The 72,089-nt window shown below is 39.6% G+C and overlaps 1 protein-coding gene and 1 long non-coding RNA gene across 10 annotated transcripts; one reads left to right on the top strand and one right to left on the bottom strand.

Annotated features, from left to right (window-relative positions):
- The first annotated feature begins 15,731 nt into the window (after window positions 1-15,731).
- On the top strand, window positions 15,732-69,276 carry TLR3 (toll like receptor 3). Of its 9 annotated transcripts, none has more exons than XM_074866349.1 (14): window positions 29,420-29,709; window positions 47,829-47,939; window positions 49,201-49,333; window positions 50,829-50,971; window positions 53,207-53,332; window positions 53,488-53,664; window positions 55,477-55,667; window positions 57,050-57,204; window positions 64,498-64,601; window positions 64,819-65,043; window positions 65,360-65,480; window positions 66,531-66,659; window positions 67,060-67,138; window positions 67,974-69,276. In XM_074866349.1, the coding sequence occupies exons 1-14, from the start codon at window positions 29,420-29,422 to the stop codon at window positions 68,045-68,047; spliced, it is 2,058 nt and encodes a 685-aa protein (XP_074722450.1). In that variant the 3' UTR covers window positions 68,048-69,276. The 9 variants fall into 9 exon arrangements, 5 of the variants coding, with proteins under 5 accessions (XP_074722449.1, XP_074722450.1, XP_074722453.1 ...); XM_074866352.1 differs by lacking the exon at window positions 29,420-29,709 and adding an exon at window positions 45,407-45,514 and having other exon boundaries at window positions 49,228-49,333; XM_074866350.1 differs by lacking the exon at window positions 29,420-29,709 and adding an exon at window positions 45,407-45,514.
- Window positions 57,568-64,019, bottom strand: LOC141942637 (uncharacterized). The gene is made up of 2 exons (XR_012628690.1): window positions 63,248-64,019; window positions 57,568-62,734 (listed from the first exon to the last, which is right to left on the bottom strand). It is a non-coding gene; the product is annotated as an uncharacterized LOC141942637 (long non-coding RNA).
- Window positions 69,277-72,089: the final 2,813 nt, after the last annotated feature.

Raw genomic sequence — 72,089 nt, 5'->3', positions numbered from 1 at the left:
ATATAATGTGAATACCGAAGTGTCACAGTCAAATTCTGTTCCTGCTCGGTTCCAGCAACAAGAGCAGGCTTTGTAATAGAGTACTGAATAACAAGTGTGCGCAGGAGAATGCCCAGGGCTGCCTTGCATTCTCTGCAGTGTCATCACTATTTCCCATTTCACAGCTATAAAGTCTGCTTTTTATCTTAGCAAATAAACATTTGGCTGGCTTTTATTACTTATGTGTATCACAGCCCTTATGCTTTTGCATAAATCATTAGGATTAATTTTTAATGTAACCTAGATAAAAAGAATCTCATTGTACATTGTAAGAAATTTCAGTTTAACTTCCTATTTCATAAATACTTGTATTCATAAGGTACATGAATACAAGACTGATGCTTGTCACACTCATTGCTTTCATGTTTTCAAAGACAAGTTTGGGAAGGTATGCATGAGAAACCTACTGCTGGGATCTGGGGTAGCAAGTTTCCCATAGCATTCCTAGAATAACAGAGGAAGAAATATGCAAATCACTTCAAACCCAGACACTTTGGGCACAGCTTACAAATTAGTCTTTTCGGCATAAATCCTAGTTCAATAGCTTAATTATTCAACTGTAGTTTTGCACTCCTGCTACAAAAGGAAGGAATTTCAAGCACATTGTTTGTGAGCTGCTTACAAGCCCTCCCCTATGAACCTTGGACCTTTTCCTTAACTGCAGCAAAGCAGGCTGAGAACATACCACAGAGCAGTATGCTGGAATAGTTTTTAAATGTTAATGAATAATATGATCACTTTATTAGAGAACTCTTCTGTGATGTGTTTCCAGGCACTGTACAGGAATGTATTTGTGCACACAATGTTTTATTTGCTTAAGAGAACAAATCACTTTTTTGATATCCTTTGACTTTCTTTTTTCCCCTTTTCAACTTTTAAAGTTGTTGATGTAAAACTTCTGTGAAACGGGGCAGGGTAACTGGCAGAGAACAGTGTTCTAGCATCTAATATAAGGATTTTTAAATATCCACGATCTAATCTGTATCCAAATGATTAAGGAGATCCTTTCTGTGCAGCAGCATTAATCATTCCTTCAATGATGTTCCTGAACTGCTTTCAGAGCTCTGATATCTTATTTCTTTATCTCATATTACATGTGACAGGAATGAAAAGTGGCTGTAATTATATAAAGTGGGCACTACTTCCCATTTTAGTTATAAAATAACTAAATATAGGGATATATCCCTATTTATATAGGGATATATAAAAACACAATCCCATTTGTGGGTAACAATCTGAGTAACATTCTCACTTATGGAGAGGATACAACAAAATTGATGGAAATAATTCAGGTGTTTTTCCTTAAAACAGGTTGGCAACTTGAAAAAATGTGCTGTAAATTAAAACCGCTCATCCAAGCAGCTGTATATTGCATGACTAGCACTTACTCAGCAAATGACTTCCTGTGGACCTCGCTGACCTTGTCAATATTGTGAAGAGCATGGCTTCAGATGGCAAGAAATTGCTTCTGAATAGTTGCTCTGAGAATGCATGAACAGGCATCTCTGTAACAGGAGGCATGAGAATTTGAAAACATACAAGATGCTTTAAAACATACGAAAACAAAAAAAAATTCTGTATATTTGGTGTTCCTGATCCACAGCCGACTTGTTTGCCTCACTGTTTTGTGTTTAAGGCTATAGCTTCAAGAATCATTCTTTTTTAAAAACGATCTCAACTTGTTTGGAGGGAAGATCATTAGATGTCGTACTTATGTAAGAGCTTCCAGTTGTCAGTTTAATTGGCCTAACACGCAAAAGTAATAAGTCTTTCTTACTCCAAAGTTTTACTCTTGATGTAAGGTCATCTTAAAGCCAAGTTCAGGTTTTCTGCGAATCCAAATCATGTGTGTGTAATGGTTGCAATTGGCAATACTGGTGAAATGTACTACTCTGCAGCAGCTTTTTTGTACTTATTTAACTTATAGTAGAAATTGCCTATTTCAAAGACACTATTTCAAGGCATAATACTCAGTTTTAAACCCCTAGATTATGTAAAATGTATCCTTTTTTTTTTTTCTCCTGATAACTATTTGTAGCAAAAATCATTCAGGTGACTTAATAGACAATTAAAAGATTTGTACCCCTTTAAGTTTGTAAATAGTTTTTATGCCTCCTTCATTTTTTATTTTTTGCAATTCAACTCTGACTTATCTACAAGGTAGACAGGTTACAGAACTGTACTGTGAATTGTCTTGCTTCTTAATAGGAAGTAATTTTAGTTGCAATTTGAAGAATTTGTTGTCTCTTCCTTACTGTTTCCTGAGTATCTACAGTAACGGCCTTGGTAGCAGAAATGATTTGGAGGTTGAACAGTGTAGCTCAGAGCACCATTTGCTTCAGACAGTTTTGCTATGTGCTTAAGTATATCCAACTATTCTAACTTAGGTAAACCAACGCACCTTGAAGTGTTCTTGGACTCAAGATTATAGAACTTGCTCTCTGGATCTTTTGCAGTTTTTTTGAAATCTCACATTTGAATCTTTCAACCAGCACTAACACTATGGTAATTCCCAGAGTTTAAGGTTGTCAGGTGCTATATACATTCAGATACTGTCTGTGCTAAAGGACTTAAAAGTTGTTTTGCACAATACCCAACTGCCTGTAACAGCCATTTCAATGGAACAAGAGAGAATGGAGAAAATAGCAATACAATAATCTGCTTAGGGAAGCTGTTAAGGCCACAGATTTCATGGTCAGTTCATTTTCAATACAGGAGGCAAAAATCTCATAGGAAGAACTGATCTGAAAAACTAGGGAGAGTCTAGGCTGTTGATTCTTGATTGCAGGCAAAAACACAGCTGATAATATGCAGTGTATTTTATCTGCAGATGCCCAAGTTTTCTCTAAAAACGAAAAGCAAGTTTCATCTCCACTATAGGATGGGGAAAATGATAAAAGGGTAGTAAAATAGCCTGCCTAGGCTTACACTGTAGGGGAACATCAAAGGATAGAATTTCTTCTGATTTGCATACTGACTATTTGCAACACACTTTGCTCTTACCCTCAGTTGAAATCAAACTAGTAACACGAAATCTCCTACTGATGTTGTTTGGGACAAAAGTATTAAACCAAAATTATTCACCACCACTCCCTTCAATCCATGTCGCCTTAAATACAGAAATCTGTCTTGAAATCTAAGTCCCAAGACGTTCTACTACATGTACTACAAATTGAAAATGACTTATTACCATCTATGAATCAATTGCATAACTTGCTTTGAAGAGCAGTGCAAAAGTCTAGATTCCAATACTTGTGTTCCTGCGTTGGGGATTTTTGTATTTGGTGTTCAGATCTGCCTGCTTCTACAAATAAGCACAAGAATTCAGAAAGGTAAAACAGGTCAAAGGCATTTTAGTAAGGCATATATCCTCATGGCAGTAAGCAAAGTAAGTAGATAGAAGAGACACTTGACTAAATCAGGAGAGAAGTTCTCAGATACTTTGTCAGTTGCCAAAAAAGTCTCCAGTGCTTGCAGCTTTCTGGTTTTTACATAATTTTAATGAATCAGCCAACAGGAAACCGTATTATAAATAGTTTGTGGGCAGTCTTGGGGAAGGTTAAGGCTTGTATCTTAGGAGTAATAAGCCAGGTATCTCACCACTGTCATAATGCTGCGACTCTGAAATTACTCTGTTATAAAGCTGTTAAAATGCAGTTAGGTCCATATGTTACTCCTTATGTTATTTAGATAAAATTCTGGTAAATTCAGTAGCAGCAGCAGCAGGCTTATGAGTAGTGATCACAGTACATGTAAGAGACTCTATAAGGCTGTGGGCTTGGCTTTTTCTTAGTTGCAGCTGAAAAAAATGATTCATTTTATGTATATTAAATGTTCAGTTATTAAGGATATGAATGTGGAATTTCTTTGTAATTCTAAATTTAGTTCAACAAATTGGGTTGTGCCAGCCATGTAGCCCTGATCCTGAACGAGTTGCAGGATCAGTCTTTAGGTTAAATGTTTCCCTTAAGGAACTTTGGACTTCATAAGCTACTTCATAGGTTTTTAGCTATCCCTAAATAGAAACTAAGTGGTTCGTTTGTATTTTGGAGAAAGTTAATGCTGACATCTAGTGGTGGCTTTTTGCATGTACAAAAAACTGACAAATTTGACGGCTTGCTGAGTGAATGCGACTGCTAACCTTATACTTCGATGCCGCCTTTTCAAAATCTAATAACGTGACGTTTCCTGTTATAAACAGCTTTATTGAGTGTGTGTGTGGGAAATAGTACCAATAACAATTCTATGCTTCTCAAATTATTTTACTGTCTTATGTAGAAAAGATAAAGTGGTTCCCCTAGCTTTCTTATAACTAAAGTACCTAAAATATAATACATCTCATATCTGTTATTAGATCAATTGCTAAATAATGCAGTGTACAAACATTTAAAAAATATTCTGGATGCATTATTTTTGTATCAATCTATTTTTATTTCAACTATTAGACATAATAAAGCAGTGAGTAATAGTCACAGGTCTCAAAATCTAAAGGAATTTCAATGAATCTATTCAGTACTTATGTATTTGGCCATGTAATACTATATATGATCACATCTGCTGTCTTTGCTGTCTCCTATGGTTTCTCCAAATGAAAACTTCTTTTTTTGTTTCAGTGACTTAAATTGAAGGCTTTTTCCCAATACTGTTAACACAAGGAATTCATCAGAAGAGATGCATAGTATCTACTGTCTGCTTACAAAGTACAGTAAAGGAGATCACTTTCAAAGTAGATACTTCAGTTGCATAATTCGGGGGATACAGATAAGTGTTTTGAGACACTTTGATTCTGTATACACATGCATGTTTTCATTATAGGTGCAGATATTACACAGATAGATTGAAGGTGCTGAACTTCACTTGAAGAGAAATTAATTTGATTTATGGTCATGTTTATGTAAGTAGATGATCTTCATTTTACAGAGGGCTTCCCAGTGTGGTCAGGAGCAGCCTGGCACAAGGAACATCTTACAACACCTAACTCATGTGGTATAATTAAAAGGGAAAGTCAATGAGAGGTCACTTTTAGGCAATCCAGCATATGTGCTTTACTTCCCCTATATGCATTATACCTTATGCTTGACAGAAGCCATTCATGCTGAACTGAAGTAGGTTACTTAGACATACTGAAGCTTCATTTCTCACCTGAATTCCTGGATGTCCAAATAGTTGAAGCTATTACCTAGACAGATGCATACAATGGCAGAACTATAACTAGGGACTCAATCTTTGGACAATTAAGAAGAAATTCTTGACTGGTTTTAGAGCAAAGATGTAAAATGCTCCTACTGCCGAATATAAAACCTTTACAAGCTCAGCATATGTTGTCAGTTTAAACTGCTGATAATCTTGCATGCAACTACTGCCTCAGAATTTTCACATATGCACATGATCAGAACCAGTATAAACATGGGAGCCCAGCATTGCCAAGAAATTGTACAAAGGTGAAGGTACAGAAAAAGGCAATATTCCAAAGGGAGGGGGCCCAAGGAAGCTAGAACACAGGTCTGGTGTTTTGGCTAAGTACCTGTTCTGGGGTTACTTTCCTTATGTTCAGTACTTCCATTGCCTTATGTAAGAGCAATGAGCTGCAGGCTGGTGAAACCCACCATGTTCTCAAATACTTCAGAGGCTTCTAGACAGTTCAGGAAGCATTGCTTGTGAACGTCCACTTTTTTCCACTGTGATATTGCTTCTACAGATTGCAATGCTATAACACGAATATGACCATTTTTCCCAGAACTTTTGAATGGTCTTCTTATAATTTCCTATTGCTGTCTGTCTCCTTATCTTTGCTTTCTCCTTAAGCAAATTCCAAATGAGTGGCCCTGCTTTCATCATCAAATAACCAGAAGACAGAATTGAAACTTTAATGAAAAATTAATAAACTAAATCTGTGGATTGAGAACTTTTTTTCAGCCTATATTAACATCCAGGAAAATATCAGAGTGCTAGTTTTTACTTGTTTTATATTGATCCAATGATAAGAAGTCCACAAGCTTGTCTTTAAAACACAAGTTTAGGCTGAGCATAACATAAATAACATGAATACAACCAATAAGCTAACATGTTTACATTTTCCTTTCTGGAGAAATAGCAGTACAGGGATGGTCATGCAAATGTCAAAAATATTAACATTTCCGTTCTTACACATGTTAAAACATGTTGAGATGGAAATGAGAACCCACAGAATGATTTCTGCATCTGAAGAGAATGGAAAACTAGTTAAGGCTACTGGTAAAGATTTGATACAGAAATGGTTACTTTGTCTTGCAGTATGCAGCTTGACCTTTTAGTCCTAAACTTTTTTTGGAGAGGTTTCTGGTGTAGACCTAAAATTATGTGATTGTATATATGGGATTTTTTTCACGTGAACTTGGAGAGATATTGATGTGTTTTTTTTTAAAATCCAACTCTAAAATGGGTTATCCCTGTTCCAGACTACATTTAGATTTTGGCTCTGCCTGAGGTCTGTGATATCAAGAAGAAACAGTAATACAAATATCAACTTGTAATAAAATGAAATTCCTAATGAGTTGATGGAAATTATGTCCTTTGAAGCCAAATTTTTACCCACTGAATTTTTATTCAAACTCAGAACTCTTTCTGGGTTTATCTTTTATGTATCATAGTGGTAGTACTTCGCATCTGGCTGATGTGAAGAGAACAGTTTTCAAATTGGATTGTCCCCTTGCTATATACAGACACCATCAGTATAAAGTTAGTAACTATGAATACATGCACAGGTATATATTTACATATATTTCTAAAATCTGATATTCTGAAAAAAATAGCTTTAGATTTAGCTCAGAATTTATATATTTTACAAAAGCAATACCTTAATCTTTGTTCTGTTGAGCAACCCAGCAATTCAGATTTCATCCAGTTTTGACATCCGATGTGTGAAAGGAGGTTGCAGAGAGCTGGGGATGAGTCTCTTTAACCAAGTAATGAGTGATAAGACAAGAGGTAATGGCCTCAAGTTGCACCAGGGAAGGTTTAGACTGGATATTAGGAAGTGTTTCTTTACAGAACGGGTTGTTAGGCGTTGGAATGGGCTGCCCAGGGAGGTGGTGGAGTCCCCATTCCTGGAGGTGTTTAAGAGTCGGGTCGACTTAGCGCTGAGGGACATGGTGTAGTTGGGAAGTGTCAGTGCTAGGTTAATGGTTGGACTGGATGATCTTCAAGGTCCTTTCCAACCTAGATGATTCTGTGATTCTGTGTGTAAGCATGTGGTGTAGTATCTGTAAACTGTAAGAAGACTATCCTACACAGGAGTCTTGTTCCATGTGACATCTTTCTAATATATTTTCATGTAGTTCAACATAAGATATACCTGTGCAATCAGTACTACAGCTGAGTGAAACTTTTTACAAATTGAATGATTTTCCAACATATCTTTAAATACTTGCAAACAGACTGGTTTTGTAGTAAATCAGGGATTGATTTAATGATTCTTACTGTATCACGCATTTGTGAACAGTTGAAAATATTTTATTATGCCAGACTTTAGCTGATCAAACATTTGAGCAACACAATGCCACACAGACTAGTTTCCAGCATAGGTATTAAGTGACTTAAAGCTCAATTTTTAAACAAAAACTCCAAACTTAATTCTCTGCTCACAAATGTTTCTACAAGTGAGATTTAATATTCACTGGAAGGCATTTAAGGCAATCACTGAGAGCTAAGGAATCTAAGGCCTCCTTTCTTCATTTTCTGGGTCTTAACATCTGTATACTGAATTGATTTCAGGCTATATGGGACCTTCTCATTTCATTTTGGAGAGGAGTGTTTTAGTTTTAACTGAACATTAGGGCTTTTTCCTTTGTCTTGAAGCACTGTAGATTTGTTACTCCTGGTTTTCAGACAGGATGCACTGCTTTCACTATGTTAAGTGTGCTCTGGTATCAGGCTGGGGTATACCATTCCCGTGCTCCGAGCTAAGCCATGTGGTAAGATGATTGGCTTTTTTGCCCTTCTTTGCCCTGTACACGTTATAGACAGTCATATAACAAATTTTCTTACTGCAGGAAGCTACCGCTGTCAGTGTTCTCATTTCTGTACTTTTCCTGTGTAATATTCTGTTTTTCAATTTGTACTACTGGTTTTAAGTTCATTACACTGTGGATAGTCTTTTGTGGTCTGTGACAGTGGCCTGTGCAGATGTTCTGCAGATCGTCCTGACCTAGACTGTTTCTGAACAGTCTATAAAAGCAGGAAGCAGGTCTCAGTGACATGGACTGTCACACTTCCAGTTTTATTTGGCTGTGTTGCTTGGCAGGATTCTCTGCAGAATGAAAAAACATCTCTTGCAGAATCTTTCTAGCTCTCAGTATCTTTTTAAAATAATGATGAGCAATCGGTTGCATAACACAAAGTTTCAAATGGATACTAACAACTCATTAGACACATTTAAATAGTCCTGTGTTAGTAGCAGTGAATGATAAATCTGGTAAATTAGGTCAGAATTCAGCCTGCTGTGGGGCAAGATGGCAGTCTTAGCTGCGATTTTTTCTATATGCTCCATTCTGACCCCTGGTCCTTATGCTTGCTAGGTTTCTGTCTGCCTGGGATGAAGTCTCATTACTTCAGAAAGAACCCATATTTTAAGTGTATAATTTCTATACCTCATTTTCCATTGTTTGCATAGATGCACAACTCACTGGAAGATTTCTTTTTGCATTCTATGACCATTTTATGTTATCCTCAAGTTCCCCCTAATACTTGAGAATACAGAAACCCAACTGATAACCAGTTTCCAATGTTACAGACATGCTATTTCAGTTGTGCTGAGCAGAGTGGTGACCCATACTTCCTTAACATTGTTCTGCAGTTTTAACTTTCGCTAATGCAAATCAGCCTGAATGTCATACTATTATTTTGTTAAATTCCCCACTGGGTCAAAATTATAGCCAAGTAACTGGGGCATAAGGTAATTAAATCCCCTTATCAGTATGGCTAATAGAGAACAGCACAGCTATTACCATGCATGAGATCATATCATTTGTTTGCAAATGCCTATTTGTATTTGCAAACAAATGTTTCCAAATGTATTTTGTATGCTCAAAGCATTAACCTGTAGGCAAAAAGAAACTGGCCTCAGGGAATGCATTTTGTGCAATATAAAAGCAATTGTAATAGTGTCTAATTTCAAGACATTGAATCAGGCCCAGTGCTTTACATTTTGTTTATAAAAATGTTTTCTTGGATTTCAACTTTTTGTAGATATAAGTGCTGTCCAAAATAGTAATATTTCCAATATTTACATAAAACTTGCCTTAAAAATTAAGTTAAATTAGAAATGTGCATCAACTGTTAAACCTAGTACTTTTTTTACCTAGTTACAATAAGACATACTTCTCTATTTTTTGTGCCTTTGTTCTGTCTAGGAGAAGGAATTGAAAGATGTTGTTCCACACTATAGATAAAAGCTTTCACAATTTTAATCTTTGAATAGCAACAGATGTTTAAACTCTGCAGATGGATTGAGTAACAATCTAATGCACTGTTGTAGGGATTGATAGTTTTGATTAGCAGTACTGATTGACCTGTATTGGTTTTCTTCTCTGTAAATGTTTTCCTAACTTTCACTGTTCCTCTTGTAAAGAGTGTTGGCTACATAACGGCACTGTTGATGATGTGCCTAAAGGAGCTATTGATTGGATTCAAAGGGCTGTTGTGTTCACTCCAATTCAGAATGAAAAATTCAAATTTAAAACACCTGCAGAACAGAAGTTTTGTTTCAAGAACCTTGAGTCATGTTACTTCATCCTATACTTTTATTCAGCTTCATCATTTTTGTGTTATATTTGTTACATAAGTGGGTCATGTTTACCATTATTAAAATAAACTATTTCTAGCATGTCAGAATTAAATGAGAAAGTTGAAATTATTTGGTATTTCTTCCTCAAAGCTTTGCCCAAGTAGTTGATCTGTTAAAACATCTGGTTTACTAAAGACTTACAATTTCTTTGGCTATCCTGCTACACAAACCAAAGGCTATAGCTACTGAAAGCAACATAACACAATTTTTGTTAATCTAAGACAAACTAAAAAAAAATCCTGTTGGTAGCAATGCATAACTAGCCTTGGATCCTCCACAATAAAATAAAACATTGCCAAAAATCCCACATGATTAGAAAGAATATACAGAAGCAGAATCATTTGTCTGAGGTCCACTGGCACCACGTAAGCAGTGATAGTTCTGGAATGCTCACAATGAATATTCACTGCATTTAAAAGCGTGTTCATGATTTGTGTGGTACCTTGTAAGTGAAGTTAGATGCAGCAACTTGTGTATATGGCTGTTGTGATACACCTTAGAAACTTTTAATACCTGGCAGTTGATGGGGTCTCCTTTCATACCACTGACATTTGGTAGGGTTGAAAATATATTTATTTTGTTGAGAAATAACCTGAAGAATAGCTTATTCCCACTGTTTCCATAGTTTCATGGGAGACAACAGAGAATAGGTGTGCACAAGAGATGTACCAGGGGCCATTGTAAAGAAGTAACTTTGGATTTGAAGTCAGTTGTCAGCACAGCCAAATATTCTTGGGGGTGGAAAAGAGAAAAGGGTGGACTATGCGGGTGTGTTTGCCTGTTTATTCACTTCTGTGCATCTTGCTTTCTGTGACCACAAAGTGAATTAGGGCTTTCAGGCCACAGTGACTATTGATGAAAAAATGCAATGCAAAAACACACTGGATATGACTGAATAGAGATTTTAGTAAATTGAAAGATCAAATGCAGCTGTGATTGTTTTAAATACAGTTTACCATTAGAAGCTAGAGATTACATTGCCTTCAAAGGCATAGTCTTTAGCAGGAAAATATTTCTTAGAGTGGTAGACTTGTACTAGTGTTTGCTATCCGTGTTGCAAGCATGAGTGTAAATCAAATGCCGGCATTTCTACTTTATGATTAGAGTTTGTGTTCACAGTGAAATCCCTTGGTTTGTGGGCAATTGGATATGATCTGCATTGGGTTATAGATTTTTTTTGTTAGAAATATACTCTGAAAACAAACATGAAAATGTGCCAGAAAAACGGGAACAGCAAAAAAGGAAGGGATTCTGAAACCAGACAAATACTGTGGGGAGATGCTGGGAAATAAACTACTGCAAATAAAAAATGTTTAATATACAGGCTTAGTTGAGAAAACTGGATAAGAACAAGATTTTAAGGCGGCTGTCACCTTTTGGGGAGAGTTCTTAGAGGTAGAAATTGCCAAAAAAATATTTCCACAAGAATACTCAAGTCCTAAATTCCAGCCTCTTTACTGCTTCAGTATGTAAAAAGCTAAAACAATAGCATAATATATACATCTACATAAATCCACTGGTGCAAACATGAAACATTGTGATACCTCTTTAAAAAATGTTGAAATAATGAAGGATTTTGACTTTCTCTAACCCTAACTAAAAGGTTAATTAAAGTGACTGATTTCTAATTTCTCTAACTCCAGGGTTCTCTCTGGGATTAGAATTCCCTGGATGGAAAGTAAAGGCATTAACATAACACATGTACTGGTAGCAATGCAGCCTTATTCTTGCTGGAGCAGTGGAAGATGCAGAGAAAAGGTTGTAAAGGCTGCCTTTAACTGTACCAATGTAGAGAAGGTGGTTTTGAACAGGGAGCTATCTTAGAGTTGAATTCTTAGTTCTCTAAATTGCGTCCTGGCTAGGCTAAGTAAAGCAACGTAATTGTACTGAAAAGAGCTTTTGTGAATGCTCTTACTGTGCTAGAATTTTTCAGATAATGTGACTTGTTTTGCAGTTGTAGTTGATCTTTGCAGTCAGTGCAACACATCGGAAAAGTGTACATCACAGTGTCAAAGCTGGTGGGCAAATGCTGTAGAGTTTATCTGTGCATGTCCACTGGCATTTTGCATGTTATTTCTAGGCAACAGAGCCGCTGCTCATGGCTGGCTACTCGATAGCTTAAATCCCAAACAATGGCTGAAGTTGTCAGCTACCTGTCCAGGTCATGTTTTCAGCTAGGAATAAAAAAAAAAAAAAAGAAATGCACGGAAGCAAATTCTTCTGTTTCTGAGCAGCCAGAGATTTGTTAGAATGCTACTGAACATAGTCCGACTTACCTTTGATCTGCATGACAGTCCTCAGATACCCTTTTCCACTATTGTGTCCACAAAAAGCTAATGCTGTAATTCAATATTTACAACCTGTAAATAAGCAGTGATGAGCAAGCAGCCTTAAAGGAACTATTGTACCTGACCTGTTAGATTCTTCAACAGCACAATTACACTTCGCTGAATTAATGTAATCACAACACAGAAGAAGCATCTATTCTCCTGTCTCAGGAGGTAGATACAAGCTAACTCCATCTGCCATACTGCCCTCCCTTCTAGTTTCCTTGATGTTGCAGGATGTCCCTTGTCAAGACTTGCCTCAGATCTTAACTGTTCAGCTCTGCTCTTTCCTGCTTTCTAGGCTCGTTTCCAGACATCTTTAAATTCTGTTTGCATGAACCCATTCATTGCTGTGTGGGATGTCTGAATCCAACCACAACATATGGCACTTTCACCCTTTGAGTGGCTGATAGTCATGGGAAGTCTCTGCATGTGTTGTGTCATTTTGGATCTTCCCCCTGATGCTTGCAGTCTGACTTGCAGTTTACAAAACCACTGAAGTCCTATTAGCCATGTGCTAAATTGATACACTCATTTTGTATCTGAAGATCAGGTTAAGATCACTAGACTTCCTCTGTGCTTTTTTCTAGGCTAAGTTTTGGTGGCATGTTTGCTCCGGGAGCGTTCTGTGAGATTTCACTTACATCCCCACCTTTCTGTGCTTATAGCCCATATTAGCTTAAACTAGGTCTGTGCAGCAACTGGTTACTCTGCTGTTAAAGATAGATGTGAAATGGCTACGTCTCCAGAATTTTGCCTGACTGCCTTTCATCACTATTCAGAACCAACTCACTCAAGCTGCTTTCCTTGACCACAGTGTGGGAGCGCTGCTGAGTTTTTGCACTGTTTTTTTCCCTAAATTGTTCTCTGGACATGTGAAATGCTTTACTTTCCCCTCCATTATGAGTTTGCCATGTTCTTTCCAGCACTTGAAAACATAAGTATAGTTTAAAATAAGCTACAGTGGAGTTACGGCAACTTGAGAGCCTGATGTCATTTCACACCACTGAAATAAGCACAGATGTGTCCACTTTGTCCTCTGTCTCAGAAATACCATCCTTGCTGAACCTGCACTGGTTGTGTATGCCCTAGATTCTCCCTCACACAGTAGTATCTGCTGGTTCTTGAAAATCATGCTGCAAAATGTCTACAAGAGCTTTGTTGTTTTTAAAATTTTTTGTAATAAAGAAATGTTCTTACTCCTAGTGCAAGTGCTCCACAAGAGTGGAGCTTTTGAGCACCCTTGTGCCGTTGTCTCCCTGAGCCACTGACGTTATTCTAAAGCTAGAGTGTTGGAAGGGCACTGCTGATAAAATTAGCAGCTTCATCAGCATCAGATGGTTTTCCTGCATTGCACCTGAAACAACTCCAGCTTCCTAATAGGTCCCCTATGTGTATCAGGAAGAGAAAATTGAGAGGCAATAAACTATGAGGTGAGATCAAAGAGCGCACTTTATCTGTAGTATGAGTATGGTGCAGGGGCAGATGAGATGCAAAGTACCTGACAGTATTGCTGTGCTGGAATAATGACCTGCAAAGGTGGTTAGTTATTATGCTGCTTTACCATCAATGTATTTTCTTCTGTTCCAAAGCAGCAGAGTTATAAAACACAAAGGGAAAATCCTTTTCAGAGTAACTTAATTTGACTTCAGGTGGCTGTGCTTATGATTAAATGACCTTATCCAGTGCAGAAGCACACAGGGCAGCATAGAACAGAAACTTGCTCTTCCCATATGTTGCGGTTTAACCCCAGCTGGCAACTAAGCACCACACAGCTGCTCGCTCGCTCCCCCTCCAGTGGGATGGGGAAGTGAATCAGAAGGATAAAAGTGAGAAAACTCATGCATTGAGATAAAGACAGTTTAACAGGTAAAGCAAAAGCCGCATGCACAAGCAAAGCAAAATGGGGAATTAATTCTCCACTTCCCATGGGCAGGCAGGTGTTCAGCCAACTTCAGGAAAGCAGGGCTCCATCACCCATAACAGTGACTTGGGAAGACAAACACCATCACTTCCAACATCACTCCCTTCCTTCTTTTTTCCCCCAGCTTTATATGTTGAGCATGACATCACATGGTATGCAATATCCCTTTGGTCAGTTGGGGTCAGCTGTTCCAGCTGTGTCCCCTCCCAACTTCTTGTGCACCCCCAGCCCACTTGGTGGGGTGGTGTGAGAGGCAGAAAAGACCTTCACTGTGTAAGCACTGCTCAGCAGTAACTAAAATATCCCTGCATTATCAAGGCTGTTTCCATCACAAATCCAAAACAGCCCTGTACTAGTTACTGTGAAGAAAATTGTCTCAGTCAAAACCAGCATACCATAGCAAGATGAAAGAGAGGATCAATGTTTAACTGTGAAATGGGAATGAGACAGACTTTAGAGCCTTTCTGCTCCAAAGGAGCTTGGTTCTGGTCTCAGTTTCAGTGTCCTGACTCTAAGAATAGATAGTAATTTGTATTAGGCAGTTGCTGAAAGAATTCAGAGAGCAGGAGTAGGAACTAAGCCCTAAGGAGTAGGAACTAAGCCCTCTTTGGTAGCCAGCCTATCTCCCTGGGCTCCACTGTCAGTAGTCCCAGATTTAACAGGATATAGGGTAGCAACCCACACAGTCTCCCTCCCTCTCCAGAGCTCCTGGTGGGCAGGCAGTTAACACATTGCTGCAGGCTGTAATTTCAAACACTCTGAAGAATTAGAGCCCAAGTTTACTCTTTTCTGGGTGAGTCTGAAGCTACCCACTGTCCACTCAAGAGGGACAACTTGACTGCCTAAAAATGTAAAGTGAACTCAGTGGTGATGGTGTGTCCTAAGTACGGCTGGATGAGCCCTGCAGAGGATTCACCAATGCCGAGGCAGTCGAAGCAGTAGCACCTTGTGCTGCGTCCAGAAGCTCGTAGTGAGGAAGTCCCCTCCAAGAAACTGATGGGTCAGGACCCTGGGAAAGCAGGGACATGTGAATTCACAACCATTATGAAAAGGACACACATCTAAAAATAATTTCTTATTTTTAATACAATAGAAAATATTTTATTATCTCTCTTAAAAATGTAATCTATTTCTCTCTCACATAAACAAATTCCCTTTTAAAAAGGGATACTTTATGTAGCTCTGTAGGAACCTATCGGTGCTTTGTTTCTACATCAAGAGAGTACTGTTCCCATGTCAGTAATCTCAGTCAGCATATCTGCTTTTGGGGTAGATCCTCGAGGATTTTCAGAGACACTGGAATTAACAAGGAATAAATTGTAATTGAGTTATCGGTAGGGCAGTGCGGTGCTGCTCATCCGTGACACAGCTGTGTGCTCAAATCCGTTTCTGGCAGCGAATCACAAGTGCCAGCCCAACTCTGAGATTAGGAGCCATCTCCACCCTCGGCGCCTCGGAAACGTTTCAGGGCAGGACAATGGGGTGCGGAAGGGAGAGCAGGGCCTGCTGCGGCCCGGGGGATGCTCTCCAGGCCGGCTGGCGGGGCAGCCGCCGCCTCCTCCCTCCCGCCGCCCGCCGCCGGCCTTGGCTCCGCCGCTCGCTCCGGCTGCCCGCGGCGCAACCGGCCCCGCTTTCGGTTTCACTTCTTTCGACTCGGAGGAAACCAGTTTCCTCATGGTTTTCGTGTGCTGAGGAACTTGTGCAGTGCCTGGATGCCTCCGAAGTGAAGGAGATAAAACCTGCGGCGGTAAGCGGATGTCGTTCTTCACTTCTTAGTAATAAATGCGACTGTATCAGAGGTACAAAGCCAAAGTACTGCTCGGGAGTTTGGGCGATTTGCTTGACCTTGTATTCCTCCTAACTCGCAAGTTAGCGAAGTCGGTGCCATTGCTGTTTGCTTAATGAGTGTGCTTTGGTGCCTGGATGTGGTGCCCCTGTCCAGCTGACAAGGTATTTTTGTGTTTTTTAAAAAAAAAAAGGGCAAGAAAGGTGAAGTGGGAATGTCCCTCCCCGGGAGATGCTGGAGGCTCCCTTACTGAATTCTCCAGTTTCTTAAAGTTCTTGCTCATTCAAACTGTCATTCTTTCTTTTGTCCATTAAGTGTTATTCTGTAATGCTGTCCCTTCAGTCTGATAATGGGTGCATGCTTTCTTCACTGGATCCCCAGCCAAAGCATGCAACACCTAAAGCTGACTCCAGACTTCCTACAATGAAAAAACAGAAAAAGGCAGACCTTCAGGCCTCACTGGAAGTCAGCCAAAGAACTTGGTTTGTGTTTGTGCAGTACATTTCTTGTGCCTTTCAAACTTAAAGATGAGCTGTGCTGAGGAGCCTGACAGTTAACTGATCTCCCTAAAACCAAACCTCAGTAGGATGCAGGCCAGAAGGAAACCTTTTGTTACGGACAAGCTCTCCCTTTGTTTTCTTTAGCTCTTCCAGCAGCTGGGGTGCAGAGGGATGAGGCAGGGGAAGTGGTTCTTCATTTTCTTCAGCTACAGGACATGGGTGCTGTGTTCAGCAGCAGCTGTAGCAGGTCAGGCTGTCTGTAGGACCATCAGGTTTAGTTATTTGCTGCCCCCCTCCCTTTTCCTGTTTGCCAGTGGCAGGTGAGTGGAGAGCCAGGCTGTGTGAGCTGCAGAAGGGTCAGGCCCACAGACAGTGCCCAGCAGGGAACTGTTTTTTCATTAAGGTTAATTTAAAATCATCTTTTGTAGTTCTTTGTGTATGCTTTTGCAATGTTTTATGTCCCTCTTTCCCTCACTTGTATCCCTACGCCCACTGGATTTTATTGATGCCTTTCCCTAGATGGCCAGGTTGTTCCCACAGAGGCTCTCACGGGTTTCCCCTCTGTGTATTTTTTTTGCCACTGGAGCAGTCCTACTGCATGCCCTCTGAAAAGGCAGGTCACCTACGGAGCCAAACTCTGCTGGGGTCTGACCTGCTAAACTCCTGTTTGGCTGCAGGTTGCAGTGTCAGTTCCTCAGTGTGTTTTGTTACGGTAGTGAAAACTCTTCTCTTTAAAAAAAAAATCAGTCTGAAGGCTTGTTCTTTTTCTGTACAAATGTGCTGGTTTAATTTCTTGTTTCACTGTTCGCTGTTGAGCAATAACCTAATGTGCTCAAAGCTAGATCATGTTAATTAAGCACAGGTTCCAAGCAAAGGAAAATGTGAGCTGCAGAACTAAGAAAGCTGGTATTCCTTAAGAAGCTCTTCTAGATTCCTGTTAAGTCTAGTAAGGTTAAATTCCCTTCTATAGCCTGTTCTGAAGTGGAGCACTGATAGTCTTCTCTACCTGGGAGCTCATCATGCTGAGACTTAACTCTGGAAAATTGAGGTTGGCAGGTAGGTTCCAATTATGTTGGCAGAAGGCCATACAGATATGTGTATATGGAGATTGTGGAGATACTCAAAGACTTGGGGGTGAAAGTATAAGCTTTATATTTTTTTAAAAAGAAAAAATTGAAGTGGAGGAACCTAAGTTTACTGTTCTTTGCTAAAGCATGGACAAATATTCTGGCAAGCACTCCCAAAGTATTTGTTCTCCCTCTACTAAAGATTAAATCTGTAGAGAATGATATGGAAGATACACTGGACTCTTCTCTTGATTAGCAGAAAAACTATTTAATTAGACAAGCTCTATGGCTCAGCAGGCTAGTCAAACCCTTCTGAGCTCTTCCAGCTCTATTCCGGTCAGAATTTGTGTGGAATTAATTTTAATCCTTATCTAGTAAAGCTGTACTACAAAATCACCAGGTAAATTTAAATCTTATGGATACTAAATTGAAACTGAATAAAACATGAAGTCAGATTCATCAGAAATGTAATGCCTAAACAGGCAGAGCCATTGAAGATTAGAGCACCAGTAGACAGAGATTGATATCCTAAGGAAATGCTCCAAAGATAAGGGGTGGGGTATATAAATTCTTAAATGTGTAAGTTTTCTTCTGTGAAGTATTTGGATAAATGTAGAGAACACTGTCCATAGACTCAATACATCTTGGCTCTTCTGTTTTTTTCTCTGACTAGGTTGGTACTGATTTATTTTGTCAGCTCTTACTTTCACACAAACCCTTCTGTGGCCTGGTATTTCTTCTTTCGCTATGAGAAATTTTGTGTGGCTGGCTTGTAAAACAAAAAATGGCAAGAACTGTAAAATAAAGAAGTGGTATATTAGGCATTCTGACTGCATATAACTAAAAATAATTTAAGTGCAGTTAAGCTCAGAGTATAGTGATTAACATTGAGGGGCCTGTGTATAAATATTTATCACTGTGGTTAAGCTCAGAGCTCAATCATTAACATTGAGGGGGGCTGTGTATAATTTGTCATATTTATTGTATTTTATGCAAGCTAAAGCAATGCAAAATTAATCAGAAAGGGAAAATGGTTGGAAACTTGCATTGATAATAGATAAAGTGTTGTTAGCTTTTTGAACATAATTTTTATGTAAGACAATACTATTGTTTTTAAAGAAAAATCTTAATTTAGAGAGAGTATTAGACGTACCTTTTCTGCAGAAATATAATGGTACTTTATGGGTAAAAAATACTGAGTGCTCAGTGGCTTGCATAGCCTTCAGTTTAAGATAGAAGTTGTGTCAAAATGACTATAATTTGTACTGTGTTCATTTTGCCTTTGCAGATAAAACAATGGGAAGTGCTGTTCTTTGGTGGAGCAGCTTATCTATCAGACTGGTATCTGTCTGCTTGCTGTGTGCATCAGTTGGGAAGCAATGTCAGATCCGAAATGAAATGGCTGACTGCAGTCACCTAAAGCTGACTCAAATTCCTTCTGATCTCCCGAACAATATAACGGGTTTGGACATTTCTCATAATCAGCTAAGACAGCTAGGTCCTGCAAATCTCACCAAGTACAGCCAGCTGGTTTACTTGAACGCAGGCTACAACAGCATCTCTAAACTGCAACCAGAATTGTGCCAAAATGTGCCCCTGTTGCAGATTCTGAAGTTAGAACATAACGAATTGTATAAGCTCCCTGACAGAGTCTTTGCTTCCTGCACCAATCTGACTGAGCTCAATCTAGGATACAACAGAATAGATATAAAAAATGATCCTTTCAAATCCCTGGAGGTAAGCTTTAGAAATGCACCTTTTCATTTAAATAAAGTATGGATGGGGAATTTACTGTATTTTCCAGTATGTGTACAGAACAGCTGCCTATCTGAAAATACCCAGCATATAATCTTTGTTCATTGTTTTTGTAAAGAAAAATCTCTTGTGTTAGAGCACACGGGAATCTCAGCCATCCTTATGAGTCAATGCTCTTCATCCCCTTTTTCCTACTGCATCCCATCAGGACACCTCTCCCTACAGAATCTGTGCAGCAGCTGATGACATATAGGGCAAAGTGGATGGTGTGGAATCTGAGTTGCCTGGGGTATAAAAATGGTAGCTAGCCTAAATTCTCAAGGTCAAGGCATAATTACTCAGACCATGAAAGCCAGTGCTTAGGCTGAATGTAGTGTCTCAGGGGGTTTTGGGGATTGAGATCCTTTGTTTTCCCTGGTAGTTTACGTGTGGTTAAATATTCTTCTCTGTAGCATGTATGAGGTTGGGGAACCAGCACAGGAGGCAGGAAAAGACTATGGCATTGCTTTGCACCAGGCAGGGAATCACAAAAAATGAAAGTCCTAAGGACAAAAGAAAATAGAGACAATGTGTGGGTACTTATTGTTGTACAGTGTGCATGTTGTTTTGAACAAGTCTGAGCTCTTCTGCTAAACTCAGTATTCCAGTTCAGTCACATAAAATCTACTTGCTTGCATCGTGGGACTGCTGTCTCAACTAAGTACAAATGAGTACAGCTGGCTTTGGTGCTGGGAACAGGACTGAAGTTCTGGCCTTCCTGGCTTTGCTGCTGCCCTGTTACTGATGGAGGCCAAGGCTTGGGGCACCTCAGGGCACACTCTGTGGAGTCACCTTTAGGGCAGCATCTCCTCCTCTGCAGATGCAGGAGAAGTCTGAGCACCTGGGCGTGAGCTGGAGTATCACGAGGCGTACAGCACTGATCTTTGTAGGCTGCTACTGCACTTCTCTTCACCTTCCTCACTCCTGTTTACAGGGGTTGGACCACAGTGAAGAGGTGGAACACAAGGTTTAATACTGCCGTAGTCGTAACTGCAGCCAGTGTAGGCTCTGGCTTTTGTCACTTTATCTGGAGCAGGAGGGCTGTCAGTGAATTAAGGAATTTTAGATAAAGTAATTCTTTGGTTTGCAGTAGATGTTTTAGCACGTTAAGACCATAAACACAATGAAAGTTACAGGTGTGGAAGCTACAGAAGGCTTCTTTCTGCAGGAGCTCAAAAGCTGCCATTTCTCTATTATAAATTTATTTTAATTGTAGTATTGCCACTAGTTTCTAATCCATTGGCTCTTATGCAATATTTCAAAATGGTTTTGTATTATATAAAATAAAAATAATTTCTTACTTTTCTATTTACATCTTCTTCCCAGAATTTGAATATTTTGGACCTATCTCATAATTTTTTGAAGTCAGCAAATTTAGGATTGCAGCAACAGTTGAAGAACCTTCGTGAGCTCATGTTGGATAGCAATCAAATCACTGAGTTAAAAAAGGAGGACTTCAGTTTTCTCAGCAACACCTCATTGAACAGTCTTGATTTGTCATCAAATCCACTGAAAGAGGTAGGAAGCATTTCAACAGAAATTCAACAGGTTTAAGTATGAAGTGGATTGTTTGGCATTTATATTACACTTTTGATCCCCTGGGGTCCAAGATAAAACCATTCAGTTGTATACAGCATTACTCCTGACCTCCATTACTGATACACATAATTATTCATTATTCTTCTCCCACTGAAATCAGCAAGAGCTGGTTCCATGTAGATCAGAGGTCTCAAGCAAGAGTAAGATCAAGTAGCTCTGTGAACCTTTACCAAGTACTTTCTATGCAGGATTTTTTTGGTATGTGCTGAAGGTGAACAGCTGACATACTTTCTAAGTGGGGAAAAAGTGCAATATTATGCAAGGCAAGTTATACAATCTAAGTCTCACTTCCTAGCTAATCAAAGAGAATGTTCATTTGTGGCTGTGGAGTACCCCAGAGAAATAATCGCTGCAGAAAAGTACACTCACTCCTTTAAAAAACACAGGGGTGTTTTCTCCGCGACCTACCTCTCTGTTCTCTCTGACCTGCTTCTCAGTGTTGCAGTATGATTCTTTGAAGAGTGATGGTAAGTGTTGCAGTTCTAAACTGATTGACCCTCAGCATATGAATACTGAATTTGCATTGAATTAACTTGTTTTTTTTCCCAGTTGATTGATCTGTAAAGAACATGTACCTTGAAATTACAAGAATATTGTAAAGTGGCATAAATTTGTACCACTGCTGAGAGGCAATCCCGCTGTCCTCTTTCCCTTGGCCACTTTGTCCCCCCTCTTTCTGGTACAAGCTTTAATGAGGCTATGCACTCTACCTATTTTTTGGCTTGGTTAGTTTGTAATCAGGGTGGTTTCCTGTCTGGTTCACCACATGACTGCATATATGACCATATTGGCATAAGGGTACAGTGTGTGGATAAGTAGATGGGACTGCTCCTTTCTTAGTGCTACTTTGTTAGTTTAAGCTGCTCTGATTTTACAGTACTGCTGTCTGAAAAGCAACCTTATGCATTCCAATCATTCTGACAAATGGAGTATTTAATCATTCAGCTGAACCAAGATGATGGGCTAGCACTATGATGGAGACTTGTGATTTATATTGTGGAAGCAAGTGTGTAGTATATGTCGTGAGTGTAGCTTCTGCTCACACAGAGAAACTGGGTTTCTTCTTGGCTGTCTGAAGGCCTAAATAACTTTTTTATAGTATATTTGGTTTTGTACTAGTAGCTTGGTATCACTAGCAGAAATAAAAGAAAGCTGAAGAAAGAGATTATCTCAATTTCTAAGATACTTCTAGTGAAAGAGTTTTTAGTTACTGGATACAAAATTGTAATTAATTTGCATCTCACTAAGGAACCTTCTATCATCTTCTGAAAGAGTACTACTCAGAATTAAGATAATCATGTTCCAAATTTTAGAACTATTATCACAGGAAGTATAAACTCCAAGAAGTGTTCGTCTGAACTTGGATGTGGAAAAATCTGAGTGTAGGAGTTACATTCTGCTTGAAAATCTCATTTGAAAACCTTTTCAAATTTTGGCTTTATGGGTCAACTTTCTTACATAATCCTCTTATTTAGGTCAAAACTCTTTTTCTTTTTCCTTTTCAGTTTCACACAGGATGTTTACATGCAATTGCAAATCTGTTTGGTCTTGTACTGAACGGTGTTGAACTTGGTGAAAATCTCACAAAGAAACTTTGTACAGAATTATCAAACACAGCGATTCAGAATCTCTCACTGAGCCATGTGAAGCTTTCATACATTGGCAAGTCAACTTTCCAGGGACTGCAAGGAACAAATCTTACAGTTTTAAACCTTTCCCAAAATTCTCTGTCTGTGATAGAAGATGACTCATTTCAGTGGCTTTCAAGTTTACAGTACTTAAACCTGAAGCATAATAACATTCATGTATCTTCACGTTTATTTTATGGATTATCCAGCCTCAAACATCTGAATCTGATAAATTCACTTACTGGGAAAATTGAAGATTTTTCCTTCCATTGGTTATACCACCTGGAGTACCTTATAATGGATAATAACAATTTTCCAGGAATTACTGCTAATATGTTCACAGGTCTGAACAATCTGAGATACCTGAGTCTCTGTAACTGCAACATAAACTTACAAAGAATAACTAATAAAACATTTTCATCACTTGCTAATTCCAGTTTGCAGGTTCTCAACCTCACAAAAACAAGAATCTCTACAATAGAAAGTGGGGCATTTTCTTCCTTGGGACACCTGAAAATTCTCGATCTTGGTCTCAATGAAATTAGTCAAGTGCTCACAGGTCATGAGTTTAAAGGCCTCGATAATATACAAGATATTTATCTTTCCTATAATAAAAACTTGGCTTTGCGAAGTGAATCATTCATTTTTGTCCCAAGCCTTAGAAAACTGATGCTGAGGAAGGTAGGTTGTAGTGATCTGGCAGTTTCTCCCTCGCCTTTTCATCCTCTACAAAACCTGACTGTCTTGGACATCAGCAACAACAATATAGCAAATGTAAAAGAAGACTTGTTTGATGGACTTCACAAACTTGACATTCTGGATTTGCAGCACAATAATTTAGCCCGACTTTGGAAACATGCAAATCCAGGTGGCCCTGTTCTTTTTTTAAAAGATCTTCCTAACTTGCGTATTCTCAATTTAAAATCAAATGGGCTTGATGAGATTCCAGTTCAGGTTTTCAAGGGCTTGTTTCAATTAAAAAACCTGGATTTGGGATCAAATAATTTGAATTTGCTTCCAGCAACTCTGTTTGATGACCAAGCCTCTCTGAATTCCTTGAACCTTCAGAAAAATCTGATAACTTCAGTTGAGGAAAAAGTGTTTGGTCCAGCTTTCAAGAGCTTGAGAATACTAGAGATGGATTCCAATCCATTTGATTGCACCTGTGAAAGCATAGCTTGGTTTGCTGATTGGCTTAATGTGACCCAAGCATATATACCTGGATTGAGGTCCCAGTACATTTGCAACACCCCACCTAAATATCATGGTAGTCTGGTGTTGCATTTTGATAGCTCAGCCTGCAAAGACAGTGCTCCATTTAAACTTCTGTTTGTGATCTCTACTACTAATGTGATACTACTCATTTTTATTGTTCTTATCATACATTTTGAAGGATGGAGAATAGCTTTCTACTGCAATATTGTAGTAAATCGAACACTTGGTTTTAAAGAACTTGACAGACAACAGGAAGAGTTTGATTATGATGCCTATGTTATTCATGCAAGACAGGACAAGAATTGGGTGTCTAAGAATTTCATCTCTCTGGAAAAAAAGAACCACTTTCAAATTAGGTTTTGTTTAGAAGAACGGGACTTTGAAGCAGGCATATCTGAATTTGAAGCCACAGTTAACAGTATAAAAAAGAGCAGGAAGATTATTTTTGTTGTGACTGAACACCTCTTACAGGATCCCTGGTGCAAAAAGTGAGTAGGATATAAAATTTTATATGTAAGGGTGAATATTTCTTATCAGATTTTGTTAACTAGGTAATCTTTATTTGCTGTGTAATTTAATCAAAAATACCATTTAATAAAAAATGCAAATTCTACTTAATGTATTGTAACTTCAGAATAGTTCCTAAGCTAATTGCCAGGTTAATTGCTCCACATGTACACTAGTGGAAATTTGAATCTCTTAGTCAATATATATTTATTTTCAAAAAGTCAGGCTGTCATCTGTGCAGATTGCTCTCCTTAACATTACATGTTTGAAAAAGAGCTATAATGGGTGAGATCACTAGTATCCAAAGATGATTTTTATTTGCCTTTAAATGAGTCTTTTCACCTTTCTTATGTAGTGATCTTGAAAAGAAAGGAACTTTATGCTAAACAAGGCTATATCAAGACTTAGGTTATATTTTTAGAGGATTTTTATTTTTCTTTAGTTAGAAAGTAACTAATTTAAGATAAGTAATGAGAATTTGATATCATAGAATAGATATTAAGACTTTTGTTTGAGTCCAGTCCTTGCATTGCAATGTGCTATTATGTCAGCTATTAAAAGAACTGTAATTTTTTTCCCTCCACATGAAAGAAAACATGTATTTTTGTCTTATTTTTGCTTCAGTTTTAAGGTGTATCATGCTCTTCAGCAAGCTGTTGAACAAAGTCGGGACTCCATCATACTGATCTTTCTTCATGATATCCAAGATTACAAGTTGTATCATGCACTTCACCTGAGAAGAGGAATGTTCAGATCCCGCTGCATCTTGAACTGGCCAGCCCAGAAAGAACGAGTCAGTGCGTTTCATCAGCAATTAGTGAGGGCACTTAAATCTAATAGTAAAGTGCACTGAATTTTGAAATTACAAATTTGAATTATGGGGTCATTTTATTGCACATTTTCTATCATTGAAAAACTAACAAGCCTTCAGGAAGACCTGAAAAAGTTTGTCATGCTGGAAGGATACGTAAGAATTACTATAATTTAAATTTACTTGTCTATATTCATGTTTTTGCTGATATTTTAATTCACCTGCACCAAAGTGACATGTCAGAATAGATCATGATTGATAGTCATTTCAGTCTACATGTGGGAGAAATTCTGAAAAGCAGTGAGAATGACTGATGTTCTTGCAAAAACGTCAGTCTGATGTAGTGCAGAAAAGACAGACTCTCTACTTTAAAGGGATATGCAAAAGAGAATGCAATAATGATAAAATAGCAAATTCTGTGTAGAAGGTAGAGTGGACACTACTGCTTGCTTTCATAACACAAAGGGGGATTCAGTGAAATTAAAATTGGAAAGCTTTCCTTGTGAAGCACAGTAACATGGAAAACTATTTCTGTGGTTGAAACCAAGAAGCATAGCAGAGTTTCAGAGTTTTAAAACCTTTGTTTTAAGAGAAAGCCACAGAAAGAAACTTGACCCTGTGAGCAGCCTGTTCAGAACATGCAGTGAAGGATTGCTTATGCTTTCTGGGTGGGGCTAGTACTGGTGACTATCAAAACCAGATTTTCAGAGTAATGAGTCAACTGTGATTTAATCAATGTGGTATGTCTGAAAAAAAAATTTTTTACTCTTCCTTGCTGAAATTCAGAGAGCTGGCAGAAGGACACTTATACTGAGAGATGTCACCTTAATTCTTTGAATATGCCTAAAACTATATGCGGGCTTTTAAATAGAACTTGAAATCAATGTGAAACATGGCTAAGGCATAGCTGGTGCACCTGTATAAAATGAGTAAAGGCATAGGTATTTCTGTAGCATCACCAGAAGATAACTTTGTGGGGGAGGTTGCACTACTATAATTTCAGTGAAACAACAGCAACAACAAAAAAATACCCCGCCACCCCCCCCCTCCAAAAAAAATAGTTTTAAACTGTATCAGAAATATTACTGCCACTACAGTTACAGGTAGAGTGAGAGAAAAACTTAAAAAGTGAGTTAATTTCATTTTTTTTTGTTTCCTTTTTCTTTATGACTATATATAGTTTTGCCTGATACCTAAAAAGAAAATTATAAAGAAATCGGATAGAATTGTGTTTATTAATTTCTTGTTTATTAATTTCTTGTATATTAATCTAGCTTGTTTTTTCCTTAACAAACGTTACAGAAACATGGGCTAGTTGGCAATTGCCAGAGCATTAAGGTTCAAACATATGGACTGGTAGCTTGATCTGCAGAGAGCTGAGAACCAGCAAAGTGTGCTCTGAAGGGATGTTTATAATGTTTGAGACTGGTTGCAATTTTATGGAGAGTTTGAGCACAGTTTATTAAATTAGACACTAAACAGTATGCTTTTATTAATATTTAATTGCTGCTCCAAGGACACTATAAAACTTTGTCAATTTTTAGTAGGTGTGTGAGCCCTCAGTAGCTTGGGAATATTTTTAAATTGCTTTTTCCCCCTAGCATTTCCCTCAACAGTTTCAATACTGCCATTACTCCAAGAATGCTGTTTTACTGCTTTAGAAAACAGCTTTCAGATAGTTCAATACTTAACATTTTAAGCGTTTTCCCATGATTTGTTATATGCATAGATGAAATATACTAGTTTTTAATAGGTTTGTATGTCCCATGATGATAAAAAATGTAAATGAGAAAAATAATTAATGAAATAGATTTGCACGCACCTGAAGAGTGAAGGGGATGTAGATTGTCTTCACTTGCCTAGGAAGTCCTGAGTGAAAACAAAAAAGGCTTTGTTTAGAGCTGAAGTGATAGATGATGATTCCCTAATTACAGTAATGGGATTATCCCCATTGTGATGCTTTCATCTCATCTTTCTGACCTTTTCAGGTGAAGTGACAAATTCTTTCTTCATGCTTAGGCCATGAAAGTTGAGGAGGCAAGTCGGTAAGGATGGGGTGCCAGGTATGCACCATGTCAATTGTTCTCTCTCTTATTTAAAGACTAACATGTGAAAGGTTTCCTATACTTCCTAAATCTGTAATGACACCTAGTAGCAGAATTTCTCATTCCACATCAATATAAATTGCTCAGAAAATGTTAGCAGTTCACATGGATATTAAAAATTACATAAAGATGCAAAGAATGCATGGGAGAAATGCTGAGGTGAAATGTGATGAAAGAAGTCAGACTAGATGATCAAATGGTCTTTTCTGGCCCTTAAACCCTGACAAATGACAGCATGTCTAAATTCTATAAAGATTTTTCTTGTTACTATAAATGCCCCCAAAGTTGGTCTCAGAACAGTGAAAAAATGTTACAGATGCTTAGTTTTGTAATATAGCTGCGAATACAAACTAAAAGTACTTGCTGATGAGTGAAAATAATTTTAATTGACAAAAATATGATGATGCATCCTAAACAGTTATTTTAGTATCTAATTCGGTTTAAAATAATTTACAACAGAGAAAGACATTATAAAGGCTCACAATGAAAGCACAAAAAGCACAAAAAAAGCGCATAAAAGCAATAAACACAGGGCCAATGGTAATCATCAATTATACTTGTCATAAAATTTTCACATAAATTTTCCCTGTTACCCACTTCTGCTCTGCTCCTGTACATTTTTTTGACAATATTATTGAGAGTAAATAAATGGGCTTACTGTGGTGAAGGGTTGTAAGTGCTTTTGGGATTAACAGCCTGTGTCTGAGCTGGGTAGTTGCTTTGCAGTGGGCAGCATCAGACTATAATATGCTGATTTGCTGAGGAGTTGGACACCAAATAAATGAAAAAGTTCCAAACTTGTAGTTTCAAAAACATTATGTAGGACTAGCAATCATCTGTTTTGAAAGCAGAATATCTAAAGGACTTGAGTGAGGCAGAATGCTCAAGTCTGTAGATCTGGGGTGGAACCTGACAATTTCAGTGGTTCTTGAATCATGAGGAGTAATGAACAAGTTACAGACAGTGATGTTCATAATCGGTTCTATTCCAGGTCTTCATGCAGGGTTGCTTTGAGGCTGCAGCTATATACTACACCTTTTCAGGCAAAGTGACAAATTCTTTCCTCATGCTTAGGCCATGAAAGTTGAGGAGGCTACTCACTAAATACTGCACACCGATGTGCTCAATCATGCTACTTTCACTGTGGCTCAGTCAAGGCTTTTTGACATGGTGAGGAATAAATGCAGTTCATACTGCTGCTAGGTTTGTATGGACCTGTTCCATAAGGTTTGGTCAGAATGTATGTATTTCAGTTTGTAAGAAAAAAAGCCCAAGAATATCCCAATTTCAAATCGCAGTCCTCTGCTTGGTGTCGTGTGTGCCCTGCTCTGCCAGGTCATTGCATTCCTTGACGTGCTCGGAAGACAAGGCAGGGATAAAATTCCCAGCTTTGTACCCTTGGCTGTTGTCTACCAGCAGCTGCCAGCTTTAAGTTGATAGTGCAACTAGTTGCTTGATGTATGATCGTGGGCTCGTACGTACAGAGCAACTGTGCTATCCTTTAGCTGGTGCTGTTCTTTTGGACGTTGCCAAGGGCCATGCTACCTGCCATATTCTGAGCTGCCACAATGTTTGCCCTGTCCATTATACCAGCCATTAGTGTCCCGAGACTGCTGCTGGCATGACCACGCATCTCTCCATCCATCCAGACAACCCTGTGTTGCAAAGGTAGGGCAGTTTTGCCCCAGCCCCCAACTCGTCTGCCACCAGCTGTCTGGCTTGTGCCACTGCTGCTGGTGTTTGTAGCAAAAGAGAGAAAAGTCTTTGATCCTGACGCCCTCCACTGCTCTCCAGGCTGTCTGGGATTTGCTGGCATCTTTGCATTTGGGCTCTCGTTCCTCCGCAGGTCCCTTCTGCGGTTGCCTGACATGGTGTAAAAAAGGTTGTACTGGGTGGGTGCGATCTAGCTCCCCATTTCTGTGAAACCCTTTGGGTGCACAACTGCGTGAAGGCTTTGAGGCGGGGCCCTGCGGCCCTTCGCAGATGGAGTTGGTTTCTGTCCCTTAATATTAGATGGGATTTTAACTAAAGGGACAACGTCATTGCCTCCGCACCCAGGCTCCAACAGGTTACTGCCCTACGCTTCCATACGCCGCTCTGGTGCGCAGGCTGATGGCGACTCACGGGCTTTCCCCCTGCGCCGTGCAGCCCGACGAGGCCCGCACCGCCCTCGGCGGGGTTTGTTTAGCCTAGCAACGCCCGCCGGGCCGGGCAGCAGGCGCGGGCAGCTCCCGCCGGGAGGACCTCTGGCCGCCCCCGCGGCGGTGGGAAGGGGCTCCCGGCCCGCCGCCGCCATGAAGGTGGCGGCGCTGGACCTGGGCGCCCTCCTCCCCAAGCTCCGCCGCGCCCCGCCGCCCCCCCCCAGCCCGCGCCCCCACGCCGGCGCGGGCTGCGCCCCGGGCAGGGCGGTGCCGCCGGGGGGAGCGGGCGGCTGCTCTTCGCGCCCGGTGCCCGCCGCGGCGGACAGGGAGGGCGGGGGTCGCTGGGGCGCCCAGGCCCTGCTCATCACCCTGCCCGACATCGGGGAGGAGGCGGCGGCCGACAGCGACGGCGAGGAGGCAGCGTGCAGCCCGCAGCACCCCCCGTGAGTGCGCGCCCCCTCAAACCCGGGGGGAGGCTGTGCGCCCCCCACTCCTGTGCCCCCCCCAGCCGCTGTGCGTGGGCACCTCCCTGCGCGGGAGTTTCCTCCCCGGGGCTGTGGTAGAGGCCGGAGGCCGCACCCTCGGGGGCGAAGGCGGTGGTCTGCGCGGGGGCCGTTCTCGGCGGGTGTGGGAGGCGAAGAGCTGGGCTGTGCTCGCGGTCCCGCTCGGAAGGCGGGCGGCTGTACCCCGGGGGAACGGCGGCCGGAGGAAACTGCCCCGGCCGCGGGGGGAGCAACGTCTCAGGCTTGTAGGAGAGGCCGAGCAGGGAGCCAGGGGGTGCTGAGCTGGGGTGGGGATCGCGGAGGGACCTCGTGGTATCGAGGCCTGTCCCGAAGTTACAGCTGTGCATCAAAGCAGGCAGTTCAGTCACTGCCTTGTGAAAATCAAGTGTCAACAACGGGTATGAAACTTTGTTTGGATGCTTCTGTGTTTAATCTTCAAGCTACACCTTAAAAATGTTCAGATATTGCTGAAGATAAAAGAAGCCTGTTAAGTATGCAAGGATTCAGTTGGTGATGAAGGTATAGGAAAGCAGAAAGTGTTTTCTTACCGTACATAAAACAGAAGAGCTTACTGAAGTGTCTAATAGTTGTATTACTGTGGAGTTCTTTGTACTCTTACAAAAATAAAAGGCCACCGTATATATTGCATGAACATCTATAATTGCTGCCTCTGTAGTACTAAAATACGCTAGTCTTTGATAATCAGAAAAACAATATTTTGTCACATATTGATAGGAATGAATATATTTTAGAAAATTAAGTTTTTAACTCTGTAGGACTGAAATCTCATTAGTGCGCTGTTAAACTTTCAGATCCATTTAAGAACCTCAACTTTTAGTTTGGTTTCCATGTAGCATAATATTTAAATTATAGTCCTCTGGCTTTCTGAATCAGTCTCTAGCTCTTACCCTGTCAGAGAAATTGTGCTTATTCCCCAGCATCCATGGTCATTAGCATTGGTATGTTAGAAGGTAGGCACCTATTCAGTCCTTTTGGAATCAGTTAGGAGTCTGATGTCTGAATGTGGCTGATCCATTTTTGAATGTCCTAGTAGTGTTTGCTTTTATAACATTCAGTAGCAGCAATGTTTTGAAAGTCACTGCTTGCTCTGTCTTGGGGAAAAAAGAAATGTTCTTTTACGCCTATTTAAACTGATCTACTAATTTTAAGGAGTGTCTCTAGTTCTTGTGTTGCAAGGTATAGTAATCATTCATCTTCTGTCTACCTCTTGTATGTTTTTTTTAAACCTTGAGCACATCATCTCTTAACCTTCCCCAAGAGTCCCAGTCTTTTTAGCCTTCCTTCTGAAAGTGACTCTCTGTTCCCTTCATCATGCTTGTAGCCCTTCTCTTATGCCAGTATGTCTTTCTTGAAATGCAGGGATGAGAACTGTACACAGTAGTCTGTGGACACAGTGAGGTTTTACACAGCAGCTAAGTGATGCTTTCCATTTCTCCCTGCTGTGGACCAGTGCTTTGTTGGTGGCTTTGGTTGTCACTGTATGTTGTGTCCATAATGACTCCAGGATTGTTTTCTGAAATGTAACTGCCACTCCCAATGTCAGCATCCTGTAAAGGTGCTTTAGATTGGTTATCCAGGAAAAAACATTGCCAATACATATTTGTAAATACATGCTTTTATCTAGATATTTATAAATTTATTTTAGCAAATAGTAAATGAGTTGAAATATTATAAATGCTAGATAACTAAGCTATGTAACACTGTGAAAATAATACAAGTAGGAACAGAAAACCTCCCTGACGTACTTCTTTTATTTCCCCTTACTCCCATTTAATGTGTTGGTTTTGTTTCAGATTAAATTGTAAGCTCTTTCAGGCTTAAACTTTTCCTAAATTTGTGTAGAATAGCAGCCTTTCTGAAAGAGGGAGGTTAATCTGGTTTGAAGTATATTGACAGAGTTCTGTTTGGAAGGTATTTGATGCTTTATATAAACAATAACAGAACCAAATCAGTGTTGTTTGCCTATTAATTTCCCACTAGTTATTTCTTTTTTTAGTACCAAAATTAAAGCCAAGTATAATGCTGTATGAGCCGCTGTTCCTGTTGAAGTGCGGATGAATTTCATCCTTTATTCTTTTTAATGATAAAATTCACTCTTAAGACAAACTAGTTGGTTGTATTGGGATGAAGAATAAACCCTATTACATTAAAACTGGTTGTGTGCAGCAAAATGCTTATTTTGGCTTGCTATTGAAACACTTCTGATATCCCCTAATTATCCCCTAACTGTTATACTTTTGTATGCATGGTGGCATTTCAAATATTTTATTTATAGCAGTCAAGCTTACTCTGGTAAGGTATTGTCTGTCTACAAAAAAACAAAACCAAACCAGAAAGATGTAGAAGAAGGAATAAGATACATCACTTTGACAAGGAAAGTCTATACCTCCACATTAGCATTTTTTTAATTAGATGGTTCCACTTAAGCTTTTAGAAGAAACATCTTAATTAAATATTGAAAACTTTAGTATTCCTTGCGTGGAGTTCAGATTTGAATTTGTCAGTTGCAAAATCTAATATTGTATTATTGATAGTTACACATAGCATGCTTTTGCTTATCCAAATGAGGTTCCTCTGTGACAAGTTTTATTGCCGTCCAGAATGTTTTAGAAGGTACTATCAATGGCTAGTGTACTTTCATTAATAGCAATTTAACTAGGAGCAGTTGGTTAATAAAGGATCCATTTTATGTCTTCTTTTTTTCTTCGGTGGTGACAAGTTGATAGCAATCAGAATACTCTGAGAGCACAAAATAGTGAAAATCTGGCACTGATTTCTTCCTATCTTTCCCAGGTACTCTGAATTGACTGAGCTCTGCAACTACCAACAACTGGTCCTAATATTGTGTAGGGCTAAACTATAGCAGTACTTTGTAAGATTTTACACTTACTGTTTATTTACATAGTGATTTCGTATCCTTCTAATAACATTGAAGGATTGGTAATGAATAAATCTCTTTTTCTTCAAATGGAGAAAAATATCCACTTTTACTACTGTTTTTTTTTTTTTTTTTTTTTTTTTTAAATAGATATATTCTGCTATATAAGATCATGAAATTCCTTGGGAGGATAATAAGATGCCTTATGCTATGCTTACCACAGTATGCTGGTGACATCTAGACACAGATTTCTTTTTTAAGAAGCATTGTGATTGCTATCCTAACATGTTGCAGTAACTAGAGGAGACAACAGCTCTTAGCTGATCTAAAGGTAAATTGGGCAAGGCTTATATTATGTTGTTTAGGAGTGGGTAATATTTTATAGGAATTAATTGCACTGCTCTCCATTTTCAGGATAGTTGGAATGGAATACGTGTTTGTGAACTTGGTGTGAGAAAGGTAGCCTTATCTGTGATGTTAAAACATCACTGTCTTCTGGTAGCTTTTATTTCTCAGTAGCTCAAGCTTTGGCCTTCAAAATCAACTTTTGAAGTGTGGGTATAAGTAACTTGATGAGCTGCAGAAGAAGATGGAAACTCAGATTCCCTGTCTCCTGTTTTAACCACTAAAAGCAATAGATCTCTTTCACACTGTAATGCATACTAACCTAGATGGAGTACTGCAGCGTTACTTAGCTGCTCATTTCCATTGTTGTACTGATCTAAGAGAGTAAATGTAGTAATGTAGTGGTTTGCCATGGTCTATTTCTTTCATTGCAAATAAGTGTAAAAGGCCTTAGAGGTAAATTTTAATTTTACATGGTACTGCGGAAGTCAATATTCCTCTAGATGGATGGAACTGAAAATAATTTCTAACATTTTATAATATTATATCTAACATTAGGTTTTTCGTAAAGTCTTACAAAGCCTCTAGCAAGTAGCTAATCAGCTAGAGAATGTGGAAAAAAAAAAAAAGTAAAACCAAAGAATCCCAATTTTCCTCAAAGTGCTTTTATTGCTTTCAGATGTGAAGAACTTACCCTTGTGTACATTGAACATTAGTCTGTCTTGCTTATATGAAGCTAAGGTGATAATGTTTACAACCAGGCATTTATTTCTGATCCAGTGCTGAGTGAATGGGATCACTAATGTTAGCCATGGAAGGGAGAAGAGGAAGGGCCCTGGGCCCATGTTGTTACACTTAACTGTGATTGTCAATTCCTCTAAAATCTTGTGAGTCGGGGGGCTAGAATCACATTCTACTTTATAATGTCTATAACGTGCTTTTTTTTTTTTTATAGTTCGTCAATGTAAAGTTCAGTGTGCAATTGTTTGTGGGGTGACACTTTTTAGTTTAGCTTTGACCCATAGTGGCACCAGATTAATATTTTTTTCCAATATTTCTGATAAGGTAGAAGATTCTTGGATCCAGCAGTAGCTTGTTGGAAGTTCGTGGTCTTTTCAGTGGTGAGATCACTCCTGTCAGCTTGATCAAGTTCTAAAGGAATTAGAGATTTCTTGTCCTCACAAAATACTGAATTTGGGACTGAATGAGTCAGTGTTTTCTGGCTGTTGTCATAATCTTGCTGGAAAACTTTTGAAGTGGTGTGGACGTGTACTTGTGTATGCACACTATATGGATAGTAGGGGTGAGGATTTCCATGCTATTTTGACTCCTTCACTTGAAAACACATCATTGTAATGTACACAAATCGGCACACAGATTATTTTTACCAGATAATTTCTTCTGAAGGGGAAATCTTAAGTAACCAATACAGGAAGCAATGGCTAAATTTTTTTTTTTTTTCTTACCCCTGTATTTTTTTACAAAAGCACATTCTAAATAGTTCTTAAAACCTCTGGAACTATGTGTAAAGCTTTTTAGCATTTTTGCTAAAAATACATATATATATGCATGCGTGCTTTATACTCCATTCAGAGAGTCTGGAATGTTTTTGGTAAATTCTTTTATTCTATAAACTGTAAGGGATAAATCCTAAATAGTATGCTTTGAATAATAACGTGAGTTATGTTGCAATGAAACAGGTTAACAATCTCCGAGAATATCATTACAGTGTTTTCTTCCAGACAGAAATCTTCATGGTAAGGCAAAATGAAACTCAGCATGCAGTTGTGTGGTCAGCAAATAACTGTCCATTGATAAATAAAACAGAAGCACATATAAAAGTGTTGCACAATTCTAGTAAATTAAAAATATGGGATTATGTGTGTCAAGGTTGAACAAGTTCCATCTCAAATCATCAGCATGGCTACAATAACCTGTACTTGTCATTTGCTAAAATGTGTCCCAACTGCCTAAGCACAAGTAAAACATTAAATAATGCAAAGCCGGTGAGATGGAGTACAAGCAAGCCATGTGTGCAGTTTTAGAGAGTATACATGTTTGAAGTTTAACATACATTTACAAAGTATGTCTGGTTTGTTACTAAGGAAGACACATTCAAATAAAAATATTTAATGTGACCAATTGCCCAAAGTCATACTGATAGACTATTTTAATATTTTTAATGACATGGCCATGTCTTTACAAAGAGCATATCGGGAACTTTTCTGCACCAGAATGTAAATCCCTATAGATTTTTTTATTATGGGTTATTATGCTACATGACTTAATATAGAACTAAAACATGACACAAAGAATCCAAACCTTTTGTCTTGCTTTCTATTTTACAACGTATTTCTAGTGGCTTTCACGTGCTCTCCATTGTTTTCCTCTCTTTTTCATGTTATTCCCCCTCCTCCTCCTGCTCGTTGCCTTTCACAACACTTTCTGAATGAGTGATAGTTTTTACATCCTTACTCTTCCCTTTCCTGACTAGGTGTGCTGAACTCCTGATACTCTTCAAAATATGTCCTCTCTTGACCATGTAGATTCCTCTGGATAGATTGGTTACTATCTTTCCATCTACTATCTAAAAAACATCTTACCTCAACAGTTGCCAGAGGTTTTAATGAATTGTTTAACCCTTTAATTTAATTTTGGTTTCTTCATTATCTTTCTATAACTGAAACTTTGTATATCATAGTGTACATACTTTTTTTTTCCTTCCTGTGTTAAAAAGAAATGCCTTTGTTGACCTGTGTACAGACACACAAACACTGCTGTGCATGTCTGTTCAGTTCATAGGTGCTAATGTGAGGTGAAAGCTGGTTAACTACTGGCTGATACACTGGCATTACCTCCCACAGGCTGTAGCCAGCAAGGAATAGAGGATTAGCACAGTGGCTTGGTGGCTCTTCTTAATAATCAGAAAGTGGAAGTGTACATGAGGGATTTCTCATGGACATGCAGCAGGAGATTACCTAACTGAACACTGCCCATCATCCGTGTATAATCCCTCTGGCTGATAAACCTCTATTTCAGCATGTTCACATAGTGAGCACTTGTGCTTTAAAATGTGTGAAATATGCTCTTTAATGCTTCCTGATGTGAAAGAAAAACATTGGAATAAGGACATGCTGCTCAGGGAACTTACTGCAAGATTGATCAGTACTTGAGATAAGCACTAGGAAAGATGTGTACACAGTACTGACAGCATTTCAATTGTATCCTGATGTTTGTTGCTCGTGGCAACAGAATTGTAGGGAGAGGCTTCTGCTGTGTAATATTTTGTCAGAGTATTGGAGCACTTGCTGATGTTTGATACTGCATGTTAATGGTAACCTAGCAGAGAGTATTGAATGTTATCTGGTAATTTAAGTGAACAAAAGTGAAAGTACAGTTTTGATCATGTAGAGAGCAGACTAGACGTGGTGGTTATCTTTTTTAACATTATAAACTCAATGGCTTGACCTCGCTGCAAAATTCTGTAAGGTATTTAAAACAGAGACTATTAAACAACTTCATTGCTTGAAATAAAAGTTGTTTATAAGCAGACAGATCATGTAACTTTGTGGTGTGTATAGTGATCTTTAAACTTCATGAAATCTGAAAATTTCAACATGAAAGGTATTTTTTTTATGAAAGGCAAAGCAAGCCTTTTTTTTTTTTTTTTTTTTTTTTTTTTTAGGAAAGGGCTTGAGGTTGTGGGAGAGATGGAGTATTGTTTCTTTGTTTTTCAGTAGTGCCTTTCTTCCAATCAAACACCATGGAAGTCACACTATAGAGAGGGTAGAGGAGAAGTTTGAGGTCCTCAAGCCTGTTTGGCTACAGAAGCTTTTAGAGATATGATGTGACATCTTGACATTTCAAGCCAGGGGTGTCTGTGGTCCCAGAGGAAGGAGAAAGGTACTTAGTATACCTGAGCCTATACAGACTAAGGTCTCCCCACACTTGCACTGCTTCACTCTGTACTGTAAAGCTGTTGCAATACAACATTTCAGACTTTTTTTTTAAATTCAGTATTCAGAGGGTAAGAAGTTCTGCACCTGTTCTGAATGGCTTATTATATGTCCATTTTTCTTCAGAGATTAAAGAACAGAGTGGAGGAAAACATTCTGATCTCTTTGATGTTATGCTGATGAAATTAACTGAACTTCCAAATGTACATCAGTAACAAGAATATACAGGGAAGGTCTTGTGGACCATTTCCAAATGTTTTGTTAGGGTGCTACTCCCTCCATGCCTGTTCAGACACTTGATCCTGCAGCAGTAAATGCCTCTTATCAGATCCAAAGAAATAAAACACCTTCTCTAAGACACTAACTAGCATTCTTTATTGTTGTAGTTAATTAAGATGGTAGTATTTTTTAATGTTAATTCATAATTTATATTAAGAAGTCAGATTTACTTCTATATATAGAAGAGGTACTTAACATGGATATCTTGCTCTCAGAAATTGTTTGTTTCCTAGAACTAAGTATTATACTTGTCTACATTTTCACAGTGAACCAAGATGAGAAATAGATTTAAAAGAAAAATATAATTCTCAGCAAGCTCATGACATCTTAAAGGCTTTATAATTTTGAAATGCAGTCAAAATTTGCAGAAGAATAAAATGAATATACACAAATAAGTCTGTCTTTAAAATTGGAACAGTTTATGGTTACTCTGCATTGTAAAGATAGGAGCAGAACTTAACACAGATCATGGTTGTAGAAGCCTTAAATCTGTTTCAGGATTCAATATGAAAATGCCTAATAGTAGGCATTCCATTTTGGTGTATGTAGGACAAATATCCACCTGAGATGCTGTGTTATATGTACATGTATTGTTATTGTATTAAAAATTATGGCCTGTTTTTCCCTTATTCTACCTATTTAGAAGTAGCCCTGAAGATGCAGGAGGATACTATATGTGTGTTTGCTCTGTGTGTTGACAGTGATTTAAAAAAAAAAATTATTTCTTATTTTAATTCACTAATAAGTGAAGATCTTAACCCTAAGGAGAAGCAGGTCTTGGGTAAAAGAGGTGATTTTGAGTGCTGCTGGCGAACGCTGTGTGCAGAAGGCTGCCATGGAGGACTAAGAAGCTGCAGCTGGTGATGCGGGCAAGCACTGAGGAACCTCTGTGCTCTGGGATTCAGAGAACCTGCTGCCAGCTGGAAGTAAAGAGGAATGGTAGTTCTCACTTGCAGGGGGCCCTTCTCTTAACATACTGCTGGCCAAGACTTTTTTTTTTTTTGGTCTAGTTATTATGCAATTGTTCCTCAAAACTGAGATATAAGATCAAATCATAGTCTTCCTGGAGGCCATTTGCCTACCTAGACCATAGTCATTGCAGTGTTGTTATGAGATAATGAGGGTGTATATTGATCAGCTGTGTTGCAGTGATGAGCAATGGTATTGCTTTGGCAAAGTCTTTCAGCATTACCTCTGGAGCTGAAGGCAGTGTATTCCAAAGCTATCTTCTTTTTGAACCAAGTATTGCTTTTCTGATTATTTAGGAAAAGATTTTTAGCTGCATATGAAGAAAATTTCCATTGTGGTAAATTGTGATAATTTGATCAGATCAAAGAGGTGGTCATCTGAAAACTCACTAACAGTTCAGCTGTATGAATGCTGCCCAGGTAGTCTAATTATCAAAGCACCAGTAACTCATGCATATCTTCAAAGATAGTGTCATTTCTGAAAAAGGAAGGGCCCATTCAGGTGGTATATTTAAACACTAACAGTAGAAAAACTCTGATAAAGGTTTGTATTTTCAGGCTTCAGATAAAGTCCATACTTGGTTGAACAATGACCTAGATGACTGAAAGCACTGAAATGCTTTTGTCAGTGCTCATTGAAAATCAGATCTGGGTCTGGAGTGACATTTATTAACAAAGATAGGTGTTACCATTTTTTGGGGTGTATCTTTGATAGTTGTCAAGCCTCTGGCATGTTCAGTAATGATAACATTAAAGATGTGTTGCTAGAAGCTTAGAAGGTAAATGTTTGCTATACCACTTTCTAAAGCAGATTTTTTTTTTTTTATTTCACTCATTGAGCCATGTCATTTCTAAGCAAAGAGGCCAAATGGGTATTATAGCTGTCCTAAAATAATTTTCTCGGGAAGACTAGATGAAAGCTTTATTAAATTTCTCAAGATTTTGCTTTGTTTACTGTGCACCTACTGGGGTTACCTCAGCTAAACTATTCCAAGGATGACTTTTCAAGATATACCACAATTGTCTTAACGTTGAGAAAGCTAAGGAACAGGGATTGTAAGCAGGAACAGGCATTATTGTCATCTACCTTGATTTCCTTTGTATCTCCACAATAAGTAATTAAAGACAGAGTCAAACTGATTGCATTCAACAGCAGTAAAAGTCACTGGATCTGTGTCATAAAAGGTCCAGGCTGCTGTAAGTATGCTCAGCCCTGAGCACTGTCTTTACAGCAGTCTTCAGATAGACCTCCTCTAGGATCTGCCAACGATGTTCAATACTGTCTGTCATACTTGGCAGTTCCTGGTAATTGAAGTTGTTACAAGAGGGTAAAAGTGCTCTTATCTTCTTAAAGGTCCTCTGAGTCTGTTTAAAAAAATCTGTTTTGTCAAGCAATACAGGGAGAGTGTACCATGGTTGACTGCAACCAAGTTGGATAGATGAATACCTGACCTAGAGGGAAAAGGATGTGTGTATTTCCTATGAACTTTGTACTTTCTGTGGTATAAATGTTCAGCTACAATGCTGCACTCCATGCCTGGAATTTGTTCATCACTGATGCAAAAAGTGCCATTCGTCAAAAAGTGCCAAGTCCTGTCATGTCTCTTTCTTCCTTGCTCCACAGATGGAGCAGCATTAGCTGGGTGACATGTGGAAGGGCCCTTTTGTACAGTGACAATAACTCAGTGTTGTTTTAATGAAGTTTGTATTTTCTGCTCTGTGAACAAGATAGTGACCAGGAGTGGTCTATCCACTTTGGTGAAAATGCTCCTGAAAGGTGGGCACTGTTGTGAGTAACCCTTTATAGAGGAATATTTAAGCAGGCTGCATTTGTGGAGTAACAACTTATGTTCATTATATCTCTTCAAAGAAGAGTAAGCAATAGGCTTCCAGGGCAATTGTCCCAAACCAGTGTAAGAAAGGATGGTGTGATTTCAAAACCAATTTCTTCCCACAGATGTATACATTTATACTAGAGAGCACTTAGATTTTGATTTTTTTTTAATAGTCTCATATCAAAGTTTTCTATAAAGCTGTCATACAATTAATAGTTATCTCTTGGTTGTACAAACTAAGTGTGGGACGGAACAACCAGCAGAAAGTGAGAATATGAATGAAATGAATGATGTCAGGTTATAATATAAAGCACGTAATGTTATAAGGGTATGATGTATTTAGTATATTTACATTTGTTACAAATTATGCTTCCAAGATAGTAAAGAACATCGGAGATCTGAGAAAAGTAAAGTCTCTTATACAACAAGGCAGCAGCTTTGAGAGATTAGGATATTATACATTTTTGGGAATGGAGCAATATGTAATAAATATTTTTATGAGAGGCTGTGGCCTCTGTCCTGTCTGTTACAGAGGTCTCATGAGCATGTATGATAGACAGTAAAGCTGGTATTTTTCTCTGTTCATTGCCTTTTCTAAACTCTGGTTGAATGCCTTTTGGCATCTCCTTTTATAACACTCTCCAGTTCTGAATTATAGTGGTGAAAGTAGTAGTAGCAATAATAGTAATGTACTCCTCCATTATTTAACCATAAAATTATTATTGTCTTGGTTGGAAGGGAGGAAGAAAGGGCTTGGTTTAGAGAAATGCAGTTGGTATTGTGGTTTTTTTTTTCATGTAATTTGCGAGTAGGTTGTAGGGGGTGACTAGCGACTATTTCTGGTGATTGCAATGGCAGACAAGCCTTCCAAAAAGCAAAGAGGTTACACAAAATCTAACTCTTGGTCTTGATCTTTACACTGAGCGAATGTAGGAAAAGGTGGGAGGTAAGCTTAAGAGTGGATAAATGAAAGTAATGTATTTACAGGAGTAATAATCAAAACCTACCTTACATAATGCTGACCTCAAAACTGGCAGTTATGACTCAGGAACGAGATCTTGGCAGTGTCTCTAACAGCTCTGTGAATGATTGCCTCTGTGTACAGTGGTATCCAGAAAAAGCAATGAAATCTTGTTCCTCATCAGTAACAGAGTGGAAAGCACCATTTCACCTCAGCATACTACATCTTGTGTGCTATGTGCAGTTCTGGCTTCACATTGCAAGAAAGGCAGCTGGAATGTGTTGGTGGGGAATAACTATCTGCCTTCAGGAGAGAGTTTATGATGTCAGACTCACCAGTTTTGAGAGGAGGAGGCTCAGGATGTGGCTGCTACAGATGTGATGCTTATGGAACTGTGGATGTTGTCTGATGGGCAACTAGGATGAGAACCTGTTACTCATGGGATGCTGCAATACTAGAATTAGAAGGTGTGCATGGAAAACTAGTAGATTAGTGTGAACAATTTAGGGGAAAAGATACACTATCTTCTTTTTTCTTTTTTTTTTTTTTTTTTTTTTAAAAAAAACCCCAAACAGTGGGCAGTAGAGCAGTAACTTCTGGAATTTGTTACCAACAAGAGGCAAATAGTATCAGCAGGTATGGAAAGGTGTTCAGGAAAATTCTGGACAAGAAGTTCTAAATGGGTGTGAAAGGACTGGGCAGGCATGTACTTCCTTAACATCTGTTAACCCATGATAGCAGATACAGCTGGAGAAGGAGGAAATATACTAAAGATGATGGCCAGATTTATGTGCTTCCCCTAAATAGTATGTCCTGGTGCTGCTGTCACCAAAATATTGGAGTAAAGGGACTATCACTTTGATCCATTAATTTCTTATGTTCTTGGCTTTACTTAGGTAACAATTACAGCTAGGAGTGACCAAAATAAAAGGCTTTGCATGTGTGTGTGAGTACATAGAGGTGGTGGAAGGAGCTCCTAAGGCTAAAATCTATGTTCCAAGGCCTCATCCTCTTATTTTTAGAATGGAGAGATGAGGTGGGTTGCACACAACACTTGAAGGATGCCACACTGCAGGGCTTCTGGAGCTGCTTCTGGAGAGAAGTGAGGGCTTTCAAAGTCTGTCATTTATTTCCATTTCAATTTTTCTTCCTGAATTTGGAGGATACCTTTTTATCTAGCATTTCTGATTTTCATCCTCTTTAATTACATTTCAAATTAGGTGTAAAAATAATCTCCTACTGATGACATATGTCCTATTTCCCTTCAGAACTGACCTTATGTACCATCTTCAAACTCTTTGTCTTTAAAACCCCATGAAAGGTAATGGCTTGTGCATCTTGTATCAGGTCTCCTCTTTCATCTCCTCATCCTTTTTTTGTTTTTCAACTAATCTCAAAACATTTCTCCTTCCATATTCATTATTTCTCTTGCCTTTCTGTTAATCTAAGCCTGGAACTTCCCTCTTAAACTGCTGTTACGCCTTCATACCAAGCCCTTCATGTGTGATAGGATATGCTTTTCCTGACTTATAATGGGAAAGGAAAACTGAAGCTCTAATACATTATTTTTATTTAAGCTTTTTGTCCATACAGACTTACTTTTTTCTTCTTGTTTAGTCTACTTCTCCTTGTGTCAGATGCCCTCTTCTTCTTAATGTGATCCAAAGGGCTCTCTTACCTCTGTACATTGATGATATAAACAATTCTGTAGCACGGTTTGACCTTTAAATGCAACTGTGAAACTTCTGTGCTTAGTTGGCTTATTATATTTATTCCTTTTTGATCTAAACAACTAAACAGATTTTGTGTGTTGCTTCAGGAAAGAGGGGGAAAAATATTTCTTGCAATGAATATATAAATGTAAGATGGACTAAATTTAAGACTGTTTTACTGCTCACGAGGCTCTAACCCCCCATGCCCCTTTACAATAAACAAATAGAAAACAAAGATGTTAAAATTTGACTGAAGACACGTGCTGCTTCATTTGCTCAGGCCTTCTCTCTTCCCATTTTGTGTTCTTATTTTGCACTATTTCAATTAAGATCCTTTTTTTCACGTCATTCAAAATCAGAAGCAACCTTATATTTTCCTTTGTTTTGACACAGTTTTGTCTGAGACTGTTATTTTCTCTCCTGTAAGGAAATTTAATGACTTGGAGCAGTCTGAAATAAACAGCATGCCCAATGGTTTGAGGTTAATTCAGCCTAGCATAGGGCTATTTTTGTGCATTGACTCTGTGCTATGAACATTGCTTTTAAAGGAAGCAAATTAGATGCAGTAGAACCAGTTTAAACACACTTTATTGTTATGTGCTTATTTATTGATAAAGTGTTATTGGAAATGGCTGTCCCACAAGCTTTTAGGATTTAGGGAAAAAATCGCAGTGTTTCATTCTTATTTTTGCTTTCATTTGTCCACACTGTGGATGTACTTCTTTTCACTTTTTCAGCTAGAAATGGTTATCCCACTGCCATTTTTGTGCTAATGTGTTCCCTTTCTGATATCTTTTGTTGAGCTGAAGTAACAGCCAATGCTGCCTTCAATGTTTTGGGCTTCTGGAGGTCACACAAACTGGAGTTCTGCCACTGTGGAAATGTATTTTTTTTAATGTTTTGAAGTGTAAGTTGTAAGGCATATTGAAGTAGGAAGAAGCTGAAGTGACCACAGCAGCCAGCTGGGGCACAGAGAATATTGTGGATGTCAGTTTTCCTCGTGGTAGTGATTTTGTAGGATCATTAGTTATGTAACATCCATAATCATTAACTTTGACACAACGGTTAAAGAAAATAAGTGATTGATAACTTTGTATCTGCATTTTTGCTTGCCATCCTCTGCTGCTTGCATATGTGAACAAAAGAAGTCTGCAAATATGTATTGTCCCCGGACTGTTAGTGTAAATCTTTGCTGCAAAGCTTGCCTGCTTGGACTTTATGTAGCGGTGTGTGGTCTTGGCCCTTTGTTAAACAGTGCATTGCCTACCTTCTAATTTGTTCTAGCAGATTAGAAACTAGAAAAAAAAAAAAGACAAATACTCTTAAAGAGTATTTCTGTACATGTGTGGGTATGTCTTTCGGACAGAAGTGACCAAAAGCTAGGTTACAGCAAAATCCCTTTAGAGCCTGCATAGCACTACAGCATTCAGTTCCCTTGGCTCAAAACAGGGTTTCAGGATACAGAGTTTGAAATAAGATGTAGAAAATTTTCAAAAGGTTTCAGAGAAATAATTTGCATCATGTTTTAAATATTCTTGGAAGCACAGTTGGAATTCTCAGAGATTTCCAGTGTTCTGTTAGTAAAAGTTGCATTCCACAAACATGTATATGTGCAGTGATTTAAATTTAAGTTTTCTTAATGTGGACATAACTTGCTGTTCTAGATCTTCAGCTGCTTGTTGGATACATGTAGTTTGACAAAGAGCTATACTTTTTTTCTCTGTGTGTTTGAGATTTTGGACAAACCTGCTGTTACAGAAGAATGATGGCTAAGGACAAGGAGAGTTGTTACCACACCCGTAAAAGTAAAATCTTTCTTAATGTTTTACTGAATCAGAAGAATGTGGAACTTTTTTTTTAAACCTATGTTTGGCGAGAATTCTTTAAATATCAGAGGAAAAATGCATAGTCATTTTCCATACACTTTTCTTAGCACATAGTATTTGGTTTGGTTATGAAACTTTAAATATAATTTGAATGCTGCTGTTTGTTTTCCTATAATGAGAGGTTTCATACACCATACTTCTTCAGTCTTAATTTTCAGGGTTTTTAATGTTGCCTTTCTTATTCTTTCCCAGTTGTTTTCATCTTGCTTATGAGCGGATGTACTTCGTCCTCTGAGAGGGGCTTTCAGCAAAATACATAGACACCAGAATTTATATACCGGAGTTATAGACCATCTCGGTCTAGTGTAAATCTGCAGCTGCCAGCCTACACTCTGCCTTGTCACCCCTGCTCTGGCAGATCGATGATTTGCACAGAGATAGTCCGGAGGAGAACTCAATTAATTATCAGGGAAAATTCTTTATTCAACGGTCCAGCACCGCATAATTTTTTTATCATCTATAAAGGCGAGGGAAACCCTATTTGGGCAGAAAGATCCTAGATCGAGCCTTTATTGGCTGCCTGTTCAGAGGCCAGAGGTGGGGGAGATGTGCACCCCTCCCGTTCAGGCTGACGCTTAATTTTGCGGGCGCCCTTTTGGGTCGGGAGCGCTGGGCTGGGGCGGGGGACCCAGCCCCTGCCCCCGGGCCGTGGGGGGACGCGCTGCGGAGCCACCCCGGCGCTGCAGGCCAAGGGCGGGTGAGACGCTGCGGGGCGGGCGCCGCCGGGCCGCCTCCTCCTCCTCCTCCTCGTCCTGGCCGCCCCGCAGCGGCCGGGGGCGGTGCGAGGGGCCGCCCGGGGGCTCCCGCCGCACCCCCCCCGGCCCCCCGCGGCCCCCGTGCGCGGGCCGCGGGGCGCCGGCCCGCCGGGCGGCCGCTGCCGCGGCTGGGGGCTCCTCGTCGTGGGGTGAGTGTGGGCCGGGGGGGCTGCGCCCCGGTTTTGGCCCGGTTGCGGGGGGCTGCAGGTCTGCCGCGGGGAGGGAGGCGGCCGGGGCCGGCTTGCTAACCCTCCCGGGGCGGCTGAAGCGCGGGCGCGGCGGTGGGGGACAGCGCTGTCATTTTGTACTGTCATCGCGCAACGCCTGCGACTGCAGAGGTTTCGGTTAGGGCTGGAGAGCCCTCGGGACCTGGCAGCTGCAGTCCCCGGCGCTCGCTTGCCAGCGCTGGGGGAGTGCGCGATGGATGTACTGGGAGCGGCTTGTCCTCTCGTTTTATTTTACTGCAGTCGTTTGCTGGCGCATATTCTAACGGCATGTGCTCCGGGAGTCAGGAGAAGGAGTACCACTGCACCAGGTGGAGTGATGGGGCAGAAACACTTCGTTGCTCCATCTCACATCATGTATTTGCCATTAAGTATAATGCATGTGCTTTGTTTCACAGAGAAGGTCCATGAAATTTTATTGTTGGGATTTCCGTTTTTTTCACGTTTGTAGGTTCAGGTTTCTTTCAAAGCCACGAACACCGCGCCTCCTCCCTAATCCCCGCCGGGGATCTTTGAAAAGTTGGAAAGCCTTGTAGATACAGGAGATAAATCAGTGTAGTCAGCTCAGATTGCCAGAAGTCACTCAAGTAAAAGAAGCAGCTGGAATACAAGAGGAAAAGGTTCTTACACAGGCAGATCACTGCAATAGGAAACAGAAGGCAGTGGGAAATGGTTTCCTCCTCCAGTGGTGTTTCACAGGGATCTGTCCTGGGCAGTTCCAGCTAGCTGACCAGGTAAAGGGGTGAGCAGTGAAATGAAAGGGCTTGGTGGTGATACTGAGCTGTGGAAAAATACTAAGGACAGGGTCAGCTGTGAAAAAAAATTGAGAAAGACGTTATAAGATTGCCTGGGCAATAACACGGCAGATGAAATGGCAGGACGTGGACAGAGGGAACCAGCTTTCCATGTAGAAGGTAGGCTTTGAGCTCACTGTTATTGCCTGGGAGATAGAGCTTGGTGTTAAGACAAAATTAAGTTTTCACTGGACTGAAGTGTGTCACCTCATAGGGCCTCTTGGTTCCGACAGTGGCTAAAAGCAGATGCCTAGGGAAGAGAGAGGAGGATTAGAGCAGGTACATAGAGCTGCTTTCCACTGCTGTTGTCTCAGGCTCCACGAATTTGCCATTCAGGGTCTTTCCTGATGAGAAGTTTAAACTTGTGGTAGGTTTTAGGTGACTTTATTAGCCAAGGCATAAGGACTGGCATGTGTGATGTGACCCGTTTGAGTGGGGAGTTAGATTTTGACATATGCATCTTTGTAATCTGCGTAAAGGCAAGAAAGGATAGGAAGAAGGCAGAGTAGGGCCAATCTACAGTTCTTGGCTAAAGAAGTCAAGGAAACTCTTAAGCTGTCAGCTGTTTCCTTACAGTTACTCATTCACAAATGTACTTTGATGCAATCATGTTGCTATGACCTGGTTATGACCTCATGACCTCAGGATTATATGAGATGAAAATAGGAACTTCCACAGATGAAGTAATCTGTTGATCTAGAAGTGTTTTGAGGAACACTTTGACACATCTTCAGAATATATCCTGAAGAAGTTTTGAAGTTTGAACATGTGTTTGGGTATTTGGAGTACCAAAAAAGGCAAGTTCTAGCATCTCTTATGCTGGAAAGGCATAATATTAGAAAGTTTGTGGCTTGGTTTTTAATACAGTGTTGAGGAGTCTTTGATACTGGAGGAACTGGTGCTTTGTGGCCTGTAAATGTATTGAGGATTTGCCCATGTTTCCTGATGTACTGATGTCTCGGTTCACTTAAAAACAGCGAAGTTAAGAGTTCGTTGTTTTAGTAAAGACCACTGTTTGCTTGGCACTATATCTGTAACTTCTTATGCAGAGAGATGTCTGAGAAAATGGGCTCTATGTTAATGATTGAACAGAAACACATAACTAAATAACTACTGTGTGGACAATGACTGGTTTGTGCCTTTGCTCTGTTCCTGCAATAGTGAGGTGCTGTTGTGTTTGTGTGCACTGTGCAAATTTTAAAGTGCAAAACTGAAGGAGAATGCTTATAAGTCTCAAATTATATGTACGTTGTTCTGAAGAATGTTTATGTAAATACGGTAAATAAAAACTATTTTAAAATAAGGTAGTTTGCTTCAAGCAAGTGTTTGTGTTGGTGGATAGGACTGAAAAATTCAGGAGAGTTGCTGTCATCTTCTTTTTTCTCCAGTGGAAGTGTGAGTTAACCTTATTAATATTATAGAATTATGTGTTTCTGTATTTATAGGAAGGGACTGTCCAGAGGTTCCACAAATCAGTGTCTTTCTGGAAAAAGTGGAGAGTCTCTTCCGGCAGTTTTTGAGAGAAATGTGCAGGAAGCCATCGACAATTATACCTGGTATGCATGCACTTCTGAAATGGTACTTCATCAAAGACTCTTGGCTTTATTTATTTAAATATTTATTAAAGTTATTTAAAGATTGGTATTCATTTTCACTAGTCATGCTTCTAGTCATTCTCACGGATGACAACTATTAAGTAAGGAATTTAACTTCAGAGATTATTTGAATTTGCAGGCAAAACAGCACTTTAAATCATCTGAGATAGCTGTGTTCAGACTTCTATATATGTCAGTTTAATTTATCATTACAGGACTAAGAAAATACGTCTGTTATCTTTGCTTTCTGTAATTTACACACTACTTTTATATGATATTTGTTGCTTAGAATATATTGCTGTTTTCTGCTTCTGCCAGCTGCCTAATTCCCTTCTATGTATAGAAAAGTGTAGATTACACGTAACACAGCACATGAATTGGTCTAAACCATGGTTGAGAAGGTTTGAACTTTACTTCTGGTTTGTCATATGGGTTTGCATATTTTTAAAGCATTGTGAAGGGCACTGATTAAGCCTAGAAGGGAAGTCAGACTTCATGGTTAAATGCAAATAATGCTCATCAGCGTTACAGGTCAGTTAACTTTCAAGAAGTTTCATTCCAGTTGGCGCTGGTTAGGATTTGCCTGGCCTGTATGTCTGACTGCCCTTGCTTTCACTGCATCCCAGGGTGGGTGGTAGCTGGCAGGGACTAGCTGGAGCTTTCTGAGAGCTGGAATCCTAGAGCTCAGGGTTTAAAGTACACCAGGTCTAACAGCATAAAAGACATTGTGTACAGATATGTAACTCAATGCTATTTGACACATTTGTTAGATGTTATGCTCAGTTTTGCATAATTTTCTTGTGATAGCTTCTAACAGACTTAAAGGAAGCCTATGTTATCTTTAATGTATAGTTTTGATGTGACCTTTAGCTAAACTGGACAAAACAATGTAATTTAGAGGTGGAAATGCTTGGTATGTGTGTGTGTATATATTCTAGAGTGCCCTTATAGTTGCAATTATATACATACATATAAAAGCATAAGGCTGTAGAAGGAATCGCCTTTAAGACAGTAAATGGTACAAATAGGAGCATGCGGTCATTGCACTCCACTTAAAACATACATTTGCAACTCTTCACATTGACTCTTAACAGCATGTCCTGACAATCTTGCATCTAACAGGAATATGTATCACTGTCCATTTCTGTGATCAGTTGCGTTATTTTTAAAACGGTTATACAGAAAACCAGTGTGTTCTTCGTTGTAATTTGTCTTTTCACAGTGAAACGCTTTCATCACTTTCATCTAGTGATTGTACAACACCCACGGAGTCGAATAATTCTTGGTCTGGAATAAACAGCTATACTACTGGTTTGTCTACTGAAAGAAGTTCAGTTTACTCCTGGAGGGATGATGTACGTCACAGAAACTTTTACAGTACACTTTATCTAAATATTGAAAAATAGGTTAATTTTTACAGAAAATGGACATGCAGCACATGTCCTGTGGGGAAGTTAACCACTTTCATTCATTATAGCCTAATGAGTAAGTATATTAATTGAATATTTAAAAAATAGTTCCTGTTTGCAAGTTAATATCAGTGCAGCTGATGTGTAGAAAGGAAAACTGGAATAAAAATATGAAATAATGAAGTTTGGGAAAAAAATCTGTTTTACCAAAGAAGGTAGGTTTAGGTTTCTGAGTCCAAGAGAATGATAAAATACGTGTTTTCAAATAATGCTGGAAGTGTCTAAATGGAACTATTCTCAATGTTTTGAGTCATAAAGTACATTCACGAGCATGCATGTAAATGTCCCAGCCTGAGTAAACATTTAGCTCTGACCTAAGCTCAGTTTTGTTTCATAGATGATGCAGAGAGAGATTAAGTCTGTTAGGGAAGCTGACTGCTGAGGCATGCCTGATGCAGTCTGGCAGCATTGAATAAATCCAAAAAGCATTGCAGTCCCTGCTGCTTTAATTTTCAAAAGCTGTCCATGGCTGCTAGTGGTAGTTCTGCCGTACCTTTTGCAAAACATCCTAACCTTTAGGGTACTGACCCCATCTGTTGCTGCCAGCCCTCTAGGAGAAAGCCTGACCCTGGATCATACAGTAACCTGGGTGAGAGTTACTTTCCTGTTCCTTTTCAGTGTGATCCCTTCTGTAGCGTGAAGTGTTTGGGGCACTCAGCTGGAATTGAACAGATATGATCTGGGCCCTGAGTGTTCTAACTTTTTTCTCTTTTTCAGAGTGTCTAATGTAAGTGGCCAGATATCATTATGAACAGTGCCCCAGCTGAGGAACCCTCAGCCAAGTACTTCTGTCCATATCACTGGATAAAATCAGGCTCTTCCCTGCTACTTCCATATGCCCCTGCGCTCACCTGTTTCTGATTGCACTGAGTTGTAGCTTTGGTGGAGAGGTGTGGAAAGCCATTTCTCACACTGAGGGCTGTTTTCTTACCACCAGACTATGTCAAGCAGCAGGAAGGTGACCCACTCTTTGCCCTCTTAGCTGTTTTACTCAGAAGGGAAAAATGCTGCTCAAAAAAGTAGGGAGCTGGGTGCTGTGGGTCACAGAGGTGCAGTGTGCATTCTTCACTCCATATTGGAGTAGGGAGGGAGGCAGGAGTCCAGACACCTTATAAGTAGTGTTTTCTGTTGGCTAATCCTAGGCACCTAGTTCCTTTTTGCTAAATCACCTTGCTCAGGCCATCTACCTGGGTTGTTGGTTTTGGGTTTGGGTTTGGTTTTTTTTGCACTGTAGCATATAAACTGTGTGTCTGAAGTAGGTAGTCTGAAGATCCATTTGAAGATGCTCAGCCAAATCTGTCCAAATTGTCCTGTTCCGTAAATACTGTGGTTTTTAATATAAACATATATGCATATTTACAATTATTTTTATAATATGTAGGAATTCGATAAAGCCAACACAGAGAGAGTGCATCAGTTATTTTGGGAGATCGATGAAATGCTGTTTGAAGGAAAAGTGACCTCCCAAACTCAGAGCCTGCAGGCAGAATGTGCAGACTGGGTTGAACGATTTCCTCATATAAGGTAAGGAAATTTCTTACTGGTACTAGTTTTAACCAGTTATCACTCTAATTTAAATTTTTGGGATACCCTCGTATGAATTGCTCTTGATATATTATAGCAGTAACACTTTTGCATTCAGATCTGGATCTCTGGGACTGAACAGTGCCATAGTTACGCAGTACATCTGGGTGGTGGTGCAATAGCTGCCAGTGCTCTCTTTTACTTAATACAATGACTGTGGACAAAGATATTTTTAGCAGGATGTAATGAGCAAATGTTGCACCATTTTCATAATGACTTTTTCTAATTAAAGAATGCATCTTATAAAGAAACATTTGTTTTTACTGTAATTGAAGACATACTGTGAAGTTCAAGAAATTAAATGTTAATTCTTTTATTAATTCTAAAAATAAATAAAAAAATGAAGGTGACAACATGCTTCATACATACTGCATAGCCATAATGTCTTCCTAGGCTCTGTAACTCAATGTAAAACAATGTGTGATACTAACCTGGGAGTAACTAGTTGAACAGATACGAGGCTGCACACATGATTAATGAGAATTATTTTACATAGATGTGCAAAATGTCTAGGCAGCCTGAGGAATGCTTCTTATAATACAGGGGACAGAAGTCAGTGTTGTTGTGCTGTGTTGTACTGTCCTGCCTTCTTAAATGATGGCATGTCATTCTGAGTGACATGTGGTGACTCAGAGCTGTTCTATACATAGACCTGCATGTGTCTATCTTCTAGTTAATGGTTTGTTAACACCATTAAAAAGAGTGCTGTCAGTAACTGTAGTATGCTTTCAATGCTTGTAGATAATTTGCAGAGGCTTGTTACTAGTAAATGTAAACTAAAATCAGCTAACAAAGCTTGTCATACTTTGTTAGGAACAAGAGAGAATTATTAAATAAATCTGAGGCAATTTTCACTAGCATTAAGCCATGCTTTGCCTTTTTTAGATACTGTAAAAATTAATAGAACATGCATAAAATAGAGACAGGTTTTTCTGCTGTGTAATTTGTTAAAAATTTTAAGTCATTTTTCGAAGTATCTTCACTAGGTGGAATTTTTTTTTAAGTAAGTGATTCCCTGTACTTACAATTTTTTGATTCAAATCTAATGCTGGCAATACTAACCAAGCCTAAGAGGTTGAAAGAGAACTGAAGAAATCTGGGACCTCTGTGTCATTTGGTACTAAAGAATGTGGTACATCCTGTGGTTTAAAAAGAAAAAAGAAAGTTATTTTCAATATTAAGCTTAAACCTTAAAACTCAGTTTGTGTTGACTGGTTACTCAATTCTGGGATGCCAGATTTATTTCTGAGAGTTGTGCTTCAAAGAGCTTGCTGGCTGTCCTTTTTCTAATTTGTAGAACAGCTATATTGGTACATAAATACTTAGCTCAGCATGTGGGAATAAATATATTTGAGAACTGTCATCAATAAGGGAAAGATCAGATCTATTTAAAGAGAAAACTTTTTGTTCTTGGCTTACAAAATAAAAAGTGAAAAAGGCTATTGCTTAGAGCTTCATGTGGCATAAAGTACTGTTCTGTAAAAGGTCGTCTCAAGAAAATGTATTCAGGTGAGTCAGAACATTGCTGCTTGCACTACAGATGTGACTGGTAAATTCTTTTGAGATCTATTGTGAATTCTAATGAAAACAGTTCACTAAGCAGTGATTATTATTTACCTGTACTGTGTTCAAAAATTATCGTATAGAGTAATTTTGTGTACATTTAAATAGCATTGCCTCTACCTTTTCTCTCTGCCTCTGTACATTATGCATGTTAGAGTTTGTGCATTTTCTAGCCGTAACTGTCCATGTAAACATTTTGGATTAGGACTTCAGCTCACATTGATGGATACTGGAGTTGGATAAGTAAAGTCATAGCAGATGTTATTTGTCCTTTGCATCTGTTTTTAAACATTTCTTATGGAGTTTTGATAAGAAAGGAAGTGTGTTTACTTTATCTGCCTTTAGAACAATCTAAAAAGTTTGAGTGTTTGCTCTTAAAAATGATAAGCTAGAATCTCATCTTGCATAAATCAAATTAACTTTAATGACTTAAATACTAGGCAATGTTAATGTATTACACAAGGCCCTGGCCCCTCCATAAATTGCTTTTTCAAAGTGAATGTAACGTGTGCTTTTGTATTGCCTGCTGATTGCAAGTATTTGTATTCTTGATATTTGCATATGGAGTCGGTTTCCATCTAAGATACTGCTCACTCTCTCCTTTTTATTCAGGGTTCTAGGAAAGCAGCTCCTGTTGCCGAAGGATGAAGGCTTTCAGCATTTTCAGAGCAGAAGTGATACCTGTGTGGATACCAAGTGTTTACCTGGCCTCCGTGAATGTACTAGTAATATAAAAGAGTATGTTAATATTTTTAAGTTTTCTTTTTGGTGTTCCCTCTTCAGAGATATGTACAAATATTACTTTCATATTACTGAAACATTTCAGTATAATTAAATATGCACTTTCTTTTTTCTTTGTATATTTAATTCTCATTTTGTTGATATTTTTTCAGGCTCTGCATTTCAGGCTCTAAACTTATCCCAACGGCTTCTCCAATACATAAATCACTAGATTCAAGTTCCACTAGGATTTCTGCCTCTGACTCATCCATGTATTCTTTCCTGGAAGAGGAAATCTATGATGTGGATGGAAAAATAGAAGAATATTTTGCCTTTGACAACAAGGAGCTGTAAATAACAGATATATGTATTTTTGAAGAATATAATGAACAATTGTCAGTGAACCCAGTCGGGCTTCATAAACTGCATTTCTTTTCTGTAAAATACAGTTCCTTCTGTCCCTGTGTTTGGTAGCACAGTGGTCAGAGCACTCACTGGGCATGTGGAAGGTTAGGTATGTGTTTCTAGTGGTTCAGAACTCACATCTCCCATATTAGAGGAATGTGTCTTAACCACTAGTTGTTTCGAACTGTTTTGTGCATGGAGATTCGGTACAATGAATATTTAATTTTGAGGTAGGCAGTAGAATGAAGGAATCCCTTCTCCCCAGGCGAGTGCCTTGACCACCAAGCTTGTTTAGGGTCATTGCAATGTATGTGTTCTCGTTGTGTGCCCTAATGAATCTTAAATTCTTTCTGTGCAGTGTATAACAGCTTTGTGAGGAGAAGTGCAGGATATAACCTGCATTTAGAGCACCCTGGTGAGTGACATGAGTCGTACGGCTGTCTTGACAGTGCGACCTAGGTTTCCTGTGAGCCAGTTGAATGTTCCAGCAACTTAGGCTACTGGGTGGATGAAAGACCATAATGTGCTGTTTTCTAAAAGGCCTCTATGAGGGCGAAGCTTTGGTAGGACTAGTGGAGCACAAAGCCTGGCTTTTTGTGCTAAAGCTTGATACACTTACAGGAAGACGACATGATTGTTCTGAAAAACTGAGGACCCAGACTGAGACCCTTTCAGTCCTGTTTTTGGAAGAGAGGGCCTGGGTGGCTGCCTGTTTGGAAAGGGTTTTTGTTTAAGAATCCTCTTAGAATTCTTCTCTCTTTGTTTTGCTAAGTAAGCAAACTTCATTTGGGAGAGAGACTTGACTGAAGGTGCATTTCTTTCCTTTGTGCCTCCTCAATATGTTGTTTCTTGTTTCCTTCAATTCTGAAATATTTTGTTCTCCATAACTAAAACATTAGGTGTTATTACAAAGCCCAATATGAAAATAGCTTGGTCATTTTGTGAGTAGGACCATTCAGCCAAGTCTCAGTTATAGTTAAGAAGTTTGCAGTCCAGTTTGAGGAAGAAGTAAAAAAGTGACTGAGAAGAGAAAGGGGTATAGTAGAAACCAGTATGAATTTGGGATCATCCTTGTAATCTCAAAAAAATTGCATTTCCTTAGAAAGAAATATTGTGGCATTAAAAAGAGAAAAAGGTTAAAACTTTCTTTGAGAGACATATTAGAAAACCAAGTTAGAAAATGTTGCTATACTGTGCTTCCCTAGGTAGGCAGAATCAAAAAAAATAAATTAAACATGTAGTGGAAGGGAAGAAGGTGAGTGTAGGTCTATGGGCTCTACTATTGTCAGGCTGCAGAAATTGTTTAAACTTGTTTGTCTTTGATCAGTGGTGGAGCGTTGCAGATGTGCGCAGGTACACAGGACGTGATAAAAAAAGAAATGTTCTATGTGATAGTCCTCCTGCCAAATACAACAGACAATAGTTCCCTTGTGTTATGGTAAAAAACATAGGATTTAGTGTGAAATGACTTAAGTGCCACATATAAAGCTGTTTCTTCTAGAGCTGCAGATCTTACTCTTGTAATGCCCTGACTGGATTTTTTAATTTCTTACCTGCAAGCAAGAGAAATCATTAAAAGTGTTCAATAGGTTCAGTTCCCATAGGTACTCTGTATGTTTGAATTCGAATTTTTTTGTCATCTACAGCTGACTGACTTTTCTTCTATATGTATGTTTCTATTCATTTGGAGCATTAGAAGGAGGAAAAAAAAAAGTCAAAACCCATGGGAATTCATTTGAATTTGCTTCCTTTATTAGTGATGATGAGAGTTGGGAACAAAAGAAAATGCATCTTGCTGAGAAGAGGAGTAAGCGTGGCATTCCTCCTGTTTCTCCTAATGCCTGTATCAAAGATGCCGTGGCTTCTGAAGTATTCGATCATATGTGGAGCAATGTAATTGGAATATTGGAGGAACTGATTAAAAAAAGTTGGGAAACTAGTATCACAGGTATGTGGTATTTTCAGATATGGTATTTACTGAATATAACTCAGAAAAGTGATTTTGCCCCTTAGATAAAGCTTGGGAAATCCAGTTGTTTTAAGATACCATGTTGATAGTACCGCGCTATGAGATATGTAATACCTTGCAGCAGGTGTGCGTGCACATGCATGCATGCACCTAAAATAAAAACATTCCTACTAATTTCCAGGGAGTTTAAAAAAAAAAAAAAAAAGGAAGAATACTGACTGAAAGAGCTTCATTACAGGAGAGCATGTTTAAAAAAAAAAAATCTTAATCACTGGCTTGGGATGCAAATTGATGCGGCTAGCAGGGGATCACTGACAACCTGGTTTAAATCTGGAACCTAGGAATCAAAGTCTCCTAGTCCTCATTGTTGGAGTTTTGTAATAAAAAGAACCCTTAGGTAGTCAGATTGTTAAAGCGAGATAGACTTGCTGACAGTACAGGAGTTAATGAGTTTAATATAAGATGAAGAAATGGTGATGCATGTTACTTTATGTTTTCATGTTCTAACGGAGTGTAGTGAGGCAAAGCAAAAGCTAGGAAAATTAACTAGAAGTGAAATTCTATTTAGTGTGCATGTGTTTTCTTTGGAGGCTGAGAGAAATCTCAGTTCTTCTTTCAATGTATTTTAAAATGGGGATGCGTTTTGAAAATTCCCTCAAATGTAAGGTACACTCAACCTCAAATGTAAGTCTACAACAAAGTAAGAAATGGCAAAATTTCTCAGAATACTTGCAGCATCAGAACTTAACATTTCAGGTGTTACTGAAATATAAAAGGGCTTTTCACACTGCAAGTGGATTGTTTAGCTCAATATTATAGTGTAGGGAGGATAGCTTAGCAGTCTTATGATAGGTGTGCTCTTTTATCTTTATGAAGGACATAACTAGCTAACCAAAGTATTTCAACTAGGAATGTAAAAGAATTTGGGTTTATAATAGAAATAAATTGGTAGTATATGCTCAAAATAAAAGAACATGTAGCTGCTGTCAGTCAAGGATAGGATCAATAGGCTTTTTCTAAAATATAGATTTTTTTTTTCTGCTTTAAAAAAATAATCTTTGGGAGTTTTTAAATAACATTCCAAGAGTCTTAGCAGTATTTTCTTAAACAAACACCCCCCTCCAACTCTACCTGTACAGACCAACTTGCTTGTTGATTTCAGAGAAAGTATAAACAAATGGGAATGCTTTCGCAAAAGCATCATTTATGGTAGATTTTTAAATATCATGGAAACTTAAAACTGTATGAAAGTCTTTATTTACTATGAAGTGTAATATTGTTTGAATCTCAACAAATGATGGCTGGTAAACATACAAAATAACTCCTACTCCCTCTACTTTTTTTTTTTTGCTGTTGTGCAGAGTGTGACAAACAGGTGGAAAAACTGAAAGCTGTTACAGGAAAACTGCCACAGTTGCCTGTTGTTCATATTACAGCAGATGCTGGGAGTGTTCCTCTTTCCAGAGGTTCTGAAGCACGAAGTGTATATTTTGGGTCTCATTTTCTTTCCTTGCAGGTAAAAATAACTTTCTGTCAAACGGTGTTCTTTTTTCTGCTAAGCTTGGACAGAGTCCTCATTGAAGCTACAAAAGCTCTTTTTTTCTTTTAAACCAATTAGGTATGCTTAAAATAAGTAATCTGATTTAAAATGAAGGGCCATTAAATATGCATTTCTTGTTTACTATCACTCACTTCTCTTTGGTGGTTCTTAAAGGTGCTTTTTACCACTAAAATATTGCTGAAGTTAGTTTACAGGAAAACACTTGTTAAACTGTATTCTGCCCTTAGAAAAGGCAGTAGGCCTTACCTGTTTTTGTGGAAGCTTGTGGGGACGAAATCCCGTGCAGGCCACGGGAGACAAGACCACAGACAATCAATATGATTGGAAGTCAAGCTCAAAGCTTTATTAGCAAGCAAGCCCTTATATGCTCTTGTGCTTTCTAAAAATAGCAGCAAGCCCTTATATACTCTTGTGCCTTCTAAGAATAGCAGCAAGCCTTTATATATTGTTGTACATTCTAAAAGTAGCTCCCCTCGGTACTTTCCACAAACACTGGTACCCGCACATAGCCAGTAGATAAGTTCCTGCTTTTGCCATTCCAAAAGGTCCCTTCTTTATCAGTTTCTTCCTTAACGAGCACATTCTTTTCTTCTGGCCTTCTTGTAACTATTTCTTGTTTTCAGACGTTGTTAATCTTCTGCCCGAGTGCTGGTAGTACTTTTCCATTGTCAGTGTGGGCAGAAAGTTCAGTAAGCCAGCATGTACACCAACATCTTCCCCCTTTCTTTTTATTAAAGCCTCCATGCTATTTTCCACACAAGACAGACAACATCTCATTAAAATAGGAAGACAACATATCAATAATCTCACTATTATTATTGGTCCTGCTAACATTCTCAAAAGCTCTGTAATCCACTTTGGCCACCCTAGACTTCCTAAAACTCATGCAAAGGAGAACAAACTTGCTGAATCTTATGCATATTATCTTGCAGTTGCTGAAGCTGATTAGATATCGACTGAGGGTGATCAGAAAGGTTCATACAACACATGCCCTCAAATTCTTCACATCCTTGTCCTTGTGCCAGTAACAAAAATCTATAGCCGCTCTATTCTGCAAAACAGCATGCCTTACACTATCTACATCCATCAACAAATTACTTATTATATTAGATGTTAAATTAAATTGTTTTATACTCCAAGAAGCCATTTTGTCAAGGTGGATAGGGCTTTTGCAACCCACGCTCCTGGGGCCAAGAGAGAGGCAGCAATAATCTCTCCAGGCCCCCATAATTCCACTTGGTCTCAGCAATCTGGGGTGAGTTCATGATGTGTTATGGCCCGTTTTGATCTTTGATGTTTTTTAAGATTTCTTATACTAGGGGCAAATAAAGTCAGCCTTCCCAGGTAGCACGGACCTCCAACTACTTTGGCAGGAATCTCTCCCCACGCTCGATCCCCACATATTAAAAAATACCCAGGTGGTAACCTTTTAGCGGAACCATTATTCCATATTCCTCCTTCTTCAAGATGTAGGCCCATTTTAGAAGCGTGCTGACCACCACAAAACCAAGTTTCATTTATCGGTATCGTGACAGGAGTCACATTCTGCCAGCCTTCTCATTTTGATCGATTTCCCCAACCCTAGCGAGCCCACAGTGTATCCCTCCCCCCCAAATCGTATACATCCCCAGGACTGATTCTGCGTGTTATTTCCACTTACTGGGGGAAGAGAGGCTCTCAGCTCTAAGTCTTGTAATGGAAGAGGGGCTGTCTGATTGAGATAATTCACAGTATGTCCCTGTAGCAAAGGCAAACCTGCTTGTGGGCAACTTTTCGTTGCCTGTACTGCGTTGTTATACAATGCCCAACATGTCCTGTAACGTCTTCTGTTCCCTTATTTATTCTTGCCATATTTTTAACAAACCCTTTGAAGTCCTGAGCGCTAAAATATGGCATACCAATCAAACAGGTCTGAAATGGGTTGGTAGCAGTTGCTAAACCTAGGCAAAATGCCTCCTGTCCTGATTGATTTGCTCAGGTTACCCAGAAATTCCTCCACAGGTCAATTGAACTAATTCCCCATATTCCCTGGCCCATTCAGCCATACAGCGGCGGTAACTTCTCACAGTTCAGTACTTTTCCACAGTTCAGTGTTGCAGCTGTCCGCTGTTTTTCCCTGCCACCTTGGCACAACTCAGCAGTTTCTTATCTATCTTCCAAGGCCTGTTCTTCATCAAACCCTAGCTATTTCTCAGAGGCTGTGTAAAGGTGACAGGCCGATGCCTCCCAATCCCCTTTCTTTGTTTTGCAGCTGCACCTGCGAGACTTGTTTCAAGGCTTTATCAATTAAGGGTTAGGCAAACTTCAAAAAAACACAACATAATCAAAATAGTTCCACAGAAGGCTAGAAACAATACAGCAGTTACTAGTTAAAAAGAGTATGCTAATTTCACTACCCATAATTAAGGGATATGACCAAATACTACAAAAATAAACAGTAAGGAAAATACGGAATAGCACACTTACTTAATGGGGTACTAACATTCAGATCCGCAATCACTGGGGAACCCTGGATGCAGCGAGAATTTAGAGTACCCTTCCTCGCAAACCGGAAATCCTATGCGATGCGTCCATCCGTAGGTGAGGCATCCAAAATCACTGCAAGCAGGTCCAGCCTCTAAATCAACAGGCCAAAATAACTGGCAATTTTTTTTGAGAGGAAACATCTGATTTCATCCTCCTGTTGGGTTCCACCCAGAGCCAGGCCACCACTCAAGGGGGAAAACCAAGGGAGTTTCTAATAAGGTTAAACACTTGAGTTCTTAATTCTTAATATTGCTAAACAAAGTTGAATACACACATTCTTATAGCATTGCATCCTTCTTAATAACTACATTTTGCCTAAGCTACATCTTTCACTAGTGACTAGCAAGCCTATATATTTCATTAAGGAGTTGCAATTACTGTTAGCATTTTCTCTTAAAAGAGTTAGCAACCGTAGTGTGATTAAGGACAGCGATAGTGTATTTTGTCCTATTGCAGTAGCAAGCATTGCCCATACATTCTGCTTAAATGATCAGTCGAAGAGACCGCAAACTGTCGGCACAGGGGCATCCACAGCACCCACAGCTGGCTCCTGAGTGTCCACCAAAAGCTGCCTCTCACTCCTCAGGTATGGTCGCACACACCTTACTGGTAACCACTGGGGACCGTGACCTGTGGAGACACAAAGCATAACCTCTTCTCCAGGTTATTAAAGGATATGGTCCTTCCTAGTTACCACTTTCCAGGTTTTTTGCTAACACTTAGGCCTTGCCCTGGACTTGTTGTTGATCTGGTATCTGCGATGAGAAGTGATGCAATATTGGTGGCACCTGTGAGGCAGGGGAAATGTTTAAAAAGTTCATGGCATATAATGCCTTATTTAGCCTTTTGTTAGGTGTAGATAGATATCCTCTATTTCCCCCCTTTTTGTTGTTGTAATAGACGCTTTAGCGTGCCATGCGTACGCTCCAGAATGGCCTGTCCGGTCGGTGAGTGGGGAATGCCGGTCAGATGCTTGACTCCCCACTGTATGGCAGGATGCAAACACTGCTCCAGAAAAGGTGTCAACAGACACATGTACATATTTTAACGTTCCGAATGCAGCGAAGTGAGTGACATCAGATAGCCATAATTCTGAGGAGGCGAGTCCCCGAGGGTTGACGCCACTAGCTGTTGAAGAGAGGGAGTCCTTCTGGTATTCAGGGCAAGTGGCAATGATGTCTTTAGCCTGAGGCCTTGGTAAAGAAAACTGGTTTTGTATTGCCCTGGCATTTTGGTGGAAAAAATGCATGTGAAAGCCGTGCTTGCTCAAAGACATTTGTATTAGCCATTATAACATGTGCATAGTAACCAGAACAATGATACACACAGGTTCCTGACCAGCAAGTAATAGTAGGCGCTGCCTACCTTTCATAATCAGTTTGGCAAACATTTCTGGACGAGTAGTGACCGTCTTGTGCATTTGGTGTGACAAAACAAAAAACAAAACAAAACAAAAAATCCATTCAAGAATAACAAGAGGGTCACTAAGTGTTTCATCCTACTGAAACAGCAGAGCATAGGGCTGCCCTGGAGGGTTAAATAATACCAGTTGATATGGATGGCCAGGCACACATGGCGATGCTTGTGTTTCTGAGATGTCATTAGCTACACGGTGGAGATCTTGTTTCGCTTTCTCTGTAAGTACTCTGGGTGATGTCAGTGAAGGATCTCCTCGCAAAATATCAAACAAGCTATGCAGATCATCATTAGTTAGGCCCAACAATGGCTGTATCCAATTTATGGCTCCTAACAGTTTCTGTAAATCATTTAAAGCCTTAACATCAGTTTTAAGTTTAACCTGTTGCGGGACAATGGTCTATTCACAAATTCTCCACCGCAGGTACTGCCATGGTGATAATTTCTGTACCTTTTCAGGTGCTATTTGTAACCCCATTTGAGATACTGAGTCTTTGGTTAAAGCAAGAGCCTTTTCCATGATCTCCTGTGTTTCTGCTGCTATAAGGATGTCATCCATATAATGATATATAACAGCCTGGGGGACCTGCATTCTAACAGGGCTCAAAGCCTTTGCAACAAACCACTGACACATCATGGGACTTTTTTGTGCCTTATGGTAAAACAACCCAGTGATGCTGTCTTGCAGGTTCACTAACATTAATACTGGGAACAGAGAAGGCAAATTTAGGTGCATCATCCGGATGCAAGAGAATGGTGTAAAAAAAAAAAATAAATCCTTTAGATCAATTATTACAAGATGCCAGTTTCGGGGAATCATTGTTGGGGAGGGCATTCCTGGCTGTAACGTACCCATATCTTCCATGGCATCATTAATGTCTTGGAGATCATGTAAAAGTCACCATTTACCACTTTTCTTTAAAATAACAAACACCGAGGAGTTCTAAGGACTGGTGATAGGTACGATATGTCCTGCACTTAATTGTTCCTGAATTAAATCATTAAGATGGCGCAACTTTTCCATTGGCAAGGGCCACTGATCCACCCACATAGGTGATTCTGTTTTCCAGGTTAGTTTCAGGGTGGGTTGTGCTGCAGTGGCAATTAAGACAGTGCAGTGCCGGGCTCGGCCGCAGGCGGTCGCCCTGCGACGGGGTGGGGGGGGGCTCAGGGAGGCCCTGGGCCGCCGCTGCCAACTCCGCACTTGCAGGTGGGGTGGGCGCGAATGCTGAGTACAGAGATTCACACACTCTGTTTTCCAGATAGAATACTGTGCCGGCATTAGTACTGTTTTTAAAAGTGCCAGCCAATTCCATGGGACCAATTGATATCCATGAACGCTTGCCTCCAGTATACCTGTTGTAAATGAGTTTTGAAGCCCGTCCTCATTAACGCTTTTCTGTAGTTCTTTAATAACAGAAAATTGCAGTCCTCCACAATGTGGCTGACGTCCCGGCTCACAGAGCAACAATCTTTCTCGCCATGTCCATATCCCCTTGCGCCAAGGGTTCTTGCCTCACTTTTACCCACGGATCATCCCCAGCTAAGGGAAGACACAGGCCAGGTTCTCTTTTAGGATGTACAGTGTCAGGGTCTAAAAGATTATCACAGTCTACAGACTCAACATATTCAGCGGCCCCGACTGGTAAAGCAATGGGTGGGGGCGATTCTGTCTGAGTAGTACCTAACTCTCCGTTCCCCAAATCCTTCATATTGGCAGCCGCATGAAAAATTTGAGCTACAGCAGCATCAGTAGCAGTGTCACCTTTCATAGTTTCCAACATCTTTTTAACTATTCCCCAAGTCTGAGTTGCCTTTGGTGTTTGAGAATTTCTTATAGTGATCACTTGTCATAGTTCTCCCCCCAAAGAGTCCCAAAGTCCTAGGTCAAACATATTTCGTGGTCTGAAAAAAAGTCCTGTCCACTGTCCCCATTTTAATAATTTGGACAGTGCTTCTGGGTTTATTGATAAACCCTGCCGGTCCGCTAATCTCATTAAAAAACCCCTGCCCCGACTTTTCTTCTGCGGATACCACGCTTCCCCTGGCTGCTCACCTTGTGTGCACTTTCATGTCTTTTTCTTTGTTTCTTCACCCCACAGCCGTTTCTTCCCTGCCTTGTGTTTACCTTCTTTAAGAAGGACGTTGTCCCCACTGTTGACTGAGTCGGTAGTATATCACGTCGATCACGTTGATAGCAGATCACGTCGGGGTCACCATTTGTGGGGACGAAATCCCATGCAGGCCACAGGAGACAAGACCACAGACAATCAATATGATTGGAAGTCAAACTCAAAGCTTTATTAGCAAGCAAGCCCTTATATACTCTTGTGCTTTCTAAAAATAGCAGCAAGCCCTTATATACTCTTGTGCCTTCTAAGAATAGCAGCAAGCCTTTATATATTGTTGTGCATTCTAAAAGTAGCTCCCCTCGGTACTTTCCACAAACACTGGTACCCGCACATAGCCAGTAGATAAGTTCCTGCTTTTGCCATTCCAAAAGGTCCCTTCTTTATCAGTTTCTTCCTTAACGAGCACATTCTTTTCTTCTGGCCTTCTTGTAACTATTTCTTGTTTTCAGACGTTGTTAATCTTCTGCCTGAGTGCTGGTTGTACTTTTCCATTGTCAGTGTGGGCAGAAAGTTCAGTAAGCCAGCATGCACACCAACAGAAGCTCATGTTTGTATTGATAAAATGCCCTTTTTTGTTCTGCTTGCTGCCTCCTCCCCCTGTACCCTGCTTCCTGTTTTGCACGTTTTGTTTTTCATTTTCAGCCACTGCTGCTGTTTGGTTTGTTTTTTGTTTGGTTTTTTTTTTTTCCCCCTGTGTCTCTCTATTCAGTTCAAGTGACTTCATTCTATTCTGTCTGCTCTTTTTCCATGCTTGTTAGGTAGTGAGATGAGAAACAGAAGAGAGACCACAGCAGTCTCGGTGCTCTCCATTGATGGTTCTGTAGTGGTCCCAGCAGCCAAAAGAAGTAAAATGCTTAGATAAGTAATGCCCAGCTCTGTACCCCTGGGCTGGACTATGCTGAGGGAAAATGGAAACTTCAGAGAATAGAACTCCAGCTTCAACTGAAACTTATATTGCAAACTGAGTTGCAATTCAGTAACTAAATATTACCCAAGTTCTGTTTGTAAGAATCTGTTTAAAATAAGCAAAATAACATATTTGGCCCCATCTACTACTGAGAATTCTACTGAACCATCTTAACATAAACTTTTCTAAGAAACACATAACTATGTGCTTTTTGAGGTCTTCCTTCAAAAAAAGTAAAGGTTGATACGTATTTGTTGCTTTTACTAGGTTCACCGTTTCTCCAGCAACTTCTGTAGTGATTTGAATGGTGTGATGACAATTCAAGCAAAACCGCTCCAACAAAGGCATGTTGCCACAGTAGAAAAAATACAGTAGGTATTGGTATTGACATTTTCAAAATGCAGCATAATTCATATTATATAAAAGATAATTTGCAATTACAAAAAGGCAATAAGAATGCAGTTATCTCCTTCGTGTGTATCACTGATGTGATAATGATTTATAGAGGTTGCGATGATACTCTGTTAAGAAATCTTTTTTTTTTCTTCATCCTCATTCCCTATCTTGTTCTCCTTCCTTTTTGCCTAGGAATGAGCAAGAAGACAAACAGCCTAGCATTGACTCCAGTGCTCCAACTTCAGTGCATAGGTTGGGGAGAATTGCTGATAACAGTGTTCTCTCATCATCTCGGGTACTCCTGGCATCTTCTAGGAAGCTACCAAGCCATCGTAGGTTACCTTCTCTTACTTCTGACCAGCTCTCCTCAAAAGCTCCTAATATGTACAATGATGAAATCCTTAGGGGGACTAAATTGTGAGTTTTTTCATTTTATTCTTTGCTTTCCTCAGAACTTTACTGAAATTTCACCAGTGAAGAAGTGTGCAAAATACTTGAGAACTAAGCTGACATTTGTTATTGGTTCTAGAATTCAGAAAGAAAAAGCAAGCAAGCAGAACTGTGTTTTTTGAGGAGAGGCAATTGTTTTATTTTTTTGTTGCTATATTAGGTGATACTACTTTCTGTAGCTGAGCTCTATAAAGAAATGTACTGCTTAATAATTTCACATTGTTTCAGTGAAGAAGTCTTTAATGTGAATTTTCCTAAAAGAGGAACCCTTAAAATTCTGTAGGGGTGCCAGCTTGGTTCGTTTATCTTCTGCTCGTGCACCTACCACCCGGAATAAGTTACCACCAATAAACTCAGAGGCTGTTGAACAGTATCTTTCAGTACCTCGATTGCAACAGAGCTCTGTAAGTTATGTTCATTTTGTATTGGTGAAGAATTTCAACCTATTTGAAAATAAATTGCTCTGTGTCACTGCTTAAAATGAGCAGTTTTACAATTTGTGTTGGTTTGTATTTAATACATGGTCTTAACATGCTAATGTGTGTTACGTTGGGGTACCATGAGAATGCAAGACCTCAGGTCACAAACAGAGGTGGAAAGACTTTTTCTCTGACAACAGAAAAATCTGTTTAAAAAAAAAGAAAAAAGAGAGAAAAACAACCAACCAGATAGTAAACTTGCGCTTATATGCATCTGGATTTAAATAGCTCTTTTCAGTGTCATTGTCTTGTCAGTGTTAGGATATAAGAAGTAGAAAATTATGCTGAATGAAGTAGAAAAGGATGAGGGGTAACAATTTTAAACTGAAAGAGGGCAGATTTAGATCACATATAAGGAAGTAATTCTTTACTGTGAGGGTGGTGAGACACTGGCACAGGTTGCCCAGAGAAGTTGTGGCTGCCCCCTCCCTGGAAGTGTTCAAGGCCAGGTTGGACGGGGCTTTGAGCAACCTGGTCTAGTGGAAGGTGTCCCTGCCCATGGCAGGGGGGTTGGAACTAGATGATCTTTAAGGTCCCTTCCAACCCAAACCATTCCGTAATTCTGTACTGACTGAAAAAAAAAAACCCAACCTATTCATACTGGCCTATTTTTGAAGTATACGGAAGTAATAAATCACCAGAATGAAAGTAAATTGGCATGTTGATATTATTTTGCTGAATAATGCTTTGAATTGAGACACATGTAAAGTCTATTATTGTTTGTTTTTTTTTTTTTTTTTTAATTAATATAAGCCTTTGGGGATTATAGACTAGCATTAGGGAATGGTCTCAAATCTGTTTGAAAAACATGAGTACCCTTATATTACCTTAAATCAGTGCTTGTAGTTAGTGAAAACATAGTTTTCTTTTCTTCTTTTCTCCTTCCCTTGTGTTTTTTTGTATGGCAATGGAAGAATTACTATTCTAACCAATTCAATTACTGCATTCTCTCAATGTTCTTTTTAATTCTCTCAGCTTCGAGGACGATATGCTCATAGCAGAGTGTCAAGTGCAGTGCCTGGCAGTACAGAGCAACGGCCACTCAGAGAAAGAACTGTTATTATTGATCAGTTTTCAAGGCCGAACACAACTCATACATTTAGGGTATGTTACAATGCAAGTAGGGATATGGAAAAGTGCAGAAGTTTCCATTCATGCCCAGTGTTGGTCTACAGAAGGTCTCATTTACTGGGTCTCTTCTGATTTCTGATGTACAGGGATTCTTGCTGCCTGTAGGGAGGAGCATGTTAAAAAAACTTTGGGAGGGTGTGGGACCTTGAGAAACAGGAGTAGTGTATGAGGAAGAGATTTTTCTCAAGTCTGATTCCTCAGGCAGTTCCTTTGAGGGTGTCTATGCACTAGAAGTGTGCAGTTTTAGCACTGCTTCGAGCTTTGCAGCTTGGTAGGACTCACTCTGCTGGACTAGGTCGTAAAATCTGTAACCAAACCATTTCAGTAGATAAGCATACCATACTAGCTAATAGTGTGTCTTTCTTTTTTGCAGACAGACACAGCTCAGAAGAGATCACTGACTGCCATGGATTTTGCTAACCACAGAGGGACAGGTCAAGGATTTTTAATAGGTAGGCAAAGTAAGAACCACTTGGAAGGCAAAAGGCCAACAAAACCTATTAACCCATACATAATACAGTTAAGAATTAAAGTGCTCAGGGAGAGCCATCTTGGCATAAAAGAACAGCAGGTGTGCTTGGCAGAATCTTTTGAGTTTGGTTTTGAAGTTTCTTCTCACTTGGTCTGTGATAGCCCTAACTCTGACTGTTAGGAATCCCGCAAAGCTGCTTTTTGTTGTTACGACATGGAAGGAAAAGGATTCCCCGTCATCTTGATTTTTCTTTTTTTTTAATATTCCAGCATATTTACCATTATGGCAAGAGTATGTGATGTACAGGCTAGATGTTTTGCAGCTACTAGAGTAGCAACACAGATATATGTTTTTGAACTGTTTCATGGCATAAATTTTATTCTAGCCCCCATATAAATTCACCACATTAGTAAACTTTTTATGTGGGGAAAAATAAAATCGAAAATGTGCATTTCTAACATAAGTATAAAGCTCTCTTAAATAAATAAAAAAGTCAATATCGATTTGCAACTATGTCTTCTATTTATAACACCGAAAGAGAGAGCAGCCCAGCGTGGCTTATTTAGTTCCGTTGTTACAATAAAGCTGACTAACTAGTTCCTGAGGTATTTGAGGGCTTGTACGTAACCTTTATTTGTTTGGAAGTTCCTTGAGTTTAAATAATTATATGATTGGCATAAGTATATAAAAGGTGATGTAAGAATAAGGGCAGGTTAGCAAACATTGATCTGAGCAGGCTGATGAAAGCAACTCATATGTGATCTTGGAGTGTCTTTCAGATTCTACGACAAGTAACAATGTTTTATCTTTTCTAGGCTCACAGCATTACTACAGATCCTTTCAGAGAAATCCTCCAACCTCAAGAAAGAGATTTCAAATTGCTTCTTAACCCAGTTTAGGAAGAAACAGAAACCTCCTGCACTGAATGGAAGACCGAAGCACTAAATTTGTCAGCTAGTATCTTGTGTAACAAAGAACACATGCAGTATGCTGGTTTCTGCTGAGCCTTGCAATCCTCAGGATGCCTGCATTGCCTTCTTTTGAAGTTGTCTGACCAGGGGTTAGATTGAAAATTAAAGCAAAATGAAATAAATGGTTGAGGTGTCTGCTCTGTTTGCAGTATCAAGATACTGCTGCTGCACTTTCTACCTGTAGGAGCAAATAAGTTATGTTTAGGCCATGAAGTTCTGTTCCCACTTTTTCATGTTTCCTCAGTGTTAAAGATGTTCTAGTCTATCCAAACATCAGTCATATATAAAATTTATACTTTTAAACAAGTTTGTGGTATCTCGTCTTTAACTGCTGTTTTAATATTTCTCCATTTTTCAGTCTGTCTGCTTACTGCAGTTTTTCTTTGTAAATATTGTCTGTCCCTACTTTTTCTTCTTCCTTTAATTCTTTTGAGATGGAATTAATTCATTGCTTCTACTTATACTCTGCTAATCATCACTAACTATGGGAACTGCTGGGATAAACTTTGTTTACAGGAAGTAATGTTTTCCCTGCCAGGCCAAACATGTTCATAGATGCTGGGCAACTGGACCTGTATGCTGACAAGTCGGTAAGACCGTTCCCACTTCTTGAGATTTCTTATAAAATATTGCCTGTTATTGTACAAATTAATCATATTTTGAAATATCCGAGCCTTCAAACTTTTAACATGAAAATATGTACTTAAGTGATGAAAGCATTATTTTATACATCTTTGTATAGACCCAAATGGGAAGATCAAAGAGGAGATTGGGATTGTGTTCTGCCCAGAGATCAGAGCCCTGACTATAGTACTGTGTGCATTCACAGTCAGGGGTTCCTCCTTCCATCAGAGAGCCAGCAGTTTAAGCAGATGTGGTTGAAGACCTGTTGAAGGGGAAAGGGAGGAGGAGAAAAACGTAGTTATTTGCCCAAATTGTGCAGTTAAGAATAGAGTCAGTTTCTTCTAGTTGGGAACTAACACCAGTTCTCCTCACTTCTTTTTATGAGTGTTCAAGGATTGGTAATCCAAGACAAAGCTTTTGTAGTGTGTATTTTCTATCTGCACTGTTAATCAGATTTCTGGTTTTTGTAAATGGTCATCAAGCACTGCATTCTTTTGAGTAAATGAAAGCGTTTTTAAACTTTCCTGCCTTAGCATTTTTCTTCTTTGGCTACACTAAGTTTACTCACTGGTGATATTATGATATTGTATCTGAGAAAGCAGAATGCTTTTGCTTTGGAGTTACAGGTTGATTTCATACAGTTGCAGGTCAGTTTGATGCAGTTTCTTCAGAAATCTCAGGTCAAAGATGACATAACGTTCAAAATTCACATTTAAGTCTTCTTCAGAGGTGTGTCCAAAATACACTTTTGCTCTCATGAGTGCTCCCTCCTGTACTATATAGACATTGACAAGAGTGCAGAGAAATGATGGCAAGACGTGTGCCTTACCATCTTGTGGCACTTCATGGCAACCTAGGACCTACATTGTGGACTAAATGAAAAGATGAGTATGTGCCGGTTTGGTTCTGTAACAGCAGAAGTGGGAATCAGAGTGAAGAATCATTCATCACCTGGTACTTGATGAAGGAGAGAAGATTGCTGATCTCTGAAGTGATGGAGCTCAGTTGCTGGATTTCTGCATAGAGAGAAGAGCAGAGCAACAAGCACTGTTTCTGCAGCTTAGAAGGAAAGAAAAGATCTGCTAATTACTAGAGCAGCAATGGAATGTGCCCAGGTGGCAGAGGAGAGGGAAGAGGGATGTTTGCTGGCTACTGGAAGTATTTTAACACTTTTCCCTTTTGGTCAGTTTTTGGGCACCTGACAGAATCATGAGCCATTTTACATCCTGATAATCATCATATATAGAACTGTAGAATACCAGGTTGGAAGGGACCTCAAGGATCATGTGGTACAATCTTTCTTGGCAAAAGCATGGTCTAGACAAGAGGGCCCAGCACCCCATCCAGCTGAATCCTAAAAGTGTCCAGTGTTGGGGAATCCACCACTTCCCCTGGGGAGATTATTCCAATGCTGATTGTTCTCATTGTGAAAAATTTTCCTGTCGTGTCCAGTCAGAATCTCCCCAGGAGTAACTTGTACCCGTTACCCCTCCTCTTTTCCGTGTGACTCCTTGTAAAAAGGGAGTCTCCATCATCTTTGTAGCCACCTTTTATATACTGGAATATAGTGATGAGGTCTTCCCTAGGCCTTCTCAAGGCTGAACAAACGCAATTCTCTCAGCCTTTCCTCATGTTGCAGGCTTCCCAGTCCTTTGATCATCTTTGTGGCCCTCCTCTGGACCCTCTCCAGCCTGTCCACATCTTTTTTTGTATAGCGGGGGCCAAAACTGAATGCAGTATTCCAGGTGTGGCCTGACAAGTGCTGAGTAGAGTGGGATGACAACTTCTTTATCTCTGCTGGTGATGCCCTTGTTGATGCAACCCAGCATCCCATTGGCTTTCTGTGCCGCAGCAGCATGCTGTTCACTCATGTTGAGCTTGTTGTCCAGCAGGACCCCCAGGTCCCTTTCCACAGAGCTGCTCTCCAGCCACATAGAGCCCAGCCTGTGCTGCACTCCTGGGTTATGTTTTCCCAGGTGCAGGACCTTACACTTGACTTTGCTGAAATTCATAAGGTTCTTGTTAGCCCACTCTTCCAGACTGTCCAGGTCTTCCTGCAGGCTGGTCATCCCTTCCAAAGTGTCCACTTCCCCACTCAGTTTGGTATTGTCAGCAAACTTCATCAGGTTACACTTGATCCCATCATCCAGATCACTTATGAAGATATTAAACAACATTGGGCCCAATATTGATCCCTGGGAGACCCCACTCGTGACAGGTTGCCACTTTGAAAAGGAGCTATTTACCACCACCCTCTGGGTGTGGCCTGTCAGCCAGTTCCTCACCCACTGCACAGACCACTTGTCTAGATCATAACATGTCAGTTTCACTAGGAGGAGGCTGTGGGGAACCATATCAAAAGCTTTGGAGAAATCCAGGTAGACCACTCACCTTACATCAACCTAGCAGGTTACTTTGTCATAGAAGACGATCAGGTTTGTCAAGCGTGATTTGCCCTTGGTGAATCTGTGCTGGCTTTTCCCAATCAGGTGCTTGTTTGTCTTGTGATAGCCCCCAGGAGGAGTCGTTCCATAACTGTCCCAGGGACTGAAATAAGACTGATGAGCCTATAATTTCCTGGATCCTCCTTTAAGCCCTTCTTGTAGATGGGGGTGATATTAGCCTTCTTCCAGTCTTCTGGGATGTCCCCTGATCTCCAAGACTTCTCAAAGATTATAGGAAACAGCCTCGCAACTACATCAGCCAGCTCTCTTAACACTCTTGGGTGGATATTGTGAAAGCCCATTGATTTTTAGGGGTCAAGCTCCTGTAATAGTTTACATACCAACTTTTTCTTCACTGACAGTGGGTCTGTGTTTGCATCAACCTGGATTTTTGTTCCCAAGGCCTGGGCCCCAACAGTGCTGGTAAAGACAGAGGTGAAGAAAGTATTCAGAACCTCTCCCTTTTCAGCATTGTTGGTGACTAATTCACCTCTCCAGTTTAACCATGGGCCAGTATTTTCCTTCTGTTTCTGCTTGTTGTTTATGTACCTGAAGAATCCTTTCTTGTAGTTTTTGACATCTCTGGCCAATTTCAATTTGAGCTGAGCTTTTGCTTTTCTAACTGCATCTCTGCACGCCCTGGCAATGCCCTTGTAGTTCTCAGTAGGTATTTGTCCACTTTTCCATGTCTGGTATGCTTCTCTTTTGGTTTTGAGCAGACTCAGAAGCTCGCTGTTAAGTCAAGGGAGTCTTTGCTCCACCTACTTCCCTCACATTTAAAGGGAATGAACTGGTTTTGTGCTTCCATGAGACCATTTTTGAAAAATTCCTAGCACTTGTTAGCTCCTTTATCCTCCATGGAAGCTTCCCATGGAGTCCCTCCCACCTGACT

This window comes from Strix uralensis, chromosome 4 (assembly GCF_047716275.1).
Source record: "Strix uralensis isolate ZFMK-TIS-50842 chromosome 4, bStrUra1, whole genome shotgun sequence".
NCBI classification, from domain to species: Eukaryota; Metazoa; Chordata; class Aves; order Strigiformes; family Strigidae; genus Strix; species Strix uralensis.
Note: the sequence above shows the minus strand (reverse complement) of the source record. Positions and strands in the feature narration are given on the sequence as shown.

Excerpts from the sequence above, each read along its gene's own strand:
- TLR3 (XM_074866348.1), top strand. The coding sequence starts at position 17,419 with ATGCTGAGACTTAACTCTGGAAAATTGAGGTTGGCAG. Across the intron at positions 17,456-18,754 it reads TGGAAAATTGAGGTTGGCAG|ATAAAACAATGGGAAGTGCT; the intron begins GTAGGTTCCAAT and ends TTGCCTTTGCAG. Across the intron at positions 19,204-20,586 it reads ATCCTTTCAAATCCCTGGAG|AATTTGAATATTTTGGACCT; the intron begins GTAAGCTTTAGA and ends TCTTCTTCCCAG.